Source organism: Diceros bicornis, chromosome 28 (assembly GCF_020826845.1).
Source record: "Diceros bicornis minor isolate mBicDic1 chromosome 28, mDicBic1.mat.cur, whole genome shotgun sequence".
Lineage (NCBI taxonomy): Eukaryota > Metazoa > Chordata > Mammalia > Perissodactyla > Rhinocerotidae > Diceros > Diceros bicornis.
In genome coordinates, this window is record NC_080767.1 from 29,815,708 (window position 1) to 29,876,655 (window position 60,948).

General features: G+C 38.5%; 2 protein-coding genes and 2 pseudogenes across 2 annotated transcripts; all 4 read right to left on the reverse strand.

The window, feature by feature from the left end:
• The window catches only part of LOC131393707 (olfactory receptor 1J4-like), an 8,239-nt pseudogene extending 2,535 nt beyond the window's left edge, over positions 1-5,704 (reverse strand).
• A 22,513-nt stretch (positions 5,705-28,217) lies between these two features.
• Positions 28,218-29,213, reverse strand: LOC131393817 (olfactory receptor 1J4-like). The gene has a single exon (XM_058524836.1). The coding sequence runs from the start codon at positions 29,208-29,210 to the stop codon at positions 28,218-28,220; it is 993 nt and encodes a 330-aa protein (XP_058380819.1). The 5' UTR covers positions 29,211-29,213.
• A 9,005-nt stretch (positions 29,214-38,218) lies between these two features.
• LOC131393708 (olfactory receptor 1J4-like) lies at positions 38,219-39,219 on the reverse strand (annotated as a pseudogene).
• A 12,229-nt stretch (positions 39,220-51,448) lies between these two features.
• Positions 51,449-52,390, reverse strand: LOC131393709 (olfactory receptor 1J4-like). Its single transcript, XM_058524754.1, has one exon. It carries the CDS (start codon positions 52,385-52,387, stop codon positions 51,449-51,451), a length of 939 nt encoding a protein of 312 aa, XP_058380737.1. The 5' UTR covers positions 52,388-52,390.
• Between the last annotated feature and the right edge of the window lie 8,558 nt (positions 52,391-60,948).

The window sequence follows — 60,948 nt, forward strand, 5'->3', positions numbered from 1 at the left end:
GGAGAGTCAGGTGTCCCAGCCTCCACAAGGCTACAACTTATTGAGTGCTTACGATGTGTCCCGTACTTCTTAAGCACCTTACAGATGAGATCTTACAGTACTTATTATTATTCCCATCTGACAGTGGAGGATGCAGAGAATCAGAGAAGTCAAACCCAAGGACACAAAGCTATCAAGTGGAAAAGTGGTCACACACACACACAGTCACACACACACCACAGACCCCTCCACACACTCAACTATGGAGACTTATGTCAGTGCTATGAGTTCAGATACCTTATGCTTTGTGCTGTTCCCTGAATCCTCACTTTCTGTCCAGCAGACTCAGGATCCAAGGAAAAAGAGCAAATCTTGATGGCCCACGGACCTTTACAAACTTTCATGTAAAGTCTTCAAAACAATGGGCAAGAAGATTTCCTTTTAGCCATCAGAAAGAGAACTGGAGGGAAAAAGCCCCAAGTCCCTGACTAGAGTGGCAGTCAACTAACTGCTAATTGCCCAACTTCCTCCTGGCCCCTTGAGAAGAAACATGTTTAGGGTCCAGAGGGACTGAGATGCAACTGGAGTCACAGGAGAAAGCGTCCTTGGTGTCAGCGATACCTTGGGCTTCTGCTCAAGTCTCCAAATGGGAAGCAGGATGTTCCCTAGTCTCCCGTGGCCTCTGCAACATGAGTTCAGCTTCTCTGTACAGGAGTGTATGGCCCCGGCTGTGTAAGGGCTTCAGCAGGCTTCTGCAGGCCCCCACAACACCTACACAGGACTCCATTAGAACACAGAACTCCTCAAACATCTACAGGTCTCCCCAATCACCTGTGAGGTGCTGTAGGCTAAGATCTGTGCCTTGCTCAGGAGTAGGGGGATCGAGTCTATAATCTCTGGAGAAAAGCCTCTTTGCTCTCCCTCTTACTAACAGAGCATACCTGAGGAACTTATCAAAGATCTCTGAGACTCAGATTCTTCAACACGGAAATAATAATAATAGTACTCTTCGTGTGAATTTGAAGGATGGTTAAATAAGCACATAATAAAAACTTAATAAATGTTAAGCGTTATTGTCAATGTCTTTGTATCACTAGGGATCAGCTATGGCTCACAATAGGCACTTGGTAATTCTTGAATGAATTTATTTGTTCACACATTCGCTTGTTTACTTAACAAATAATGATTAAGGCGCTCACAAAAGTAAGGCACTGATATACACCCTGGTGATGTGGGAGTGAATCATATGAACAAAATCCCTCTCAAGGAACACACATCCAAGTGGGGGGTGCAGAAAAAAATTTAATGCAAAATAAATGGTAGATCAATGGTGAAAAGTGCTGATATATAATAAAAGTCAGGAACAGAACTAAGGAGAATCAGGAGAAGCTCAAAGAAAAAAAATACCAGTGTTACAGGATTCTTTCTCAAAAGAACCAGACACCCCTCCAGTCAAGTGGCTCCAGGTCTGTAAACTGGTTTATACCACTACACACCTTTCAGAATGGCTAAAACTAAAAGGACTCCTGCTATCAAATGTTGTTGAAGCTATGAAGAAACTGGAACACTCATACACTGCTGAGGGAATGTAAAATGGTACTACCACTTTGAAAAACAGTTTGACATTTTTTTTTTTTAAAACTTAAACATACACCTAGAATGTGACTAGGTATTTTCCCAACAAAAAAGGATGTATATGTCTATACATTGACCTACACAAGAATGTTTATAACAGCTTTATTTAATGATCAAAACCTGGAAACAGCCCAAATGTCCATCAATAGGTGAATGGACAAAACAGCTGTGGTATATCAATACAATGAAACATTACTCAGCAATAAAAATAATGAACTGTTGATACATATTACAATATGAGTGAATCTCGAAATGCTCATGCTGAGTGAAAAAAGGTGACAATAAACAAATACATACTGTATTATTCCATTTAGATAAAGTTCTAGAAGATCCAACTAATCTATGTGAGAGACAACAGACCGGTGATTCCCCTGGGGACAGATGGGAGGAGCAAAAGGGAGCTAGAGGGTAAGCATGGAGAAGCTTCATGATGTTGATGTCTTGTGGTGGTATTTCATAAGTGTATACGTATGTCAAAACTAATCAAATTGTATACTGTAAATATATGAACTTTATTGTGTGTCACTTATAACTCAAAAAATCTGTTTTTTTAAAAGAAATGAAAACACAATTATGTATGTTCATATTACTCTTCTATTGAATATCTTCCAGTGGATTCCCAAATCACTCAGACTGAAAACCAAAAACTCTACTGTGATGGCTAATTTTATGTGTCAAGTTGTCTAGACTATGGTGCCCAGATATTTGGTCAAACAGTATTCTAGATGTTTCTGTGAAGGTCTTTTTTGGATAAGATTAACATTGCAATGAACAGACTCTGAGTAAAGCAGATTGCTCTCCATAATGTAGGCATGCCTCATCCAATCAGTGGAAGACCTTAAGAAAAAGACTGGACTCTTTCTAAATAGAAACAATTGTGTCAGTAGACTACTTTTGGAATCAAATTGCAACTTTTCCCTGGGTTTTCAGCCTGGCAGCCTGCCCGGCAGGTTTTGGATTTGGCAGCCTCCACAATTGCATGAGCCCATTCCTTAAAATAAATCTCTCTTGGGTGGCCCCCGTGGCTTATCGGTTAAGTGTGCGCGCTCCGCTACTGGTAGTACGGGTTGGGATCCCGGGCACGCACCAACGCACCGCTTCTCCGGCCATGCTGAGGCCGTGTCCCACATACAGCAATTAGCAGGATGTGCAACTATGATGTACAACTATCTACTGGGGCTTTGGGGAAAAAAAAAGGAGAAGGATTGGCAATAGATGTTAGCTCAGAGCCGGTCTTCCTCAGCAAAAAGAGGAGGATTAGCACGGATGTTAGCTCAGGGCTAATCTTCCTCACAAAATAAATAAATAAATGAATAAATAAATAAATAAATAAATCACTTTCTTTCTACACACACACAGACACAGACACACTCTATTTGTTCTATTTCTCTGGAGAACCTTGAATAATGCCCGCACTATGACCTTAAGTGCCCTGCAAATCTGGTCCCCTGATGCCTTATCACCTACCTTCCCTCCCCCACTCAGCCCTGGTCAGCTACAGAGGCCCCCTTAATGTTCCAGGATAAGCCAGGTACCCTCTTACCTCAGAGTATTTCTAGTTGCTAATCTTCATGCTTGGAATGCTTTTCCCCCGTATAGCCCCATGGCTTGCTTGCCTCTCCTCACAAACGTCTACAAATGTTACCTTTCCAATGAGCTCTACCTGGACCACACAATGTTAAATTAACCCCCCCAGCACTCTTGCTCCCCCTTTTTATGCTTCCTTTACTCACAGCAACTTTTACCTACAAACAGAACTTAGAATTTGTTTCTTTATTTCTGACACAAAAACCCATCTTCTGTAGAGCTTACACTCCAGGAAAGAAACAATGATGATAAATCAAATAAGTTAAGCTTATGATGTGTTAGAAGGTTAAAAACTGCTGTGGAAAAAGGGGAGCATGATGAGTGGGGTCAAGAGTGCTGGGATGTAAACTCTGCAGAGGTATTGATTTTGGGTCTTTTTTTTTTTTTTAACTTATATTCCCAGGACTTAGAAAATCACCTGGCATATAGTAATCATGAGGTAAATATTTTTGCATGCATGAATTATGAATTCATGCATTTAGCTTTTCCCTATTAGAAGTGAGATCTCTCAGTTTGGGGACAAGACAATATTCATGCTCCCAGACTAAAATTAATCAGGCAGATGTAGGCTGTTCTCACCACAAAATTTCAACTTTAAGGGAAAAATTACAGTCTTCCTACAATGGGAAAATTTGGTAATTGAATTGACTTCTCTGCATTCCCTTAAATAATTCTTGTCACAGGCACAATCAAACTAAAGTTTGTTTAGGCTTTAGCACACCATGCAGACCACTTCATTAATGAGCTAGTGCATGAAGATGGTAGACATTCTAGACTTTAGTAAAACTAAACATTAGAAACTACTGAATATTTGTACCCTTGGGAAACGAAAGGCAAGAAAGAGGAAATGAGGAACTGATTTATATCTCATTTACTTCTGTAGATAGAAACTGTGATTTATAATTAAAAGCTATGTTACCTATTGCTGAGGAGGGTTTTTTTTTTTTCTTTTTTACCTGTCAAAACAATGTTCCACAAAATTTAAACTGGGTGTGCTTGAGTGTCAAAATGTTCATTTCATTATAGATAAAGTCAGGTACCATAACACATTTGAGGATTCTGACCATCTACCACCTGGGAGTCAGAAACTCGGGGTGTGAGAAGGTACAGCTTAGTCCAAAATACAATCACATTTCTTACCTCTGATCTTAGCCTAAAGCAAAACTAATTTTATCTTTAAAAAGGAAGCATAAAATTCTGCTGTCATGTTTTCCTTTTGACAGAGGAGGTTGGTGTGATTTGTTATCTTAGCAAATCTCTCATCTCTCTTCAGAAACATAAAACAGTAAGGCAACCTATTCAGAATGATCAATCACCTACCTGCAAATAAGGATTTTGGTGCTTTGAAGACTACAAAGATGAACATGTGTTGCGGGAAATGCTGTATTTAGGGTTTTGGAAGAATAAATGGACCACAGATGTAACTAAAGCAAAAGGGCTTGTGTTCAGTAACATAACTGCCCATTTGACCGACATTTGGGACGGTGTAGGAAACACGGATGGTCAACACACAATTTTTCAAGAAGGCATCTCTGACAAGATCAGTAGGTGAAACAAGAACATGATTAGGTGATTCTCACTTGGTGAAAAGGATATTGTTTCTGAAAAGAATCCCCAGAGCCAATTTCATGTCTCTGTTTCTTAGGCTGTAGATGAAGGAGTTCAACATGGGAGTCACCACTGTATACATCAGTGAGGCAATCATGTATCTGTCATTGGAATTGCTCAATGAGGAGTAAAAGTACAGTGCCATCACTGTTCCACAGAATACAGACACGACAGAGAGGTGGGAGCCACAGGTGGACAAGGCTTGGAAGATCACTTTGGTAGAGGGGATCCTCAGGATAGAGGCCCCAGTGCATCACTAAGAGACCAGGATGCCAATCAAGGGAAAAATGCAAGTCACACCCCCTGCATGGAATATGACCAGCTTATTGAGAGAGATATTGGAGCAGGACACCCTGAGTAGAATGGAGAGGCTACAGAAAAAGTGAGGAATGATATTGTCAGCACAGAAGGATGCCTGGACTAGGAGGAGGGCCCTGCCACAGGAGACAATCCAGGAGCCAGTCACCAGCAGCACACAGAGCCCCTCCCTCATGATGATAGTGTAGCATAGAGGGTGACAGATGGCCACATACCTGTCATATGCCATCACTGCAAGAAGGAGATTATTCATACCACCAAAAAATATGTAAAAATACATCTATGAAATACAACTGGAGTAGGAGATGGATAGGTGCTGAGTCTGCATGTTTAACTGCATCTTTGGGACAGCGACAGAGGAGAAGGAAACAGAGGGAGCCAGGTAGCTGAAGAAGACATACACGGGGGTGTAGAGGCAAGAGTCCAGCTTGATGAGCAGGATGATGAGCAGGTTCCCCAGCACTGTGGTCAGGTACATGCCCAGGAACAGGGCAAAGAACATGCCCTGTTGTTTCGGCCAGATGGGGAGCCCGAGGAGAAGGAATTCGGACACGCTGTTCTGGTTCTCCCTCCTCATGCTGTTTTTCTCTCTTCTGGGAATGAAGAGGAATGGGATATGTCAGGAACTTGGAAATACTGAGCTTAGCAATTACAGTAATGCATACTGCAATGAGATCTGTCTTTACACTGACATAGTGACTTGGAGAAAGTATGTTACATCAAACTTTTCAATGGAAATCAGAAACTTTTCATTCTTTTTTTTTAACACATGTGGAAACACTATGATAGGCACTAGAGAGAAAGTAGCAAATAAGAAACAGGCCCTTCCTTTGGGGAGCCCACATTCTGGTGAGCAACCTCATAGAGTACTGATCAAGAGCATGGTTCTGTAGCTAGACTGCTTATGTGCTTGTGTCTGATTCTTGCTTATCCCAATTGTTGTGTGCTCTCTCTCTCACACACACACACACACACACACACCACTTACATCATTATTGGGAGAATTAAAAAAGCATACCTCGTACAAAGTAAGTGCTCAATACATAAACTCACTTCACAACATTAGAATGACTATTATAAAAAAAAAAGAAAGAAGATAAGTGTTGGTAAGGATGTGGAGAAATTGGAGCCCTTGTGCATTGCTGGTAGGAATGAAAAATGGTGCAGCTGCTTTGGAAAACATTATGGCAGTTCTTAGAATTCTCATATGATTCAGCAGTTCCACTTCTGGGTATATATTCAAAACAATTGAAAACAGGGTCTCAAACAGATATCTGTACAACCATGTTCAAAGCAGCATTATTCACAATAAGCAAAAGATGGAAACAACCCATGTCCATTGCCAAATGAATGAATAAACAAATTATGGTATATACATACAATGGAATATTATTCAGCCTTAAAAAAGAAGGAAAGCCTGACACATGCTACAACACAGATAAAACTTGAAGACATTATGATGAGTAAAATAAGCCAATCACAAAAGTATAAATGCTGTATGATTCTACTTATATGAGATTCCTAGAATAGTCAAATGCATTGAGACAAAAAGTAGAATGGTGGTTGCCAGGGGCTGGGGGGAAAGAAAATGAGTAGTTATTGTTTAATGGATACAGTTTCAGTTTGGGAAGATAAAAAAGTTCTGGAGGTGGTTGCTGGTGATGGTTGTACAACAATGTGAATGTACTTAATGCCATGGAACTGTACACTTAAAAATCACTGAAATGGTAAATTTTTTGTTATGGATACTTTATCACAATAAAATTTTTTAATTTATAAAATATATTAATTAGTTCATAAATCGTTGACTAAAACAAGCAGTTAAAAGGGAAGTAAAAAAAATAAACTGTTATTTTGGCAGGATGAGTGACCAAGGGCACACATCAGGAGTTAAAGATAACTAAGGTATGAAGAGGCCATGAAACAAGGTCAAGTAGCTTCCTGAAAATGTGTGTTTACTTCTATGGTCTCTCTCCCAAATCCAGGGAAAAAGTTAGGGCCCAGACCATGGCCCCTGAAGATTAGTACATCCACAAGCTTGACTCATAGCATTTTTAATAAATTTGCCAATAAATAACTTACTTCATATCTGTCATTGTCTCTCTCTCCATTTCCATATTCATTGCTTCAAAATGGCTGAGTTCTGAGCATACATACAAAGTGAGTGTCATGAGAATCTGCCCAATGATGTGGCCAGAGAACCAAGATTTTACAGATGATGTAGGACCATAGAGATATATCAGAAATTCACAGTCATCTAACTAACTAGATAAGGTTCCAAAATTGACTATGCCTTGTTTCCCAAAGTGGAAATGTAGAAATCATTGAAAGTCACTGGAGAAAATTCAGGTCCCCAGAGAACTTCAGTATCTTTCAAACCACAAGGCAAATTGCCACCAACTCAGCATAAAGAAGACTTTGGTTAGAGCTGCCTGTTTATCTCTAGAGCTTAGACAAGAGAAGAGTCAGGCTGTGACGCTTTTTCACCAGGTCAAATGCATACACATATTGCTATGTCACTCACTTGGCCCTCTGCCCTCTACACTCATCGAAGGTGAAGAGAATTAGCACGTGAGTGTGTTGTACACAAAAACAGACACACAGAGTGACATACTGTGACACAGAAACAAAGAAACCCAAAGTGCTGTTTTTTGGCCGTCTCTGGCCTATACTCATCCTGATTGAAAGTGTAGAGGTTTGCATGGATTCATATCAACTTACATACAACCTCAAAATGAAACACTTTGTCGCACACAACAGAAAAGCACATAAACAGGAATCCTTCTACGTTGTTGGTGGGGATGTAAAATGGTGCAGCTGCGATGGAAAACAGTATGGAGGTGTTTCAAAACATTAAAAATAGAGCTACCACATGATCCAGCAATCCCGCTTCTGGGTATATATGAGAAAGAATTGAAATCAGGATCTTGAATAGGCATCTGCACTCCCATGTTCATTGGAGTACAAGTCACAATACTTAAGTTACGGAATCATCCCAAATGTCCATTGACACATGAATGGATACATACAATGGAGTATCAGTCTACCTTTAAAAAGAGGGAAATCCTGCCATTTGTGACAACATGGATAAACTTGGAGGACATTATGCTAAGTGAAATATGCCAGTCACAGTAAGACAAAATTTTTTTTTTCCCTTTAGGAGGTGTCTAAAATAGTCAAACTCATTGAAGCAGAGAATCAATGGTGGTTACTAAGAGCTGGGTGGTGGAGAAAATGTAGAGTTGTTATTCAATTGATGTAAAGTTTCAGTTATGCAAGATGAATTAGTTCTAGAGACCTAATGTGCAACACAGTACCTATAGTCAACAATATTGTATTGTGCACTTACAAATTCATTAAAAGAGTAAAACACATGTTAAGTTTCCTTAACACACACACAAAAAAAGAGACACAAGAAATTTTTGGAGGTGATGGATATGTCTATTACCTTGATTGTGATGATAGTTTCATAAGTGTATGCACATGTCCGAACTCATCAAATCGTATATGTTAAACATGTACAGGTTTTTTTTGTATATCAATTACACCATAATAAAGCTATTTAAAAAAACATGCAAACACCACATCCAGTCACCCAGACAACTCACAAACCACATACACACAGAAACTGCACTACACACACTAAGAATCAGGTGTAGTCCAACACGACACACAACATAACAAGAAGCAAAATAAACACGCCAACACAAGCACACACACATGTGTTGGCAAGAGATTTCCAGCTCTCTATAGTCTGTTATCAGTTTTATACAATAGGACATTCTACAATGATGGAAATGTTCTATACCTGCATTGTCCAATAGAGTAGCACTAGCCTCATGTGACTACTGAGGATTTGAAATTCAGTTAGTGCAACCAAGGAACCAAAATTTAAATTTTAATTTCATGGCCACATGTGGCTAGCAGCATCATACTGGTCAGTGTGTGTCAGTTACCTAATAAAATCACATGGTTATGCAAGCAATGTAAACCCACCTTTTTTCTCTCTCTCCTAGCGGTCACAAAAATACATATATGAAGGCCAAGTGATGGTTCCCCACCTTGCTCTGATCAATGCCAATTATTGCTGGTCCAGACTGCTACCCGAATACTCATCTCCATGGCCTAAGGATCTTTAGCACCTTCCATGTCTATTTACAAGCCCTAGAACAATGAGCAGGAAGATCCATATTTATCAACAGGACTGAGACTCAGAGGAACACAACCCCAAACTTCTGGTTAGAGAATAAGCCAATAGAACTAAGTACTCAATTTCTTGCCTTCCTCTGGGGATGGATCCTGTGCAGGAGTCAAAGGGGCTGAATCACAGGAGTCTCAGGAGAAGGTGTCCCTAACATCAATGACATATTGGCCTCCTCTCTTCCTAGTCATGAGGAGGAGGAGAGGTCATGAACACCATTGACATATGAAGAACACAGCAATGGAATCTGCCTCTCCATACATCAAAGAAAGGCCCGGACAGAGTTGTACCAGCCTTTGCAGATTCCCACACTACTCACCCTGAACTGCATTAGAGCACACATTCCACTGTCACCATTCATTTCATTCCTATAGAACCATAAAAGACCCACAAAAGCCAAAGCAATCTTGAGAAAAATTGCCAAAACTGGCAGCATCAAATGAACAAAGCTGGAGGTATATTACAAACCTATAGTAATCCACACAGTATGTTACTGGCATGAAAATAGACATATAGACAATAGAACAGAATACAGAGCCCAGAAATAAACCCATACATACACCATCAACTAATCTTTGGTTGCCAAGAATACACAATGGGGAAAGTATAGTCTCTTCAATAAATAGTGTTGGGAACCTGGATATCCAGTTTGAATCCAGAAGGAAAGTGGATCCCCAACAATGTGAAAACAGCTGTCTGTGATATCCTGCCCTGGGGACTAAAAATGTCAGCCATCGTCATCAGTAACAGCACAGCCATTCAGGCATTGTTCAAGCGCATCTCAGATCAGTTCACGGCCATGCTCCCATGCAGACCTTCCTGCACTGGTACACGTGTGAGGGCACGGATGGGATGGAATTCACTGAGGCCAAGGGCAACATAAATGACCTGTTGTCAGAGTACCAGCAGTACTAGGACACCACCGCCAAGGATGAGGGCAAGTTTGAGGAGGAGGCAGAATAGGAGGTGGCTTAAGATGTCTGGTGCCCAGTAGAGTGTGGAAACCATGTGAACTCTATTCACGCACAACCTGTTCTCTGACAGCCATGTCTCACTGTGTGTGCACTTGCTCTTCTTCCTGTCTCGACATCACATGCTGTATGGCATGTGATTTTTTTGTATGATGTTCTCTGTCTATTCTGGATACTAGACCCTCATCTTATATATAATTTTCAAATATTTTCTCTTAATCTGTGGCTTTCTTTTTATTTTCTTAATGTGTCTTTCTTGGAGCAAAAGTTTGAAGTCCAATTTATCATTTTTTTCTTTTATGGATCATCTGACAATCTTTGCCTAACCCAAGGAAGCAAAGATTTTCTTCTATTTTTTTCATAAATGTTTTATAGTTTTAACACTTATATTTAGCTCTATGTTCCATTTTGAGTTAACTTTTGTGTATGGGATGAAGTAAGTGTCTGAGTTTAAGGTTTTGTGACAGATTATTCAGTTTATCAGCACCATTTGTTGCAAAGATTATCTCTTCTCCATTGAATTGCCTTCATGCCTGTGTCAAAAACCAGTTGACCACAAATATAAGGTTTATTCCTTTGGTGGTTTAATTCAGGATCCTCAATTCCGTTGCATTTTTCTATGTCTATCGTTATGCCAATGACACACTTCCTTGATTATTGTAGCTCTTCAGTGAATTTTTAAACCTAGAAGTGAAACTTCTCTCACTTTGCTCTTCTTTAAGTTAATTAACACATATATCACCTCCATGGTTTTGTGTGTGTGTGTAGGTGTGTGTGTGTGTGTGGTGAGAACACTTAAGATCTACTGTCCTAGAAAATTTCAAGTACATGATTCGGTGTTATTAACTGTGCTTAACATGTTGTTTATCAGATCCCCAGAATATATTCAAATTATAACTGAATAACTTTTTGACCCAAACCTCCCCATTTCCTCCACCCCAGTGCCTGACAACCACCATTATACCCTGTTTCTATGAATTTCACTTTTTTCTAGATTCCAGTTATCAGTGATACTATACAGTATTTGTCTTCCCTCTTTGGCTTATTTCACTTACCATACTGTCTTCCAGGCTCATTCATGTTGTTGCAATTGGAAGGATTTCCTTCTTTTTCTGGCTGACTAATACTCCCTTGTATATATATACCACATCTTCTTTATCCATTCATTCATTGATGGATGCGTAGGTTGTTTCCCTGTCTTGGCTATTGTGAGATTTTTGCATATGAATATCCTGTTTTCCCAGCACAATTTGTTGAAGAGACTATCATTTCCCCGTTGTCTATTCTTGGCATCCTTGTGAAATATTAGTCCACCATATATGTGGGGGTTTAATGCTGGGCTCTGTATTCTGCTCCATTGCTCTACATGTCTGTCTTTATGCTAGTACCACGCTGTTTTGATTAGTAGCTTTGTAATATGTTTTGAAACCAGAAATTCTGATGCCTCCAACTTTGTTCTTTTTGTCTTAAGATTGTTTTGGCTACTCTAAATCTTTCATGTTTCTGTATAAATTTTAGGACTTTTTTTTTTTTCAATTTTTGTCAACACTGCCATTGAGATTTTGAAGGGGATTGCATCTATTCTGTAGATCACTTTGAGAAGTATGGACATTTTAACAATATTACGTCTTCCAATCCATCAGCATGGGATGTCTTTCCTTATATTCATGTCTTTTATTTCTTTCATCAGTGTTTCATAGTTTTCAGTGTAGAAGTCTTTCACCTCCTTGGTTAAGTTTATTCCTAAGTATTTTGTTGTTTTTGATGTTATCATAAACGACATTGTTTTCTTAATTTCCCTTTCAGATAGTTTGTTGTTTGTGCACAGAAATGCAACTGATTTTTCTACATTAATTTTGTATCCTTCAATATTACTGAATTTTGTATTAGTTCTAACAGTTTTTTGATGGGGTCTTTAGGGTTTTCTATATATAAGATCATATCATCTGAAAATACAGATAATTTTACATCTTCCTGTCCAATTTGGTTACCTTTTACTTCTTTGTCTTGCCTAATTGCTGTATCTAGGACTTCCAGTAGTATGTTGAATAGAAGTGGCAAGAGTGGTCATCCTTGTCTTGTTATTGATCCTAAAGGAAAAGCTTTCAGATTTTCCCTGTTGAGTAGGATATTAGTTGTGGGCTTTTCACACACAACCTTTATTAAGTCAAAGTAAATTCCTTCTATACCTTGTTTTTTCAGAGTTTTTATCATGAAAGGAAGTTGAATTTTGTCAAATGCTTTTTCCTACTACTATTGAGATGATCATCTGATTTTTATTTTTCATTCTGTTAACGTGGTGTATCACATTAATTGATTTGCATATATTGAACCATGTTTGCATCACAGAGACAAATCTTACTTGGTCATGGTGCATGATTCTTTTAATGTGGTGTTGAATTTAGTTTGCTAGTATTTTGTTGAGAATTTTTGCATCTATCTTCATCCAAATATTGGCCTCTAGTTTTCTTTTCATGTAGTGTCTTTGATTGGCTTTGGTATCAGGGTAATGCCGGCCTCATAAAACAAGTTTGGAAATGTTCTTTCATTCAATTTTTTGGAAGAATTTAAGAAGTATTTGTGTTAGTTCTTCTATACATTTTTGATAGAATTCACCAGCAAAACCATGTGGTCCTCGGATTTTCTTTATTGGCAGTTTTATGATCACTGATTCAATTTTCTTATTTGTTATTGGTCTCGTCAAAGTTTCTATTTCTTTGTGATTCAATCTTTGTAGGTTGTATGTTTCTGGGAATTTATCAATTTCTTCCAGATTGAAAATCTGTAAATTTACTAAAAATCATTGAAACAAATTTTATTATATAAACTTGCAAAAATAAAAGATTGTACCAGAAATCTTAACCAGTACATTAAGTGATTAAAAAGAAATAAAAAATCTAAGCATTGAGAGGGTAAAACTCAATTTTTTTGAATATATATATATATATATATATTTTTTTTTTGTGAGCAGATCAGCCCTGAGCTAACATCCGCCAATCCTCCTCCTTTTTTGCTGAGGAAGACGGCCCTGGGCTAACATCGGTGCCCATCTTCCTCCACTTTATATGGGACGCCGCCACAGCATGGCTTACCAAGCAGTGCGTCGGTGCGTGCCCGGGATCCGAACCAGCGAACCCCGGGCCGCTGCAGCGGAGTGTGCGCACCTAACCGCTTGTGCCACCGGGCCGGCCCCTCAATTTTTATTATTTACTGATAATATTATGATTTACCTAAAATATCCAAGACAATATACAGACAAATTATAAAATAAACAAGTGAATTAAGCAAAGTCATAAGTTGACTTTGACATAGAAAAGTCAACTATATTTCTATACGGTAGAAGAGAGTGAATACAAAATTTAAATTATTATGACATATTTAAATTGCATAAAATATGAAATACCTAGGGAAATGTTGAACAATAGATGTGCAAGTACTCCTAAAACTACAAAATGTTTTGAAAGAAAATAAAAATATGTAAATAACTGAAGATATATAGCATGTTCCCAGGCTAGAGATTAACTATTTTTAAAATGTCAGTTCTTTCTAAGCTGTTTTATATTTTGAATACCATCTCAAATAAAACATCAGTAGTTTTGTTTTGTTTTTAATTGTTAAGCAGAATCTAAAATTCAAATGGAAATGCAAGATAAAAAAATAGCCAAGAGGTGCTGGCCCCATGGCATAGTGGTTAAGTTCCGGCATGCTCTGCTTTGGCAGCCCAGACTCGCATGTTCAGATCCCAGGCATGGACCTCTGCCACTCGTCAAGCCATGCTGTGGCAGTGACCCATGTACAAAATGGTGGAAGATTGGCACAGATGTTAGCTCAGGGGTAACCTTCCTCAAGCAAAAGAAAGAGGAAAATTATCAACAGATGTTAGCTCAAAGCAAATCTTCCTCACCGGAAAAAAAAAAAAACAAATAAATAACCAAAATAACTTACATTCAGTCATTTGATTTATGACAAAAAAAAGTACTGCAGTGGAGTGGAGAAACGATGGATTTTTTTTAACTCCTTTTTCTTTTTTTTTTTTAATAATTCCATGCTTTCTAATTTGTTTTTGCTTGTTTGTTTCTGCTTGGAAAGATTCTCCCTGAGCTATCATTTCTTGCCAATCTTCCTCTTTTTTTCCCCCTCCCAGAAGCCCCAGTACATAGTTGTATATTCTAGTTTTAAGTTCTTCTAGTTCTTCTGTGTGAACCACCGCCACAGCATGGCTACTGACAGACAAGTGGTGTGGTTCTGCACCTGGGCCAACAAAGCAGAGTGCACAAAACTTTAACCACTAAGCCATCAGGGCTAGCTCAAGGATAACATTTTTAATGAATTGTTGTATGTCTACTGACTATCTATATGGAATAAAATTAATTTGTGTCCATATCTTAGAGCATACACCAAAAGTGAACCCAGATGGACTTTATATACACATATTAAAGACAAAATAAGAATTTTTTAAGATAAAAACTTAAGGGACTATCTTCAAGATCTTTTGGTAGACAAAAACTTCTTAAATAGGAAACAGATAGAGTTAGTCACATATAAAAGAAATTATACATATGACTAGGTTAAGATATATAAACACTGTTCATCAAAAGACCAATTGAGATTATGAAAAAGCAAGACACATAATGACAGAATAAATTCTCAATACCTATACCTGGCAAAAGGGCTTACATCCTGGACACATAAAGAACTCCTAGAAACCAATAATAAAAAGCAGACCACCCAATAAAACAATAGCAAGTGACTAGGAAGAGACCATTTTCAAGAGAGGATATCCAAATAAACAATAAGCATAGGCAAAGGAGATAAACTACAGGAGATATCAGACAAATGCACATTAAGTCACCAACATGGGACTTCTACAAACACATGAGACTGTATACAGTGGAAAAAATGGACAGTGTAAGTGCTAACGAGTAAGTGGGCCACACCGTTTTATATTACAGGGAGGAGTGTAAACTATGAGCACTTTATCTAAAATTTTAAAAATTACCTATTAATTAATTGAAATAAACATAAGTTTTCATCCAAAAATTCCATTACTAGGTATATGCACAAGCCCCAAACTGGGAACCACCAAATGTCAGTCAAAACTAGAATGGATGAATAGATTAAAGAATACAGACACAATTAAAAACTGTAAAGCCACGAGAATGAGTTAACCATAACTATACAGAACAAAACAAAATAGAAACACAAAAGAGGGCATACTCTATGTTTTACACATAAAACAGTCAAACTGCTAATTGTATTTGAAATCAGGATAATGGCAATAAAGTAATATGGTTAAACACATGATATTTTAAAGTCAAACATATCAAGTTAAGTCTTGTGGGAGCTACATAACAGATCTGGGGCTTTAGTTTGATTCTCTGCAAATATTGAAAACATTAACACCCTTGTAAGAGGATTGTGCTGAGGAGAAATAAATATACGTTTAAATGCTTAATGAATGCCAGCTGTGACAGCCAGTCAACTCTTTCGTGGGTATAGCAGTTCGGTAACATCTGCATTTCTCACACATGAAGTAAATGAAGTTGAGTGGTGATATGAAAACTAATATTAATATGTGTTAGCATAAGTAGCAGATAGGGAGGGTTATAAAGAAAAAATGAAGATTAAAATACTTCTTAGACCCCAAGGAAGCAGGATCCAAAGTATCACAAGCTTGCGGTGAACATCATCAGGGTATAGGAGGGCTTGCAGTTTCTCTGCAGAGCATGAATATACAGAATTCAGAGGGCAGGTAGGGAAAATAGAACAATCAGGTGAACATAAAGATGAGAGGAAACATAAAATGAGACCAAGAGAGGAATGGCTAAGGTTTAAGTGTTGTCTATAAGAGCTGGCCAAGTTACAACTGTTGAAGGAGACACATTTTACAGCCCCAATAAATGCCCATGACAGTGAGATTGAATTAATGACACAAAGGGGTGTCCTTGGTCTTGAACATATTCTGAAGAGCACTTTTCATATTCTTATTCCTGAGGGTGTAGATGAAGGGGTTCAGCATTGGAGTGACAACAATGTATATCATGGAAGCAGTTGTGTCCTTGTCTTTGGATTTGCCTCATGAAGAGAAAAAGTAAACACCTGCAATTGTCCCATAGTACAAAAACACTACAAATAGGTGGGAGCCACATGTAGATAAGGCTTTGCAGATTCTCTTGACGGAGGGGACCTTCAGGATGATGACTGCCTTGTGGATATATGAGCCCAAGATAGCACTCAGTGGCAGAATGAAGGTCAGTCATCTTTCAATGAGGATAAGCCGTTAATTGGGGGATGTGTCGAGGCAGGAGAACTTGAGCACAATAGCAAGATCACAAATGAAGTTGGGGATGATAGCGCCTGCACAGGACAACTGGTCCACAAAACAGGTGTGCAACAGAGCATGGCCACAAGAGGAGAAGCAGGACCCAGCCACTAGGATGATACAAAGCTCACCCCTCATTATGATTGTGTAGTGGGTAGGGTGACAAATGGCCACATACCTGATATGCCATCACTGCAAGAAGAAAGCTGTCAGTACAACTATAATTAATGAAGAAATACATTTGTGAAATGCACCCAGCATGGGGGATGGATTGATCCTGACTACACATTTTTCACCATCTTAGGGACAATGACAAATGAAAGGGAGACATCACTGAGGGCCAAGTGGCTGAGGAAGAAGTCCACAGTGGTATGGAGGAGGGAGTCCAGCCTGATGAGGAGGATCATGAGCAGGTTCCCCAGCACTGTGGTCAGGTACATGCCCAGGAACAGGGTGAAGAACACGTTCTGATGCTCTGGCGGGATGGGGAGCCCCAGGAGGAGGAACTCAGACATGCTTCTCTGATTCTCAGGCCTCACACTGCTCCTCTATATGCTGGGGATGAGGAAGGTTTGGGAATCTCAGGAACCTAGAAAAGTAATCAGAACCATCACATTTCATACTGCAATTCTCTGGGAAAACAATGAATTTTTAACTACACTCTCATTAATTTCTCAAACCTGTGGATGAGTGCAAGTTCCCTCTCTCACAATCTGACTCCAGGAAATCCTCACACCAAAAAGCAGCCAAGAAGATCTTTGCACAGAAGCAATAATATGTTTACTGTTTTATTCAAACATTATTTATTGAACTTTGAGTCTGAACACGGACCTCTGCTAAAAACCGAGATTGCAGCAGTGAACAGAAAGGCAAGGTTGCCACTCTCTGTGAGTGCAAATCTTGATGAGCATAGAGGGATGATTCACTGCACCAAGACAGAGCCAAATTGTAATAGTTCACTGTAGCAGAAATCGCAGATGAGCCTCCACAAACTGGTATCAGTTGTTTCTGCGTTAAAGCAACATGAGACCCCTGTGCTGAGATGGCATTTTAGGAGCTTTGTCACGCTCCTGTGAATACTGCTGCTTCCGTTGACGCAGATGTGAACTCATGGTCACTCTAGAAGTGGGTGGTCATTTAAAGCTGCTTGATTCCAGAATAGCTCCCAAACCAGAATAGTCCACAAACTATCTTTCATAAGAATGGTGAACATTTTGGTGAACATTTGGGTACAAGCTAAGGACTTCACCTACGCTACCTAATTAAATACACACATCTGCCTTACATTCCCAGATTTAAAAAAATCTTCTGGCTGTACTAAAGAATTTGTGTTTTTTCACCCATTCTAAAGCTGAAAGCTTTGAAGAAATAGAAACATATGAGATTTCAATTCCATAGGCCCACCACAGTACAGTAGGGGACAGAGATGGAACACAAGTGTGTGTGTATATGTGTATCTAAAATAAACAAGATATGTAATGCACATAATATATAGTATATATAATTTGATATATATGTATTACTATTTTCTGTAAATTAAAAATTATCAAGTATTAGCTCCTTCATGTGGTTCAACCTAATATGACTGTATGATCAGAGCATATGTTCTTAACCACCACACACGGAAATTTCCCCTGTCATTGGTTAGGGGACCCAGCACCCTATATTATTTTTGAGCTGCAAGGAAGCCAAAGTTTTTCAAAATTTTCTGTCTTCTGCCTGGATAATTTCATTCATTTATGTTTATATAGTTCTCAATTGACCAAAAATTCTAACATACATTAACTTCTATTTAAATAATAAATTTTTACTGAAAGTCGGTACGGTTCACAAGGCAAGTGTAATTCTTTCCATTTTATAGATATGGAAACTGAGGCCAAGGAGTTAAGTCACTTTTCCAAGGTCTCTCCACTATTTGAAGGTGATTCTGCACTCTAAGTTCACATGGCACGATGCCTGGATTTTTTTTTGCCTCAGATATTTAGTGAAAGTAAAAGAGTGACAGAACTCTGAGTGACTCGGTCATACTCAGTTATATGAAAATGGTAGCAGATCCTTTTCAGGAAAACGAGAGTCTCTTGGAGTTTGATTATCTCAACCAGTGGTGCCCCAGAAGGAGGGAAGTTAATGAAATATTTGAGGTCATGGGGGAAATCAGATACCCACAAAGACACATGCACATCCAGCTACACACTCAACACAACAAGCAGAACACACACTGTCATTACTGAGAGGTGTGCTTCAACGCCTTCTGACCCACACTCTTCCCAGGTGAAGGCAATTAGTATGGAGCAGTTAAGCCCACTCACACAGGCAGTCATTAAACCACCAACAACCCATTCGCTTGGTAACATAGGCATGGTAACATACAGACAGACAAAAGCCAGGAATACACATTCCTGCTCTCACAATGAGTGTGTCACCCACGTGGTTTGCACATACACTAGCACACACTGCTGAGCAGAGAGGTTTGAGCACTCTCTGACCTGGGTTCATTGGTCAGGTCGGGCATCTTCTCCAGCAGTGGAGGAAACAGTCTCACTTCCGTTGCTGAGCTCTCATCTGCTCAGCTGTGAATCAAGTATTTAATATTCCAGGCATGAATCAGGGGTCCCTAATAACATGTTACGAGGCTGATTCCTTGGTCTACATGTGCTAAAACAGAGCACAGATCTGGCCTAACTCAGGTAAAGAGTCAGGCTGAGCGAGATACATAGTAGACACACATAAATGCAACTACCAAACAACACAGACACAAGCATACACACACACACACACACACACTCACACACATACTACACTTATGAACACAAAGGCACACAAACCCTCAAGCACACAGGAAGAGCCATTGCCAGTGCAAATTTCCAGCTCCCTCTGACCTGTGCTTGTCATAAGTGAGTTCAGACACCTTGTGCACCAGACTGTTGTTCAAATCCTCAGATTCTGTCCAGGAGACTCAGCATCCAGATAGAAAGAAGAAATATCTGTGGCCTCAGAACTTCTACAGACTTTCATGTTCCTTAGCCAGCTCCAGAGAAATGCTCCAAAAGGTAACATTTTAATTATCAGTGAGAGGACTGAAACAAAGTCTTCAAGCTTCTGCATAATTTCTTAGTGCCCTTTGGGAAGCTGCTTCTCCAGGAGCCAGAGGACTGGAGTCCCAGGGGACCATGTCCCGATGCCAGTGATGCGATGGACTCCTCTCTTCTTGGGCCTGGTTCCAACTAGGACAATGGATTTTTTAACTTTTTATTTTGAAATGATTTCAGACTTTTATAGAAAAGTTGTAGAAATGATACAAAGAATTCTTGCATACCTCCCACCCAGATTTCCCCAATGGTTATCATCTAGTAGAACCTAGAAACTAATCTAGTAGAGACTAGAAACTAATAAACTAAAGAAATGCCTACTCATCGGAGGTGGGTCAGAAGAGGGACAGAAAGAATGGGGGATGGGAACAGGATAGAGATTGACACATACAAATTTCAATCTATTCATACATTTTAAAAAACACGGTTCAACCTCCACTTCTCGTTTGACAACATAGAGGTTTTTCATTCTCTCATTTTCCATGCGAGTACACCTTCCCATGTTGACAATTTTTATCTATTAAAGTATATGGGGAATCCATTCTAGTTTGAACTTGATTTGGCCTGAATTTTATATGAACCAAAGGAGCCTGACTAACGGCCTGTCCAATATACATTGTACATATACTTTAATTCTTACCATAAATTAAAGAATGTACTCTGAAGATAAGAATTAATGCCTCCCTTCTTATGACTCCAGTATTCTTTAAAGATAAGAATGAATGTCTCACTTCCTATGACGCCAGAGTCCTGTTGACCCACTGTGCATGTAATAATCTGTAACGAACGTCTTCTTGAACCTTTCAAGGAATGTACCCCTGTCATGCTTGGTGTATGTATCTTTGTTTTGAAATAGTATATAACTGTGCTGAAAATTGCTCTTCTCCAGAGGACTTTCCTCCCCTGGGAAAGCTGCAACTCCCAGGCTATGGTCCTTAGCTTAGCTCAAATAAAACTCTACTTTTCTTTATTATAGAATGATTATTGATTATTTTCATTGACCTTTCTTGGCCACCCACGCAGGAGTTCAGAGGAAGCCACCAGAGACCACCTGGAGCCTACTTTGAACCTGTGCTTAGTACCAGCATGGGCCCATTGTGCTCCTCCAGATTCACTGCACTCTTTAGGGGACTCAGTGAATTCTCCTGAAATCCAGACCTCTTTTTTGAAGTTGGTGGTCCTGACTTTTATTCAAAGTGATTTTGCTCTGAAGACTTAACCATCTTAAGTGTGTACCGGTACTTTTCCTAGGTAAGGGAAACTTAGAGGAAATTTGGAGTGAATTGGGCTGCCTGACCTTTTAATTTGGCTTTAAGATTTAGAAAAGATATATGCTTACAAAGTCTGAACAAATTGTTTCACAGCAAAAATGAGAGGCTGAACTCGTTTAGCTTTGAAGAAAAAGAGCACTTGCTCCAGCCACAATGTGTTCTCAAGCAACTGAGAACCTAGTGGAAGCGTCTGAGGTCAATCCTCATGATGTGCAGTGGTCCCAGAGGGAACTCCATCATGATCTTTCACATTAAGTAATTGATGGCTCTTCCTGAAACATGCACATAAGAATCGGTCATCCAGTGTCTGAGTTCTCATGGTAGTTTTAGAATGCTGGTGGGAGAAACTGAGACACATAAGACAGTGTTCATAGTCTTTTAGGAAGTGACACTCACAAGGAGCATACTTTTGACCAACCAGATTTTATATTAAACTGAAACTAAATGAAACAGGAAATCATGCTTCTAAAGCCAACAAGCTCCTACACTGGCAGCCACTGACTGGAACTCAGGCTGGTTTTATGCATAATATATACAGAGCCTTTACTTGCAAGTACTTAACGAAATGGGAAAATTTAACAAAAGATAATTTAAGTATTAGATGGCCGAAATTGGGAACCCCTACTCTAATTCCTCTTTGGCAGAAATGCCTCCTTCAGGTACTCCAGCTTGATAGATGTATAAGAAATATGGAGAGGATAGGTATAAATGGCTGGATATTTGGTCAAGATAACCTGGGATAATTTAAAATTTCAGTGGCCACTTTGGGGCTTCTTTCAACTTCCAAAACTTATCTTTTTGTGCACTAGATTTGAGAACCATGGAAAAGACAGATTAAATGCAATCTTTAAACAGTTAAGTGCCACATCTTCCAGCACACCTACTCAAAAACTAATAGTTCTGGAAGCTGTAAATATTTGCAAAGAACAGCAAAACCTTACTAAGGTTGTTTCTTGTCCTGAGAACTTGGCTTGGTTACCGTCAGGTTGGGTGCCCCAAAATATGGTTGGACAGAAATGTGGGTTGAACTCCATTTGCAACTAGGGTCCTACCAAACTTCCACCAGCCTCAGGGGAGTTACATTGGCCATTAGAAGGAACATTTCAATTATATAAGATCACTTAAGAAGGGAAAATGCTTCAAAATTCCAAAATAGCCTTATTGAAACTTTTATAGCAAAAGCTAATAAAAACCTAAGATACAAGAGATACCTAAAAGAAAAGACTATACAAAAGTCTGTTAAGTCTATTGCTTTACAGACACCTCAATATCTACCTATGAAAGAGGCCTCCATATGAGCTCCTCCTTGAGTTAATGAGACTTGGAGAGATTTTCTGGGAAACTACTCTGTTATTCCCTCAAACAGTTAAGGAGAAAGTAAAATTAAAAATTAATGGAGTTGTTAAATTCTGCCAGAAACATTTAATGTTTGTCTCACCTGAAACCTGAAAAGATATTTGAAAAGATTTAGCAACTTACAATCAGAAATTTGGACAAATTGGAAGCTGATATTTGGAGCCATATGCAATTTTTTTTATAGGCCTTCTTCCCTAAGTTAAAATAAAACTATTTACCCAGAGCGAGAAGCAAATTAGGAATGATGTAGTTGGACAGGTAGATCAACCTGTGATGTCATTTAAGTTACAACATAATTTCTAAGGCATTGAGAGAAACTGTCCTTAACTTACAAATCTTTGCAAAATTGGAAATGCAGCTCTAGAGGCATTTCAGTCTCCACCCATTCCCTTTCCCCACTCCCCAAAATCTCCCTATTTATCTCAAAAGGCTTGTAACCTCTCTGGGAACTGTTATTTAGACCATCATCAATTCCTAAGCAGATAGCTTTAGTTTATTCTATCTGCCAGAAACAAAGTTTGGATCCAACTATTCTTTTATAAATTACTGAGTATTGTATTGTACCTGGTTCAAGCAAAAATTTAACAAGAACTGTTTAAGGTCTCTGCTTGCTTCTGTCTATGTATCCATGTATGTCTATATATGTTATATATATGTGATATTTTTTAACCTCCAGATGATATTATTTCTAAAAGAGTTCTATTTATTTGGCTTCAAGGAAGTACTTATGTAATATATTTCTAAATGTAATAGAAACTAACCTAAATGTTTTTCAAGTTAACACGATATAAAATAATATTTGGTAAGGGAAAGCTTATTTAAGTTTGTTGGTTTGATTGAAATAAACATGTCTTCAGAGTTATCAGCATTGGATATGATGCAGACTTGCAGCTTTCATCCTACCTGGGTTTATTAGTCAAATAAACTCATGCTATCTCTGTTAAAAATTTGTCAGCAAAAATAATATCTTATAATGCTAGCTGATTTTGTCTAAAGTCTCATGAAGTCTTTGTAGGCAATATAAACATAATTATTGGGGACAAGTAAACTAAATAGTTGCAATTGAGATAAAAGTTTTGAGGTGAACCTTTAACAATAATTATTCTTTACGGTACATGTACTTAAAAATTACTTCAACTGTTTTGATAACTTGAAACCTTAGAGTTTTGCTAAGTTAAGTAAAATGATAGAAATTTATTAAGTATCTCAGTCATTTCCATGTAAGACAAAATATTAGACATTAATTACTAAACATAGATTTATCTACCTTTGGCTTCTTGTTACAGACAAACTAGACAAACAGTTGGCTTAATAATAAACATGTTTTGTGCCACACTGAAAATTTTTCTGTGAGTAAGCACACATTTCTAGACAGAATGTAAAGTCTGCCAATCCACAATGTGTTGATGTAATGAATAAGGGAAACATCTCTGTATACAGGGAAAGTAAGATGTGTGTTTTCAGTAAAGAAGGTATAAATAATGGATACATTTTTGCTTCTTTCTTTTGTTAAGAAAAGTAAATTTGTCTTAAAATACTAGGAAGGAGGAAAGTCAAGGGAAAAGTTCTGAATTAAAAAATAAAGCTATAGAAGTTTTGTGGAAAAGAAATCCTGAGGAAATTGTTTTGTGCATGGTCAAGTTGGGTAAGATCAAAATGGGTTTAATTAAGTAAATGAATTTCAAAATCAAAAGTAAGCTGGTGCAAAAATTAGAATTTGGTTTTCTTTCTCTTAAAAGGATAATTTTCTTGGACTTTTAGTCTGCTCTTGGCAAAGAGATTATGAAAGGCTTTTCTTCTTTACCTTTTAGTAGTCTAAAACAGGAAACGATTTTATGTTTTATCAAAATAAATTTCCTGTATTGGTTTTATCAGGTCTTTAATCATAAGAACTAAGGTTTTACTTAAAACTATTTAAATTTCTGTATTTGCCTGAAAATTTTTAATTGTCACCATGGTGAAATGGATAGGTAAGCATTGTCTCACAGTGATCTATGATCCTATTTGACCACGAGTTCTAAAACCTTTTGATATTTTTGACAAACTTCCCAGAACTCAGATTCAAACTAAACTCTTTCTTTTGACCTAAAAGTAACTTTCAGGATTTTCAGTGGGCCCCTGGAATGTCTCAAAGCGTTTATTCTGTCTTCCTATAAAGAGGGAGATATTAAACTAATTAGGCTTATTTTGCATGTTTATTTACATGAAAACATTGCCGAATAAATGATGATAAACCTTCTAGGTTATATTGTGTTTGTAAATGTTATTAATATAAGTGCTTTAATTTTATATAAATGCCTAAAATTTTGATCTGTGTTGGTTATCACTCATAATCCTAGTTATTATCTTAAAAAGTTATGTCACAGAAATAACCAAATTTCCTTTTCAATTGCTTTATATTGTTAAGTCTTTTGTCATCTATAAACAGTTATTGTTTAAATTTGATGCTTTTGCAAATATGTTTCATCTTCAGAGAGATTCATGACAAGGCCTCTGACACTCTAGAAATCGGGTTTCTGATAAACTTTCAGATCATAAAATGAACTGTAATGGAGAAACTGAAGGCTTCATGAAACTGATAACAAAAGATCAAGATCAAATATTAATTACATAGAACTACATAATCCAAGAAAGATGCTCTAATGTTTTGTTTTTCCAGATTTAAAGAAATCTTTTCTCTTAAGCTATCAACGATTTGGTAAGATAAACCTTTGTGAACAAAGATGAAGCATTTACTTTTTCTCCCTCCAGAATTCAGAAACTCTCAGTAAGTATTCTTATTTTTGCTTACATAAATAATCTGGCGAAATTTTTAATATAAACAAATTAGTTTTACTGTGATTATCTTTGGTGAAAAATGAGGGTAATTGTGGAGAGAAAATTATGTTGCACCTTTGTAGATGTTAGATTCTAGTCCTCTTACTTTTCTTTGATGTTTTGTTATATACTTTTAGACTACACTCCCCCGGACTAAAGTATGGCCTATGGTCTTGAAACTGCTCATATTGCCTGCTTTGGAAAATATGAACTGACCCCACATGTGATGGTCACCAGCATCAATGTCTGTTGGCACACAACCTTCTGCTGATCCCTTGTTGTCTTATGCTGGTATGACCAGCTACTGTAAGTCTCTAAAGTCTTAACTCAAGTCTGTCATCAAGAGGATAAAGAAAATTTCCTAGATTCCAATCTGAACGATCCTGTAATTCATATAAGTGTTCAGTCACAGCTTTAGCACCTAAACTTGTAACAAGCTACACCTTTGATGCTGTTCAAGTAGTAGGAATAAGGATCACTTTAAATTCTATCAGAATTCTCCCTGTTGGGGGAAGTTGGGCCTTATTGTCAAATAATTCATACTGGAACTCTAAATCCACTCAAATCTGTGAAGTCTGACAAAGTATGTCGCTATGACCTGAACAGCACTGCGACGCCGAATTTTCTTCTAATTGGCTTATACCAACCACACCCATGCAAACAAATATATGATACATGGGTAAAAGGAAATTTTGTTGGGAAGGTTTACTAAATATCTCTGTCATACTTTCTGACCTCTATTGTAATCAAAGTACTTTTTACCATAAGTTTACTGCTCTATGGTGTAATACCAGCTTTGCTAGTGAAATAGAACCACCTAAAGATAATAAAAATTATAGTAATATTGATATTGATGATCAAATGTTTTGGGAATTAGAACTACGTCCACCACAAGATGTAGTTTCAATGGAATCTAAATGGCTTAGAAAAATCTTTATAAGTGACAACTGAAGATTTTGTTACTACATTAAACCAGTCTTCCCAAACTTATCATAAAGTGCACATAACAGTGGATAAAGGAGGCAAACAAATACTTAAATTAGTACAAAGTTACCAAAATACCTGTGACAGATTCTTCGGCTTCTTCTCTTGTCTCTTTAAATTCATGCCTACTGCACATTAGCTACTTCACATATTATAATTGCTTTATTATTATTGTTATTATATCTTTTCTATAAATGTTATAAACAAAGTAATCACAAAAGGTCATATGAAAGCACACATACAATGTTTGTGTGACAATTTGACCTAATTGAAAATATATACAGCCTATAAAATTACTTCCCTTGTCAGTGTGCACCTCTATGATTGTCAATTTTATTCTGCTATTTCCCCCCAGTGTGGATTACTAGGTAGGTTAATTGAAATAAAGCCTATCTCCAGGGACATGATGGACCCATGGCAGGAAGCAACCACCCTGGCATTGAGGGACAATATTTGATCATCAGTGCTTTCTATCAAAAGATTAATAATTAAAAGGCATAAATGATAAGAAAAATTTTATATATTACATATATCGGGAAGCCTTTCTGGTTTGAACTTGATTTGGCCTCAATTTTATTTGAACCAAGAAGTCTTATTAATGGCTTGTCAAACATACATTGTTTATCTGCTTTAATCATTATCCGATAGTACAGAGTGAACTCTTTGAAGATAAGAATTAGTGTCTCCCTTTCTATTACACCAGGGTCATGTTGACCTGCTGTGTACGTGCTAATCTGAAACTATATTCCTCTTGAACCCTTGAAGGAATGTACCCTTGTCATGCTTGATGCACATACCTTTGTTTTACAATGGTATATAACTGTGCCGATAATTGCTCTTCTCCGAAGTGCTTTCTTCCCTTGTGAAGGATGTGACTCTTGGTCCATAGTCCTCAGTTTTGCTCCAATAAAACTCTCTTCTTTTCTTTACTATAGAATGATTATTGATTATTTGCATCAACACCTCCATAGTGAAGGATCATTCTCTTTTCAACAATATTTTTACTTATTTGCTGAATCTTTGAATACATCAGAATCTCAAACTCACACTACTGTTAATGACAAACTAATTGCAGTTCAAAAACTTTGTTTATAGTTTGTCTCTATTGTGAGAGTATACAGACAAAATTATGTGTTCAAGAATTACTTAGGTTAGTTATTTCATTTTCCTCTTTAGTCTAATTATGGCAGTAATTTGAAATATATTCAGGTTCATTTGTATCATTTTATTATATTTTGCTTTATTCCTCACCCTCTTGCATTTACTTTTTTTAGTAGGTAAAAGATAACACAGTCAAAACTATAGCTATAAATATACCCATCTCCCCATTTTTTCTTACCCCATTCTCACCTACCTCCTGTAAGTTGGCAGTCTCATTAGTTGCTAATTTAATCTTCTTCTGTTTCTTTTTGCTCAAATGGGCAGATACATGTATATTTTATTTTCCCTTCAGTTTTACACAAAAAGTAGCACCCTACAGATGCTTATTTACACTTAGGTTTTTTCCAGTTAACAATATACCCTGGAAATTCATCCATATTGACTCATAGATTTCTCTCTCATTATTTTTTCATAGCTGCAAAGTAATTAATTGCATTGAAGTTCCATAGAGATTCCTTTGGACTCCTTGAATGAGATAGTGGTGATGAATGTACTAAATGCCACTGAATTGTATACTTCAGGTGATTAAAACAGTAAATTTCATGTTATGAATATTATATTACAATTAAAAAAATAAGAATGTAAGAAGTAATCTCAACGTAAAGCACAGAATAAACTATAAAATAATAATAATGTATGATTAGTAAGTTAATAGATGGAGAATGGAGTAACAAAATGTATTCTTAAATAATAAAAAGGGCGAAAGAAGAGAGAATAAATATGAAACAGATGTCTCAAATAGAAAAGATATAGTAACATGGAAAATATAAATTCAAAGTTATCACGATGCCATTAGATGTTAATTGATCAAATCCTCCAGAAATATAATGATTGTCAATCTACATAAAAAGAACAAAACACAACTTTACTCTGTTAACAATGTTAAAACTATATGGAGTTGTCATCCACACAATAACATTAAGAGATACATCTCACTCTGCTCATGACTTCAATAAGAGGATTTAGTGATTGTCCCTTAGAGAAGTTAGCCCTATTGACAAATATTTCTAGAGCTTTCTTTACATCTCTGTTCCTCAGACTATAGATGAAGGGGTTCAGCATAGGGGTAACTACCACACACATGACTGAAGCAATTATGTCCTTGTCATTGGAGCCCCATGATGAGGAGAAAAAATAAACACCTGCAATGGTCCCATAGTATAAAGACACCACAAAGAGATGGGAACTACAGGTAGAAAAGACTTGAAAGAGTCTCTTGGTGGAGGGAACCGTCAGGACGGTCATCACTATACGGATATAAGATCCCAAGACACTACTCAAAGGCAGAATGAAAACCACTCCTCCCTCGGTGAAGATGACCAGGTCATTGAGGGATGTCTCTGAGCAGCTCATCTTCAGGAGCACAGTGAGGTCACAGAAGAAGTGAGGGATGGTATTGTCAGCACTAAAGGACAATCGGACCAAGAGGAGGGTGTGCAACAGAGCGTGTGCACAACAGAAGAACCAAGACCCAGCTACTAATAAGACACACAGCTCCTGCCTCATGATGGTAGTGTAGTGCAGTGGGTGACAGATGGCCACATACCTGTCATATGCCATCACACCAAGAAGGAAATTGTCAAGACAAGCAAAAATGATGAAAAAACACATCTGAGAAATGCATGCCACATAGGGGATGGACCGTTGCTGAGTTTGTATGTTCATGAGCATCTTTGGAACCGTGACAGATGAAAGGCAAATGTCAGAGAAGGCCAAGTGGCTGAGGAAGAAGTACATGGGTGTCTGGAGGTGAGGGTCTAGCCTGATGAGCAGGATGATAAGCAGGTTCCCCAGCACCGTAATCAGGTACATGCCCAGGAACAAGGCGAAGAACATGCCCTGCTGCTCCAGTGGGATGGGGAGCCCCAGGAGGACGAACTCTGACATGCTGCTCTGGTTCTCAGGCCTCATAGTGCTCTTCTATATCCTGGGGATGAAGAAGTTTTGGGAATCTCAGGAACCTAAAAAGGATGATCAGGACCATCATACGACATAAAGTAATTTTCTGAGAAAACAATGAAATTTTAAATACACTCATTACTTTCTCACATCTGTGGATGCATGCCTCTTCGCTCTGTCCCAGTCTTGCTCCCGGAAAACATCACACTTACGAGCAGCCAACAAGACCTCACTGCACAGAAGTAAGAGCGTGTTCACTGTTTCATTGAACCCATATTTACTGAACATTGAGTCTGAACATGGACCTCTACTAAGAACTGAGAATTCAGCAGTGAACAAGAAAGGCAAAGTTCCTGCCCTCTGTGAGTGTAGATCTTGATGAGCATAGAGTGACGACTCACTACACGACAGAGCCAAATTGTAATAATTCACTGTGGCAGAAATAGTAGATGAACCTTCACAAACTGGTATCAGTTGTTTTTGCCTTAAAGTAACTTGAGAATCCAATGCTGAGGTGGTGTTGTTTTAGTGTTGTTAACACTCCTCCTGTGATCCCAGCCAGGTCCCAGTGACCTAGAGCTGTAAACTCACGATCCCTCTTGAAGTGGGTGGTCATTTCAAGCTGCTTGATGCCAGAATAGCTCCCAAACGAGAATAGTCCACAAACTCTTTCAGAAGAATGGTGAACATTTTGGTGAACATTGAGTACTAGTCAAAGGACTTTCCCTTTGCTTCCTAATTAAATACACACATCAGCCTTACATTCCTAGATTTAAAAAATCTTTCTAGCTGCCCTAAGAATGAATGTTCTTTCACCTGTTTTAGCTCTTAAGAAATAGATAAATAACATAAATGATACAAATTTCATGTTTATATATAAATTATATATATTACCATTTTCAGTAGGTTAAAAATTACAACATATTGACTACTTCATGCAGGTCTATATAATATGACTGTGTGATCAGAGCCTGTGCTCTTAACCACCATACATGAAAACTTTCCCCGTCATTGGTGCTCTTCATTTATATTGATCTCTTTCCCAATTGACAAAAGACTCTCACATTGCTTATCCTTTATTCAAACAATAAATATTTATTGAGGGCCTGTAAGTTTCACGAGGTAAGTGTAATTCCTTCCATTTTATAGGTTGAAAACAGAGGCCAAGGAGTTAAGTGATTTTCCCAAGGTCACACTGTCATTGGTGGAGGTTCTGCACTCTAACATCACACAGCATGACACTAACGTGTCTTTGCCTGGGACATTAAGTGAAGGGTTAAAACACTCTAAGTGACTCAGTCACACTCAGGTGTATGAAAATCACAGCAGATCCATTTCAGAAACAAGGAGTTGCTTGGAGCTTTGGTTATGTCAGCCAATGGTGCCCCAGAGGAAGGGACTGGAGGAAATATTTAAGTCATGGTGGAAAATCAGAAGCCCCAAACGCACATGCAAATCACACACACACATACACTACTGATGTGAGGATTCCAGTCACCTGACCATTTCCCATCCTAAGGGAAGGAGAGCCAGCATGTGGTTCAGTTCATCAACACTCATATACGTACATACAAGTCATAAAAAACACACAAAGTGAGATATACACAACACACAATGATGTACCATTCACTCACAAACTCACTCACAATGCACATCAACACACGTGACACATGACACACCTGGTAAACACTCAACTCACCACATACACATAACTCATCACTATATACACACAGCACCAAAAACACACAAGGCCACACACAATGCAAAAATCTCACAAGAAACAAAACGCATGCACGCCCAGCCACACACTCGCTACAACAAGAAGGACACACACTCCCAGAACTGACAGGCATGCTTCAGCTCCTTCTGACTGATACTCTTCCGGGAAGGAGGCAGGCAGCGTGGGACTGTTAAGCCTATTCACAAAGGCACATCACTAAACTACCAACAACTCATGCAAGTGGTAAAATACACACAGACAAAAGCAAACAATTCCTGCTCTCACACACAAGTGTGTCACTCACAAACGCAGCTGGCACGTACACTAGCACATTGCTGAGCATAGGTTTGAGTCCTCTCTGACCTCAGTTCCTTGGTGAGTTTGGGCATCTTCTTCTCCAGCAGTGACCACAACAATCTCACTCCCAATGCTGAGCTCTCAACTGCTCAGCTGTGATGCCTGCCCAGTGGTGGTAATGTCCCCTCATGACAACAAGAGGCAAATATTTAAGATCACAGACATGATTCAGGGATCCCTAACCACAGGTTAGGAGGCTGATAACTTGCTCTACACATGCTAAAACAGAGCCCAGATTGAGTCTAACTCAGGTAAAGAATCAGGCTCTGAGTAAGTTACATAGTATACACACACACATACAACCATCAAACAACATGAACACAAGCATATGTGTACACACACACACACACGAACACAGAAATACTTATATACAAATACACAAACACAGAGGCAGATCCATCTCCAAGTGCAGATTTCCAGCTTCCTCTGACCTGTGTTTGTTGTGGGTGAGTTCAGACACCTTCTCCTCCAGACTGTTGCCCAAATTCTCAGCTTCTCTTCAGGAGAGTCAATATCCAGATGAAAACAAGAATATCTGTGGCCTCAGCACTTCTCCAGATTTTCACGTTCCTTAGCCAACTCTGGAGCTATGAGCAAAAAGATAATGTTTTAAGTACCAGAAACAGGACAGGAACAATGTCCCCAGGCTTCTGGGTCAGGGAGGAGCCTCTTGGCTAATTGGCCAAGTTCTTTCTTCATTTTGGGGTACCATGTGTTCAGGAGACAGAGAGGCTGGAATCCCAGGGGACGGAGTCTGTGACGCCAGCAATGCATTTCTTCTTGGGCATGGTTCCAGCTGGCACAAAGGATTTTTTTTAAAGAGATGTAACAATGGCTTGTTTACAAAGGTGTTGGCAAGCTGAAGGGAAACTATTAAGGGATGGTGAGGCACCCAGGGCTAGCAGCGGTGGGAAACTCGTGATAGGGAAGGGAATGGTTATGTGAACCTGGCGAGACATGTAGGGGTAGGAGACGACCCCTGGACAGGAGCTGTGGTCAGCCACCGTCAACCCATGGTCCAGCAGAGAGGAAGACAGAATAAATACCTCAACCACTCTCTCCTTCTGCATTTGATCTCTTGCTTGTGTTGCCATTGGCCAAATCCAAACTGTGAAGGAGCCCAGTTAGTACAGTCCATAAAGATCAGACTCCTGAGAGAAAATAGGATGGAGAAGGTTGGAGAATGGACCTGGAGGAGCAAGTGGAGACTATCTAGCACACATTGGTATAGACAACATTTTCTAGTTACACATGTGTATCAATTTTTGGATGGCAAATATGCAGATATGATTTATCCTTCAGACATGCTACTTTCCCTGGTGTAAAATTGCCTCTATGGTTTCCTTTTAGAGACTGTAATCTCTTAAAGAGCAGGGATGACATTTTATAGAATTACTTTCCTGTGCTCTGCCCATGGTTTAGCAGTTCATATTTGATCTCTGACAGAGGCTACAAGGGGGATGTTTTAGAAGATGATAATTCTCTGCCTGAATGCCACCTATAAATTTAGAGGTAGACCTGCAGCCTATTCTATTCTCTCTTATTGAGTAATTTTGGGCAAATAATTTTTTTAACTTTTTATTTTAAAATCTTTTCAGACTTATAGAAAATTAAAAATTATACAAAAAGTTCTCATGTTTCACCCAGATTGCCCAAAAGTTTACATTTAATCATGTTTGCTTTATTATTATGTAAGTGTGGATGTACCTCAGACTCAGCCTATAGATCTTTGGTGGGTATACCACAGTGCCTATTATAAAAAGGCAACTGCTATCAATTTTTCCAATTCCCAGAGGTTTTAATCTTGGTCAATTGATTAAGGTAGTGTCTACCAGGTTTTCATACTGTAAAGTTACCATTTTTATATTTGAAATCAATAAATATAACTTGGGTAGATATTTTGAGACTATATAAACATGCTACATCTGTTCAAAATTTCAACCACTATATATAACATCATACTTAATAAGAATCAAGTGATTCTTGCCTGAAACAATTATTTTAATTGTGGCAGCCAAAAGGTGATTTTTCTCATTCCATCAATCATTCTACATGTATTAGTTCTCTCTAAGAGAGAATTTTCCCTCCTCTAACATTTATTTTTTTTAATTTATTTATATCATTATGGATTCACAGATTCTCAATCTCTGAATCATAATCCATTACAGTTGTTATTCTCTTTTAAATAATTCTATTGAGATCACATTGGTTTATGACATAGTGTAAATTTCAGGTGTACATTTTTATATTTCAGCTTCTTTATAGACTGCATCATGTTCACCACCAATAGTCTAGTTTCCATCTGTCACCGTAAATAGGTGCCCCTTAACCAATTTCACCTTCCCCGCAATGCCATTACCCTTTGGTAATCCCCAATATGTTCTCCTTGTCTATGTGTTTGCTTGTTTGCCGTTATTCTTTTTGAAGCTCAAATTATTCCAGATTTGGCCACGGGGATCCCCTTTGAGCTGGCTCCTGTGTTCTGGTGATTCATTGAGCACTTCCTTTCTTTTAGGCTCAGCAAAATTTTCCCAGATCATCTTCACATTGCCTGGGATCAGCCATCTTTCTAAGTAACTTGGGTTCCTTTTAGGGAAGAATTGTATTCAGAGAGAAAATTGGTTATGCATGTTCACTGCATACAAGGCTTCATATAGATATAAATATAGACTAGATATAGATGATAGATAGATATAGATATAGATATAGATATTAAAACAGGAAATATAAACAGGAAACAAGCTATTAGAAATGGTTACTCAGGGGCCAGTCCGGTGGCGCCTTAGTGGTTAAGTGCACGTGCTCCTCTGCGGCAGCCCAGGGTTTGGATTCCAGGCTTGCACAGACGCACTGCTTGTCAAGCCATGCTGTGGCAGCATCCCATATAAAATGGAGGAAGATGGGCAGGGATGCTGGCCCAGGGCCAGTCTTCCTCAGCCAAAAGAGGAGGATTGCCATGGATGTTAGCTCAGGGCTAATCTTCCTCACATAAAAAACAAAGAAATGATTACTCATAGGAGGTGGGGTGGGAATTGGGTGAAAAGAATAGGGGATGAGAATAATATAAATATTGATATTTAATTCATAAATTTCAACCTATTTATATATGAATTAAAAACCATGAGATCAAACTGACACCTCCCATTCCAGTTTGACACCACAGAGTTCTTTCTAACGTCTCCTTTTCCGTGTATGTGACACCTTTCCCTGATAGTGAGGAGTCATTCTCCTTCCCCAACAATATTTTTACTTATTCAATGAATCCTGGAATACCTCTTAAATAATTTCAGAATTCTGAACCCATATTGCTATGGATGACAAAACTAATAACTGCAGCTCAAATTTTTTATAATATTTTTCTTTATTGTGAGGGTATATGGAAAAAATATTGAGTTCCAGGTTTACTAGGATTAGTTATTTTAATTTCTTCTTCAGTCTAATCATGTTATTCATTTGAAATATAATTTGTTTTGTTTTTATTCTATTTTTCTGTTTACCACTCTTTTTGTTTATTTATTTTTGAGCAGGTAAAAGATAATCTGCTAAAACATACAGATAGGTAAACCCATCTCCCCATCCCTCCCACACATTCCCACCCAGCCCTTGCAGGAAACCAAACTCATTAGCTTCTGACTTCTTCCTGTTTTCCTTCTTGCTCAAATGAGCCAATACATGTATGTTTTCTTATTTCTCTTTCATTTTTAAACAAAGGGTAGGATGTTACAGATACTCTTGGACACATTGCTTTCTTTGGTTAATAATATATCCTGGAGATCACTCCATATCAATTCACAGATATTGTCACCTGGAGAATAATAATATAAGAGCCAAAATTATAAAAGTAGAACCTATTAATTGCTTTAGATGATGGACTGGTGTGCAATAGTTGACTTTAGTTATTAACACCTTAAGGAAGAATATTCTTTAAAAGTTTAGATGCCTTATCTAGAGATTTGAAGGAAATTTACTCAAAGAAGACAAGAAAGGAGAGAAAGGAAGGGCCAAGGCCTGTGAATAGTTATTGACAGGTTGGAGAGGCAGCCTCATTGTAGCAGAGACTACTCTGCAACAGGAATGACCTATAAGGATGATTGCCATCTCTCACGAGACTTCAGAAAATCGGTTGTCATCTGATCCAAATACCATGCCCAGTGTGAGATAACGACTGGGGTTATAGAAGTTAAAAAAAAACGGCTCTCAAACATTTTACACCTGGAGGCCATCCCAATGGAGCAGGTCATGAGCTTGAACTCAAGGCAAAATGCTAATATTTTTGCACGGAAAATTAAATAATAATGTTGGACTGAGTCTAGGTAAGAAGTTCACTCAATATGGTACTACAAACAGAAACGTAGAATGAGTGCCTAATAAAAGTAAAGTAAAACCTCATTTTAAAACTGTAATTGCACTGGAGGAATGTGGCGGATTACAAGAGAGATGCTGCAAATTGGATTATGTCACAGGAACACAACACTAGGGTATTGAACCCAAATCAATTTAACTGTGATGATGACACACAACTGTCAATTTTTGGAAGGCGATTGGACATGGCTGGGTTTGTTTAGGTAGGACCCATTTCATATTCAGATTGAATTCTAAAAATGGAGGAACTGGTGAACGGGGAGTTTAGTCTGCCAAGATGTGCGTTTGTTGGGTGAAGGAAGATCTAGGGGAAATGAGGCAGGATTGACAGATGTCTAACTCCTGACAACTACTTGCATTCTCTTGAACTGACAATGCAGCTACAGTACCTCCATACAATTTCTGCTTTCAGAATGTCTTTTTTCCCCTGTTTCTAATGTACAAAGAAAGTCATCAGAAGATTTTATTTCTTTTTTTTTCTAATTATAATGACTTCAACTGATGTCATTAGTCTAGTTGCATTGGCGAATATTTTCACCACAATGTTGATTAGTGAGATTTCAGGTTTTGATCCTGATCATAAAGGAAATGACTCTAATGATTTCCTATTAAGTAAGATGTTGGCTTTATGACTAAAGAACATAGATTTTATTATGTATAATAATATAAATAATATATTAAATTTATTTTGCATGAAATTTATATGATATATAAATATATATTTATGTATAATAATATACATAACATTATATAGAATAAAAATACATTTATATATATCATATATATATTATGTAATGTATATTTTATTAAGAGAAGACCCACCAATTCTTTTTTTCTTGATTGTTATTAAATTCTGTTGAGATTTTTTCAGCATCTGTGGAGAGAGTTACATGATTTTTAATCTAAGGTTTTTTTAATATGTTATATTATATTAAAGATTTCCCAATAATTAAGTAACTTCAAATATCTAGAAAAATCCCACTTCGTTATATGTATTATTTTATTAATGTGATGTTGGATGCTATTGGCTGATATTTTATTGACTATGTTTGCATGAATAGTCATAAGTGCTGTGAACTTATTTTTGTATTTCTTTACCATGTTTACACATCAATATTGTATTTGTTTCATCCATAGAACAAATTAAGATGTTTTTCTTTATTTTCAGTGTTCTGGACAATTCATGCAGCATTCAAACTATCAGGTTTTTAGCCATTGATTTAAATCCCCATGAAACCATATGGGCTTGGTTCTATTTTATGTAGTAGCTGTTTTATACCTTTCTTTGTTTATTCTACAGAAATTGATGTGTTTAGGTGTTCTGCATAATACAGAAACAATTTTGGTAATATGTATCTCCACGGGAAATTGTATAATTCAGCTGAGTTTCCAAATCTATTTTCACAGACATGTGACATTAGGATTATTCAGATAATCCCCATAGGACATTGTTATTGTTGGTGTTTTTTAGTTCAGTTCATATTCATTTTTATATTTACCAATCTTACAAATATCTCTGAATTTTCCATTTCTCCTATAATCACTTTCCTTCTGCCTAAGAGTATCCCTTGGTATTTCTATTATTACAGATCTGCTGGAAATTTTTTTTTTAATTTTAGTTTTTCTGAAAATATCTTTATTTCACCTTCAATTTCAAAGGATATGTATGCTGACATAGTATTCTAGGTTTCCAGAATTTTTTATTTTTTCACTCTGCTAAGGATGTCACTCCTTTGTCTTCAGATTGCCTTCTGTATTTTACTGCTGCTCTCGTTAAAAAGTCAGCTCTCATTCTTATTAGGGCTATTTGAGTCTTATGTTTGCATATATACAGTCATTTCTTATTCTGGATCCTCAGCTCTCCCTGAAAAACTTGGTTGCATTTACTCGTCCAGCTCCTCCAGCTTCTGAGCATCCTAGGTAGGCCTCAATAACTCAGCACCATATTTTGCTCAGCACTCGTGCTTGTGCCCAAGATATAAAACTTTTCTAGCACCCCAGAAGATTACTTCACATTCGGTTCTTAGAAGTAACTAAAATATTGAGTGAAACAGGACATTTTCAAAATCACATCATTTCCACATCTTTATTAAAGGTAGAAAAACTCATATGAACCATACTTTTTAAGTAAATTAAGTTAGAAGTCATTGAAGTTTTACTGTGAGAATGTTAGCTTATTAAAAATTGGAAATTCGATTTATGCAAGCAACATTTTCTGATGGTTTTTTTAACTGCTTCCTTAACTTAATGCTGGGAAGCCAAGAGAAGAAAGGCAGCATTCTCTTGGAGATGGGGGGTGGGGATGGAGGAGCTTCCTTCCTCACTACTGTCAGTTGGCATCCTCATTGCCCACATACCCTCATCAAGCATGTTATAATAAGGCATCATATATTCTAAATATTATTAATAAAATGTGGACTCCTTTAAGTCAATCTTTGTAATGAAAGCTTATACGTGTCAGCATAGAGGGATATAGGAAATGTCAACCTCTCTTTGTTGTATGTGCAGCCCAGATTCAACTGGACATTCAGAATGTCTGTCTAGAGTTAATATGTTCCTCATTCCTTTGAATGTGTAATTGTTATAGATTTAGTGATTGCGGCTTAAAGAACTTGCCCCTATTAGCAAATATTTGTAGGGCATGTTTCATATCTCTGTTTCTCAGGCTATAGGTGGCAGGGTTCAGCATGGGGATGACTACTATATACATCATGAAAGCAATTATGCATTTATCATTGGAGATAGATGATGAGGAGAAAAAGTAAACACCTACAATGGTCCCATAGTATAAAGACACCACAAAGAAATGAGAGACACAGGTAGAAAACACTTTGAAGAATCTTTTGGTAGAGGGGACCCTCAGGATGGTGGTCCCTATCTGGATATGAAGATGAAAAGCATGCCTCCCTCGGTGAAAATGACCAGCTCATTGAGGGAAGTGTCTGAGAAGCTCCTCTTCAGGATGGCAGTGAGGTCACAGAAGAAGTGGGGGATGGTATTGTCAGCACAGAATGACAGTTGGACCAAGAGAAGAATGTGCAACAGGGCAGGCGCACAGCAGAAGAACCAGGGCCCAACTACAAATGAGACACACAGCTCCTGCCTCACAATGGTGGTATGGTACAGTGGGTGATGGATGGCCACATACCTGTCATATGCCATCACTGCAAGAAGGAAATGGTCAAGATAACCAAATAATATGAAAAAATACATTTGGCAAATGAACCCTGTGAAGGGGATGGACACTTGATTAGTATGCATGTCCATCAACATTTTGGGCACAGTGACAGAGGAGAAAGAGACAGCAGTAAAGGCCAAGTGGCTGAGGAAGAAGTACATGGGGATGTGAAGGTGAGAGTCCAGCCTGATGAACATGATGATGAGCAGGTTCCCAAGCACTGTGGTCAGGTACATGCCCAGGAACAGGGCAAAGAACATGCCCTGCTGCTCCATTGGGATGGGGACCCCCAGGAGGAGGAACTCAGACACACTGCTCTGGTTCTCAGGCCTCATACTGCTCCTCTATATGCTGGGGATGAGATGGTTTGGGAAGATCAGGAACCTAGAAAGAATGATCAGGACCATCAAATCTCATACTATAATTCTCTGTGAAAATAATGAATTTTTAACTACATTCTTATTAATTTCTCATACTTTTGGATGCATGCATCTTCCCTCTTCCCCAACCTGGCTCCAGGAAATCATCAAATCCCAAAGCAGCCAAGAAGTCCTCATTACCCAGAAGCAAGAGTGTGTTTTCTGTTTCACTGAACCATTATTCGTTAAACATTGAGTCTGTACTTGAACCTCTACTAAGGACCGAGATTTCAGCAGTGAACAAGAAAGGCAAAGTCCCCCCATTCTATGAGTAAAATTTTTTATGGGCATACTGGGATAATTTACTACACCAAGATGGAGCCAAATCATAATAATTCACTGTGGAAGAAATGGTATATGAGCCTCCGCAAATTGGTATCAGTGTTTCTGCCTTAAATTACAGTAGTCCCCCCTTATCCGCGGTTTCACATTCTGTGGTTTCAGTTCCCCGCAGGCAACTGCAGACATTGTCTACTCCTGACATCCCGCCATCAACAGTGCCATGGCTCAATAATTCTCCTTCTGATGTTATCAGAAGGTCAATAACAGCTTACCGCTACATCACGATGCCTACGTCATTCGCCTCACTTCATCTCATCATGTAGGCATTATCATCTCACATCATCACAAGAAGATGCGTGAGTTCAGTACAAGATATTTTAAGAGACAGAGACCATACTCACAAAACTTTTATTATAGTATATTGTTGTAATTGCTGTGTTTTATTATTAGGTTATTGTTGTTAAGCTCTTACTATGCCTAATTTATAAGTTAAACTTTACCATAGGTATGTATGTGTAGGGTTACGTACGGTTTCAGACCTCCACTGGGGGAATTGGAATGCATCCCCCATGGATAAAGGGCTGCTACTGTATATCGTTATCCATATCATATATCATGTATACTATAAATATATTTATACACACATACGTGTGTGTGTGCGACATTTCTGTCCCCTCTGTACTAGTGAGGGCCTGTGGAATTTATATAACTTATGTTCCTATTTCTTAAAAGTGAAAACGGGTGAAAGAACATAAATTCTTACCAGCTGGAAAGATTTTTTTAAAATCTGGGAATGTAAGACTGAAGTGTAGATTTAATCAGGAAATATAGGTAAATTCCTTAGCCTAAAATGCAAATGTTCATCATTCTTATGAAAGATAGTGTGTGGTCTATTCTGGTTTGGGAGCTATTCTGGCATCAAGTGGTTTTAAATAACCACCCACTTCCAGAGTGACTGTGAGTTTACAATTCTAGGTCACTCGGATCTGGCCAGGTTCACAGGAAGAGTGTGACGACGCACCAACAATACCGCCTCAGAACTAGAGTCTTATGTTACTGTATATGTATTACCATTTTCTGTAAATTAAAAATTATCGAATATTAGCTACTTCATGTCATCAATCTAATATGACTGTGTGATCAGAGGCCATGCTCTTAACCCCTACACATGGAAACTTCCCCTTTCATTGGTTAGAGGAGCCAAGCACCCCTTATTATTTTAGATCTGCAAAGAAGCCAAACATGTCCAAAATTTTCTTAGCCCCTCCTTCAATAATTTCATTAATTCATATTTATATATTTTCCAACTGACAAGAAATTCTCACATACTTTCACTTCTATTAAATAATAAATATTTACTGAGGGTCTGTAAGGTTCTCAAAGTAAGAGTAATTCTTTCCATTTTATAGACGTGGAAACTGAGGCCAAGGAGTTAAGTAATTTTCCCAATCTCTTGATGGTGATTCTGCACTCTGACTTCACACAGCACAATGCCTGGGGTTATTTTGGCTAGAACGTTTAGTAAAAATAAAGGGTTACAAAATTCTGAGCGACTCAGTCACATTCAGTTATATGAAAATGATAGCAGATCCTTTTCAGGAAACAGAGAATCACTTGGAATGTGGTTATCTCAGCCAATGGTGCCCTGGAAGGAGAGCACTTAAGGAAATATTTGAGGTCATGGATGCAAATCATATGACAAGAAAGACACATGCACATCCACCACACACTCACTACAACAAGCAGCACATACTCCCATTATTGAGAGGCATGCTTTAGCCCTTTGTGACGCATACCCTCCCTGAGGGAAGGTAGTCAGCAGTCAGCATGGGTCAGTGAAGCCTATTCAGTCACAGGCACAGTCATTAAACCACCAACAACCCGTGCACATGGTAACATACACATGGTAACTTGCACACAGACAAAAGCAAACAATACACTTTCCTGTTCTTAGACAAGAGTATGACACCCACAGACACAACTCACACTTACATTAGCACACTGTGCTGGCAGAGGTTTGAGCCCTCTCTGACCTCGGTTCCTTGATGAGGTCGGGCATCTTCTTCTCCAGCAATGGAGACAACAGTCTCACTCCTGATGCTGAGCTCTCATCCGCTCAGCTGTGACGTAAGCATTTAAGATCACAGACATAGGGCTGGCCCCGTGGCTTAGCGGTTAAGTGCATACGCTCTGCTGCTGGCGGCCTGGGTTCGTATCTCTGGCAAGCACCGCCGTACCGCTTCTCCGGCCATGCTGGGGCCGCGTCCCACATACAGCAACTAGAAGGATGTGCAACTATGACATACAACTATCTACTGGGGCTTTGGGGGAAAAATAAATAAAATTAAAAAAAAAAAAAGATCACAGACATATATCTGGGGTCCCTAATCACATGTTAGGAGGCTAATAACTTGGTCTACATGCGCTAAAACAGAGCCCAGATGGGGCCTACTTCAGGAAAAGAATCAGGCTGTGAGTCAGATACATAATACACACATATGCATGCAACTATCAACAACACGAACACAAACATACAAAGACACACACACATTTGTGAACACAAAAGAGCACAAACCCACAGGCACACAGGCAAATCCTTCGCCAAGTGCAGATTTCCAGCTCCCTCTGACCTGTGCTCATCACTGGTGACCTCAGACACCTTCTGCTCCAGACTGTTTCCTGAATCCTCAGCTTCTCTTCAGGAGACTCAGTATCCAGATGAATAGAAGAAATATCTGCGGCCTCAGCACTTCTGCAGACTCTCATGTTCCTTAGCCAACTCCAGAGCATTGAGCCGAACGATATCATGTTAATTGCCAGCGAGAGGAGAGAGGACTGAAATAAATTCCCCAAGCTTCTGCCTGATATCTTACTACCCTTTGGGGAGCTGCATGTCCAGGAGCCAGAGGGACTGGAGTCCAAGGGGTCAGTGTCCTTGATGCCAGGGATGCACTGGACTCCTTTCTTCTTGGGCATGGTTCCAGCTAGGACAAAGGATTTTTTAACTTTTATTTTGAAATGATTTCAGAGTTACAGAAAAGCTGTAAAAATGATATCAGGAATTCCTGCACATGCTTCACCCAGATTCCCCAACGTTTAACATTTTACTGTGTTTACTTAGGTTTGTATGTATATTTTAGACTTTGATTTTCAGCGTGTCTACCATATGCATAATATTATCAGAAGACACATGGTATCAATTTTTCCAATTGTTAGTGATTTTATCCTTGATCAATTGGTAAGGGGGCATCTGACAGGTTCTCTACTGTAAAGTTACTATTTTAACCTTTATAATTAGTACCATTTTAGTAGATATTTTGAGATTATATAACCATAAGCTATTTTTATTATTAAAATTTCACCCACTATGTTTAACATCCATTGGTGAATCTAACATGAAAAAAATATTGCAAATGTGGAGGCCAAATGGTGATTTTATAATTCTATCGTTTCTTCTACGTTTATCAGTTGTCCTATAAGAAGGAACTTTCTATCAGCCCCAACTCATTCATTTTTTTCATTGATTTCATTATATTATTATGTACTCATGGATTCTTATTTATTTGAGTCATAATCCATTTCTGGTGTTATTCATTTTGAAGCTCAAATTATTCCAGATTTGGCCAGTGGGAGGCTGTTCGAGCTTGCTTGTGTCTCCATGATTCATTGAGCACATTTTAGTTTCAGGCTCAGCAAAATTTTCTTGGATAATCTTGTCAAGGTCTGGCCCCAGCCATGGTATCGACCATTTTCCTAAGTATGTTGGTCCCTTTTAGAGGAAAATGGTAAGACCAAATTTGGCATCAGTTGTGTTCATTGTTTTCAAGGTTTCTAAATGATCTCAGATGACACAGCTAGGAAATAGATATAAAAGAAACACAGGAAGTAGAAACTAGAAATTAATAAACTAAAGAAATGGTTATCCATAGGAGATGGGTCAGGAGTGGGACAGAAAGAAGGGGGGATGGGAACAGTATAGATATTGATATATAACATGTGAATTTCAATTTATTTATACATTTTATAAGTCATGGTTCAAGTTGATATCTCCAGGTCGGGACACCAGAGTTCTTTCCAGCCTCTCCTTTCCCATGTACATGGAGACTTTCACTGGCAGTGAAGAGTCATTCCCTTTTCCACAATATGTTATTTGCTGAATATTTTAACACGTTAAGTAATTTCAGAATCTTGAACTCATACCACTGTTAATGACAATCTAACTGCAGCTCAAAAGCTTTGTTTACAGTTTTTTCCTTATTGTGTGTGTATATAGACAAAATTTTGTGTTCAAGACTTACATAGGTCAGTTATTTTATTTTCCCCTTTGGTCTAATTATGGTTATTGATTTGCAATACAGTTAGGTCCATTTGTTTTATTTTATTCTATTTTTCTTTATTCCCTGCCCTCTTCTATTTTTTAATAGATAAAAGATAATATAGTCAAAACTATACCAATAGCATCATGGTGGAGTGAGCTTTCCAGTAAACTCTTCCCCCATAAGATACAGCAAAAGGGTCAAGCACAGACCAACAAGAGACACTCACACTGCACACAGAGACATCAGAAAGGCCCACACTGCCCCAAATCTTAGAGTGGACGTGCTGGGGACTCCAGAGGAAGTGGAGAGAGGTAAGGAGAAATCCTCTCCCTCCCCATCAGATCGGCGACTCAGGTGGCACGGCTCCCAGAGAGAGGGGAAGGGTGGCCCTCTGCAAGGAAACCGTTGCTCTTCAGGCTCTCTCAGCCAGTGAGAAACTTCACACAAAGGACTCAGAACTGCTGTAGGGGTGCCATCAACAACTGAGTACCCCAGGAGAGTGGATAATGAGGGGCGAATGAGAAGCCCCCACCCAGAGACCCAGTGGACAAGGGAGAGAACCCCTCGCCACCCACATGCCAGGCACTGCAGCTCAGCCAACCAGTCTGAGCAGCCCTGGCTGAGTGCAGGAAGCCTGCAGTGGCAGAGTAGCAGGGGTGGAGTACGGGCAGCCTGCAGTGACAGTGGAGTAGCTGGGGCAGAACTCAATGGCCCAAGGCAGTGGAACAGCTTAGGTAGAGTGGACCATGGGTGGCTACAGCGGCGGAGTAGCTGGGATGGAGCCCGGACGGCCCGTGGCAGTGGAACAGCTGAGGTGGAGCAGAGCACGGTGGGCCTGTGGCAGCAGAACAGCATCAGTGGAGCACAGGGGGCTCAGATTACACAGCCCTTGACCCCCACATGGTGACGGCAGGTGGAAACTGCAACCAGATATTTCCAGGATGAGGAAAAACAAAGCCAATACAGCAGCCATGATGCAAAAGTACATTAAATCACCAGACAAGAAAGAAAATGACAAGTACCCAGACATCAACCCTGAAGGCACAGAAATCCGTAACCTAAAGGACAGACAATTCAGAATAGCTATCATAAAAAAGCTTAATGAAATACAAGAAAACAGAGATAAACAATTCAATGAGATAAGGAGTTTCTTCACAAAAGACATTGAAATCATAAAGAAAAATCAATCAGTATTGATGGAAATGAAGAACACAATGGAGGAGATAAAGGAGAATATGGAATCTTTAAAGAACAGAGCTGACAATATGGAGGAAAGAATTAGCATTATAGAGGATAGGAATACAGATATGCTCCAGATGGAAGAGGAGAGAGAACTAAGAGTAAAAATAAATGAAGAAAGTCTCTGAGAAATATCCAACTCAATTAGGAAATGTAACATAAGAATTATAGATATTCCTGAGGGAGAAGAGAGGGAAAGAGGAACAGAGAGTCTATTCAAGGAAATAATAGCTGTGAACTTCCCAAATCTGGGGAAGGAGCAGGAAATACCAGTAAGTGAATTAACAGGTAGCCTAAATATGTCAATAGGCAAAGGCCCACTCCATGGCATATAGTAGAAAAACTGGCAAAGGTCAATAACAAAGAAACAATATTAAGGGCAGCTAGACAAAAACAAATAATAATGTACAAAGGAACTCCCATCAGGCTCTCAGCGGATTTCTCAACAGAAACTTTACAGGGTAGGAGAGACGGGAATATTCAAAATACTGAAAGATAAAACTTTCAGCCAAGAATACTCTATCCAGCAAAAATATTCTTCAAATATGATGGAGAAATAATAATTTCCCCAGATAAACAAAAGCTAAGGGAGTTCATGGCCACGAGACCCCGACTACAAGAAATGCTGAAGAAAAGGCCTGAAAAAAAGAAGAGAAAGGGAATACAAAGCTTGGAGCAAGCAGAAAAATAGGTAGACAAAATCAGAAAAATAGTAGATCTTCACTGGAATAGGGTAGAAACCACTTAAATACCAAAATCAAAGATCAAAGAAAGGAAATCATCAAAAATAAATATAACCTCATCACTTTAAACACACACCCACAACACAAGATAGAATAAGTTTTGACAAGAATAACTTTGAAGGGGAAGAGGAAAGAGATCGAACTGACTTAGTAAAAGGGAATAAGAGGCCATCAGATAATGGGCTATCTTATGCACAAGATTTTTTATACAAACCTCAAGGTAACCACTAAACAAATAATCAGAGAAAAATCACATAGGGTAAATAAAGAGAATACTAAAAGAGTCATAAGACGGAATAATCAAACTGAACTGGCAGGCTGAAACAGATGGGACAAGAAACAAAGGAGATGCAAAAGAACTGGAAAATAAGCCATAAAACAGCAACATTAAGCTCTCATATAACAATAATTACACTAAATGTAAATGTATTGAACTCTCCAATCAAAAGACACAGAGTGGCAGGATGGATTAAAAAGCAAGACCCAACAATATGCTGCCTCCAGGAAACACATCTCAGCTCTAAAGACAAACACAGGCTCAGAGTGAAAGGATGGAAGGCAATACTCCAAGCTAATGACAAACAAAAGAATGCAGGTGTTGCCATATTCATCAGACCAAGTAGACTTCAAGATAAAACAGGTTAAGAGAGACAAAGAGGGGAAATATATAATGATAAAAGGAACACTCCACCAAGAAGACATATGATTTATAAATATATATGCACCTAACATGGGAGCACCAATATACATAAAGCAACGATTAAGAAACGTAAAAGGAGATATTAACAACAACACAATAATAGTAGGGGATCTTAATACCCTACTTACATCAATGGATAGATCATCCAGACAAAAAATCAATAAAGAAACAGTGGACTTAAATGAAAAACTGGATGAGATGGACCTAGTAGACATATACAGAGCACTCTATCCAAAAACAGCTGACTACACATTCTTCTCAAGTGCGCATGGAACATTCTCAAGGATAGACCATGTTTTGGGAAACAAGGCAAGCCTCAATAAATTCAAGAAGATTGAAATCATAACAAGCATTTTTTCAGACCATAATCCTATGAAACTGGAAATCAACCACAAGAAAAAAACTGGGAGAGTGACAAAGACGTGGAGAGTAAACAACATGCTACTGAACATTGATGAAATTAAAGGAGAAGTCAAAAAATATCCAGAGAAAATGAAAATATGCCATCCCAACTCATATGGGGTGCAGCAAAAGCAGTCCTGAGAGAGAAATTCATAGCAATACAGGCCCACCTCAACAAACAAGAAAAAGCCCAAACAAGCAACCTTAAATTACACATAACAGCACTAGAAAAAGAAGAACAAACAAAGCCCAGAGTCAGCAGGAGAGAAATAATAATTAGAGCAGAAATAAATGAAATTGATACCAAAAAAACAGTGGAAAGGATTAATGAAACAGTGAGTTGGTTCTTTGAGAAGATAAACAAAATTGACAAACCCTTGTCCAGACTTACTAAGAAAAAAAGAGAAAAGGCTCAAGTAAATAAAATTAGAAACGAAAGAGGAGAAATTACAATGGATACCACAGAAATACAAAGGATTATAAGAGAATACTATGAGAAACTATACGCCAACAATTTGGACAATCTAGAGGAAATGGGTAAATTCTTACACTCATACAACCTCCCAAAACTGAACCAAGAAGCAATAGAGAATCCGAATAGGCCAATCACAAGTAAAGAGATTGAAATAGTAATCAAAAACCTCCCAAAAAATAAAATCCAAGGACAAGATGGCTTCTCCAGAGAAATTTATTCAAAGAAGATTTAACGCCCATCCTTCTCAAACTATTCCAAAAAATAGAGGAAGATGGAACACTTCCTAACTCATTCTATGAGGCCAACATCACCCTGATACCAAAGCCAGACAGACAATACAAAAAAGGAAAATTACAGGCCAATATCACTGATGAACATAGAGGCAAAAATCCTCAACAAAATATTGGCCAACCAAATACAGCAATACATTAAAAAGATCATACACCATGATCAAGTGGGATTTATACCAGGGACGCAGGGATGGATCGACATCCGCCAATCAATCAGCGGGATACACCATATCAAATAAACGAGGAATAAAAACCACATGGTCATCTCAATAGATGCAGAGAAGACACTTGACAAGATCCAACATCGATTTATGATAAAAACTTTCAACAAAATGGGTATAGAAGGAAAGTTCCTCAACATAATAAAGGCAAGTTATGACAAACCCACAGCCAGCATTATACGGAACGGGGCAAGTCTGAAATCCATTCTTCTGAGAACAGGAACGAGAACACTCTTGCCACTCTTATTCAACATAGTTCTGGAGGTTTTGGGCAAGAAAAGACTCTGAATAGCTTAATAAATCCTAAGAAAAAAGAACAAAGCTGGAGGCATCACAATACCTGACTTCAAAACATACTGCAAAGCAATAGTAATCAAAACAGCATGGTACTGGTACAAAAACAGACACACAGGGTAAGTGACACACAGATTAATGGAACAAAATTGAAAGCCCAGAAATAAAACCACACATATATGGACAGCTAATTTTCGACAAAGGAGCTAAGAAAATACAATGGAGAAAGGAAAGTCTCTTCAATAAATGGTGTTGGGAAAACTGGACAGCCACATGAAAAAGAATGAAAGTGGACCATGTGCTATCGCTATTCACAAAAATTAACTCAAAATGCATAAAAGACCTGAAACTATAAAACTCATAGAAGAAAATATAGGCAACACACTATTTGACTTTTGTCATAAAGGAATCTTTTCAGATGCCATGCCTAGTTAGACTAGGGAAACTAAAGAAAAAATAAGCAAGTGGGACTTCATCAGATTAAAAAGCTTCTACAAGACAAACGAAACCAGGATCAAAATGAATAGACAACCCACCAGTTGGGAGAAAATATTTGCAAAACATATATCTGACAAGGGGTTAATCTCTATAATACATAAAGAACACACACAACGAACAGCAAAACAAACAAACAACACGATCAAAAAATGGTCAGAAGAAATAAACAGACACTCTCCCAAGAAGATATACAGATGGCCAATAGGCATATGAAAAGGTGTTCAACATCACTAATCATGAGGGAAATGCAAATCAAAACAACACTAAGATATCACCTCACACCCGTTAGAAAGGCTATAATCACCAAGACAAAAACAACAAATTCTGGAGAGTGTGTGGAGAAACAGGAACCTTCATACACAGCTGGTGGGAATGCAAACTGGTGCAGCCTCTATGGAAAACGATATGGAGATTCCTCAAAAAATTAAAAATAGAAATACCTTATGATCCAGTTATCCCATTACTGGGAATCTATCCAATGAATCTGAAATCAACAATCCATAGAGGCTTGTGCACCCCTCTGTTCATTGCAGCATTATTCACTATAGCCAAGAAGCAGAAGCAAAACAAGCGTCCCTCGACTGATGATTGGATCAAGAAAATGTGGTATCTATATACAATAGAATACTGTGGCCTTAAAAAAAGACAAAATCGTCCCATTTGCAACAATATGGATGGAGCCGGAGGGTATTATGTTAAGTGAAATCAGCCAGAAGGAGAAAGACAAACACTACATCATTTCATTCATATGTGGAATATAAACCAACATACGGTCAGAGAGAACTGTATTGTGGTTACCAGGCACAAAGGGGTTGGGGGCTGGGCACAAGGGGTGAAGGGAGACATGTATATGGTGATTGACAAACAAAAACGTACAACCAAAATTTCACAATTTTATAAACTATTAAGACATCAATAAAAAAATTTCAAAAAAAAAACTATACCAATAAATAGACTCATCTCCTCATCTTTTCTACTCCATTCTCATACACCTTCTGTAGGTAAGGAATTTCATTAATTTCTGATGTATTCTTCTTGTGTTTCTTTTTACTCAAGTGGGCAGATACTTGTATATTTTCTTTCATTTTTACACAAAAAGTAGCATGCTATAGATGCTCTATAACACATTGTTTTTTTTTCCCTCTAACAATATAAAGCCAGGCATAGAAAGACATACACTGCATGATTTCACTCATATGAAGATATGAGTGCAAGACAGCAAATGCATGGGTAAAGAGAACAAATTAGTTGTTACCAGAGGGGAAGGAGATTGGGGGGTGGGAGAAGGGGTGAAAGGACATATATGTACAGTGGTGGACAATAATTAGACTGCTGGGGGTGAGCACGATGAAGTCTATCCAGAAATTGATAAATAACAATGTACACCCGAAATTACGCAATGTTATAAACCATTATGATCTCAATAAAATTACTGGAAAAAAAACACAATGTAACCTGGGAATTCTGCCATATTGATTAATAGATATCTTTATAATTATTTTTTCACAGCTCCAAAGTACTCCATTGCACTGATGTACCAGAGAGTTTCCTTTTGGAGTCCTAGAATGAGATGATGGTGATGAATGTACTAAATGCCACTGAATTGAACACCTCAAATTGTTAAAATGGTAAATTTCATGTTATATATATTGTATGACAATAAAAAAACATAAAAGGGAAAGCAAGAAGTAATCTCTACATAAGGCCCAGAAAAGAGTTATAAAATAATAATAATGTATGATTAATATGTTAGTGAAGGGGGAATGGGATAACAAAATATATATTTAATTAATCAAAAGCGAGAGAGAGAAGAGAGAATAAATATGAAACAGATATCTCAAATAATGTATGTATAGTAATATGGAAAATATAAATTCAAATATATCCTGATTACATTAGATGTTAATAGATCAAATTATCCAGAAATGTAATGATCATAGATTTACATAAAAAGAGCAAAACCCAACCTTACACTGTTCACCACAGACACCTCAAAGTTATGGGGACATAGAAAAACTGAAAGAAAAGTGGTGGAAAAGAAATACCACATTTACATAACAAAAGAAAGGTAGTATGTCTATAGTAATATCAGAAGAAGTAGGTGAGATGTTAAGGTAGAAACCATTGCTAGAGATAAAGAGAAATATATCCTAATTATAAACTCAGAGGTTTGCTATTAAATAAATAAATAAATAGCTCTCTCTCTTTTTTTTTTAACAAAGTCTTGCTTGTAGCATTTGCCAATTTCCATAGTGTTGTTACTCCCTTATGGTGAATTCAATCTACCAACATGATATCCCTGAATGTGGAGTTGGAAAGGAATGTGCACAGTCAGCCTGAAGCCAATGCAAGCCACCTTCAGCACACCACTACATAAAAGAATCAGTCCACCAGGAGAGATCATGATGCTAAATCTGTGTGTCCTCAATAACATGGCATAAAAAATACATAATCAAAACCCGACATATCTAAAGGGAGAAAAAAACAAATTCACAATCACAATTGTGTGACATATTTTGCGTAATATTTTCTACATATCTTTTAAGAGATGAACAAGCAGAAAAAAAATTAATTAGGGATAAAGAATATTTAACAAAGTAGCAAACTTGACCTAGTTGACATATTAACAACATTATACATGACAGCAGAATGCATATTCTTCTAAATTTATATGGAGTTGTCAAGCATACAATAATTTTAGGACATGCATCTCACTGTGCTCATGACTGCAATAAGAGGATTTAGTGATTGTCACTTAAAGAAGATAGCCCTATTGACAAATATTTCTAGGGCCTGTTTTATATCTTTGTTCCTCAGGCTATAAATGAAGGGGTTCAGCATGGGGCTAACTACTGTATACATGACCGAAGCAATTATGTCTTTTTCATTGGAGCACCACGATGAGGAGAAAAAGTAAACACCTGCAAGTGTCCCATAGTATAAAAACACTACAAAGAGATGGGAGCCACAGGTAGAAAAGGCTTTATAGAATTTCTTGGTGGAGGAGACCTTCAGGACGGTGGTCCCTATACGGATATATGAGCCCAAGATAGTACTCAAAGGCAAGATGAAAAGCATTCCTCCCTCGGTGAAGATGACCAGTTCATTAGAGGAGATGTCTGAGCAGCTCATCTTCAGGAGTGCAGTGAGGTCACAGAAGAAGTGGGGGATGATACTCTCAGCACAGAACGACAGTTGGACCAAGAGTAGGGTGTGCAACAAGCCATGGATACAAGAGAGGAACCAGGACCCAGCTACTAATGAGACACACAGCTCCTGCCTCATGAAGATAGTGTAGTGGAGTGGCTGACAGACGGCCACATACCTGTCATATGCCATCACTGCAAGAAAGAAGTTGTCAAGACAACCAATAACTATGAAAAAATACATTTGAGAAATGCACCCCACATAGGGGATGGATTGTTGCTGATTCAGCATGTTTATGAGAAGTTTTAGAACAGTAATAGTTGAAAGGGAAATGTCAGAGAAGGCCAAGTGGCTGAGGAAGAAGTACATGGGGGTGTGGAGGCGAGAGTCCAGCCTGATGAGCAGGATGATGAGCAGGTTCCCCAGCACCGTGGTCAGGTACACGCCCAGGAACAGGGCAAAGAACATGTCCTGCTGCTCTGGCTGGATGGGGAGCCCCAGGAGGAGGAATTGGGACATGTTGGTCTTGTTCTGCCACCTCATACTGCTCCTGTCTCTGGTGGAAATTGGGGAAAGTGGAAAATGTCACTCAACATGCCATAACACTATGGTAATGTCCTTTTTAGTATGAAAATTCTTAATTTTAGCTTTCTGTTTATTTTTCACAGTTGTTGGTGCATGAATCTGTCTGTCCCATTCTGGCTCCAGTGATACATTAAATACTCACATTAACTAAGATTCTTTCCAAAGAAACCTAAGGACAATTATTCTTTATTCCACAAATATTTATTGAACAACCACTTTTCCCGTATTAAGTACATAGTAGTGAACAAGATATGGGAAGTCTCTATGTTAAAGGAGTTTACATCTTTATATCTAGTCAGGTTCAAATGTCAGTTATTTACTAAGATCACTTGTGAAATGGGCACCAGGAAAGAAGTATCAGCCATTTCCTCCTAAAATGGATGTGAAACTCCCTAAGTTGGAACAGAATTAGTAAAGCTTTGTCACAAGATTTCAGTGTAATTGGCTTGGTCATACCTGTTTTGAGTCATTTAAAATTCTCTGTTACCAAAAGTGTCCAATCCAGGTTTCCAAACCAACATTAATAATAGTTCCAAGCACTATTCCACATGTTTTAAATGCACAGTCAAACTAAATCCTCACGATAGTCCTAATTAATGGGTATTGTTATTATCATTTTAACTATGAGAAGACAAAAGCGTATATTATTTGAATATGCAAAGGTACACACAGTTAAGTGGGACAGATGGAATCACAACATATGTCTGTCTGACTGGAATCCATCTCTTAACTACTCTGCATAGAAATTATACCCTTATTAGTTAGAATATCCAGACAAGCTGTGTTATGTCAGCTCTCTTTGTCTAAAATATCCTTAGCTCCTTGCTAAGAAAAATCTACCACTCACTTTTGTATGTCTTATAAGTTACAAAAGACTTTCACATGCTTTAAATTCTCTTAAATCAATATTTATATACTTAGGGACTATTTGCTACATAAGGCAAATATCGTGTCCTCATTTTCTAGACGTAAAAACTGAAGTTAAAGAGATAAATGACTTACTTAACAGTGAGTCAGTTCTTTGATGGTGGATTCCAGATCATCACTTATTTGGTACTTGGGTGAGAGGTAAGGATTACCAACCACAGAACCCTGAAGAGGGGATCAAGACGTTCTCACTCAAGTCTAAAAGCAAGTCCTCCTCGGGGACCAAGCACATGCTCAGGGGCACTGGCTATCTTAGTTCAGGGCCACCAAGAAGGACAGTGACTGACCCTCATGGGGAGGCCTGGCTGCTCTCTGACATATGCTGCATCTGTCCTCAACAAGAAACCAAAAGAAAACAAGAGAGCTAGAACCTTCCAGGAACCTTGATTCTGGCAGGACCTTGTGAAGGACACAGCTGGGCCATGAGCCATAGACAGAAGGTCAGGCGTGACCTTGGTGTGAGAAGGAGACTTTAGATTGGCCTGATTTCTCTGACATCTACCTGTCCTACCCGGACAGTGGTGAAATAAGGAAACTCCATGACATAAACATTGGGTTTAGGGAAAGATAACAAACTCCTCCCTTTTACTGAGCACCAATTAAGTGCCAGGCAAGGTGCTGAATGATTTGTATGCATTGCCTCATTTCATCCTCACAATAGCACTGTGAAATAGGAATAGTTACCCCTCCTTTACCAGTAAGGAATATGAACCTCAGAGAGATGAAGTCACTTCCCAAGGCCACAAAAACATATAAGGGCCAGACTGAGGATTGGGCCCTGGTCTGACGTACTGCACACACTGAGCTCATGTCCCTTAAGTGTATGACACCTGCCCAGCAGTGGAAATGCACATGAACCTGCCTGCTCAAGGCAGTAACATGGCCCCTATTTAAAGACAGCTAAGGAAACATCTGAGTTCACAGACACCAATCAGAAGCCCCTAAAAGATGTCCAGGAAACATACTCACACGTGCAACATAAATTGCTGTTTTGTGATGTCTTGCCACTTTGACCTACAGTGATTCTAAAAGAAAGGGAGTAATAATATGGCTCAGTTACTCAAAGGGTTGTAAAAACAAAATTCACAAATAATACACAAAATTGGACACAGAACACACAAACAACCCATAACACCACATATAAACAATTGTATAATCTCAACACACATGTCAAACAACTGGAAGCACACAAAAATCACATACCAGATGTATAAACTCATACTCTGAATATAGACTCACACACGCAAAAAACCATAATAAACAACAAAAAACCATAAGATCATACATCACACAAAAATCATGCAAGAGACACAGCACTGTACGCACATGCCTCTTCACATTCAGGCAATGAACAACACACACGGTCACACACGTACATCCTCACTGCAAAGTGAGATGTTCCAGCCCCCACTGACCTGCACCCAATGTAAGAGAAGGCCATCAGTGAGTGAAGCACTTGGACTCCCTTCACTCCCAGGAACCACCACATAAACACCACCTGCAAATAAAACAAACAGCAAACACACACACAACACACACAACACACACTCTGAACATTTGGAATCACATACAAATATAACTCATAAAGAAAATGCAAGTTCACACATACATCACTGAGTAGAGATTTCAAGATCTCTCACCTGTTGCTGGTCGCTGGTAAATCAAGGAAACATCTGTTCCACATTGGGGAATGTCTCTCTTCACAGCTGTCTCTCTTCAGATTCTATAGTCTCATTTACTTAACTATGCTGTGTGTCCAAGAAGGAAAAATGGGAATTATAAAAGGAGAGTGGGGCAAATACTTGAAAGCAAAGAGACTGATTCGGAAATCCTGAATCACACACACAAATGCTCTACACTTGCCCAATGAGGCAACTCTTATTTAGAGTGATGTATTCTGGGTCAAAGGGAGGAAAAGAATAAGACTAGGAGTCAATTATGTATCACACACACAAACAAACACGCAAACAGAGACAAAACTCATGAAGAAAACATAAAAATACCCACGTTACATGAGCAAGGAAACACCACACAGACCCACATGGAATACGTATGCAGACCTCTAGACACAGAGACACACCTCGCCCACCTAGAATTCTCAGCTCACTCTGACCTATGCCAATCCTTGCTGAGCTCAGGCACTTTCTGATCCAAACAGTTCCCTGAGTCCTCAGCGTCTGTTGAGAACACTGGGAACAAAAATGTAAGAGGAAAGCCTCGGTGGGCCCACAACCTCCTGAGCTCTCTGTGTCTGTCCTTGAGCTCCATGAGCAACAGGCAGGAGGATACCATCTTACAAACTTCAGAGAGGACTCAGAAAAAGTCCCTAAGCTCCTGGTTAAGGAAAGAATGAAAGTAGACTAATTGCCTCCAATTCCTATCAGGCCTTGGGGAAGAGCCTGTGCAGAGCCTGGAGGGATGGAGCTGCAGGAGCCACTTGAGAGGGTGCCCCTGATATCAGGGATACCCTGGGCTCCTCTCTACCTGCTCAGAGTTCCAGCTGGGAAGCAGGAATGCCTTAGTCATTCTCCATCACTGATGTTGCCAGTACACTGGGTCAGCCTCTCTCAACATCACATCATGGTCCAGGAATAGAAAGTCAGCTTTCTGCAAACCCCCACCCCGTTATACTTCCTACCATGAGAGCACAAATCTATCTTTAACTTCACATCCTGCGGGGCCCTTCTCTCCTTTGGTAGAGACTTCAGGGCATGCAGGAGTGCTTTTTCCAAGAAACTGTAGAGTAGGGAGATTGAGTCCTTGGGCTCAGTAATCAGAGTGAACTGGTTCTTGGCTCTGACACTCATTAATTCTTGGCCCTGAACAAATAAAGTATCCTCTCAGCCCTGTTTCATTGACTGTAAAGTGCAGATAATAATCTCATTGTCATTATGAAGTTATCATTGAGATTAAACGAGATGATTCTTGCTAAAGCACATAACAAATGCACAATAAATGTCAGCTCTTGCCGTCATTATCTTTGTAACTTCCAAAAAAATTATATCTAGAATCACTGATATTGCTATAACATTGATATTGAATGAATGACTAAAGTAATTAATGAATTATTCTGATCTTAGTATGAATCTACTCCCTCCTTAAAAAAACTTAAATTATGCCCTCAGAATAACAATAAAATTACGCGATGCAAGTTTCAGCAGATCATTCAATCCACTTTTACTATCCTTTTGTTTAACACAGGTTAACTGACATCTCCATTGGCTGGATGACTGCAGACTCCTGAGTGCCAGAGAAAGCCCTCAGGCAGAGAAAAAAATGTGAAAACTTCCAGTAAGAAGCTGTCAGCTTGATGAAAACTGTCTACTGCAACATCCAGTAAACTCAAGTGGGACAAGGCACTTCAGCCTGGGCATCAGCTACAGTCCACACTATGCACTCCCCTCATCTACTCATGCCCCCACACTGAGCTTGGAGGATGATAGCCAGTCATACACTCTATAAACAGAATTTAAAAGGGAGAGTTAGTGGAACAAACTGTGATCTTTGCCATTACAGCAGATCCTATAGCTGTAATTGAAACTCACCATTGCCTTTCTCTACCATCCATATTTATTTCCTTCATACTCCTCCAACATGACCACTTGTCAAGATTCCTTCCCTGATGGAGACCCAAATATTCAATCATGAAATGTCAGAGCTCCTGGTTATCCTGTTCATGTGGCAGAGCTGCAATTGCTGGTTTAATGTTGTCCCTGGTCAAGGAAGCACTCCTAGTTCTTCATGATAATTAGGGTCATTTACTCCTCGACTTAAGAGTAACTCTTTTCTTTGTTTCATGTCTTCCTGAATGGAGAATGTAAAATTTCCAGGCAGCCATCATACTTTAAGATCAGGGAACCACCTCCACCGTCTACTCTCTGTGGAAGCACACCCCCCCGCAATCAAAGACCAAGACTTCTAAATGCACAGAGCTTGAAGTTGCAGGAACTGGAAATACCTGTTGGATGAAAGAGATCCATTATGCATGGATCAAAGATGTAAATGTGAAATGCAAAACTATAAAATTCCTAAAAGACAAATGGGAGAAAAAACAGGATGACTTTGGATACACCTGTGACTCTTTGGATACAAAACCAAAGCTGCCATCCATGAAAGAAATAATTGATAAGCTGGACTTCATTGAAATTAAAAACATCTGCTCTGCAAAAGACCATGTCAAGAGAATGAGAAGACAAGCCACGGACTTGGAGAAAATATTTGCAAAAGACACATCTGATAAAGGACTCTCAATCAAAATATACAAGGAACCCTTAAAACTCAATAGTAAGAAAAAACAAACAACTTGATTAAAAAATGGCCCAAAGATCTTAACAGACACCTCAGCAAAGAAGATACAGATAACAAATATGCATATGAAAAATGCTTCATATAATACATTATCAGGGAAACACAAATTAAAACTACAATGAGATACCACTGTATACCTATTAGAATGGCTAAAGTCTGAAACATTGACATCAAATGTTGGTGAGGATGTGGAACAACAGAACTTCTCATATATTGCTGCTGGTAATGCAAAATCTTACAGCCACTTTGGTAGGCAGTTTGGCAGTTTCTCACAAAATTAAACATACTCTTGCTATACAATCCAGCAATTGTGATCCTTGGTGTTTACCCAAAGGAGTTGAAAACTATGTCCATATAAAAACCTGCACACAGATGTTTGTAGCAGCTTTATTCATAATTGCCAAAACTTCTAAGCTATCAAGATGCCCTCCAGCAGGTGAATAGATCAATAAACTGTGGCACATCCAGTCAATGGAATATGATTCAACACTAAAAAATGAGCCATCAAGCCATGGAGGAAACTTAAATGTATATCACTAAGTGAAAGAAGCCAATTTGAAAAGGCTACATACTGTATGATTCCAACTTTATGACATTCTGGAAAAGAATGTCACTCTTGTGACATGATGTTGTCGGGGGAGAGGGAGAATCTCCCTCTGCCCTTTCCCTTAAGGTTCTTCTGGCTGGCCAAATAATCAACAAGACAGGTTAGCAGGAGAAAATAATACCAAGTTGAATAACATGTATACATGGGAGAAAGCAGGGACACTGCGTTTCTCAACACAATAGCAGAAATTCTCGTCTTAAATATCATTTTCAGCCAATGACAAAGGAGGATTTTGGGGGTGGGGGAGTCAGTTACAGGAGATTACCACTAAAGCACAGTAAACAAGAGTAAGGTTATTATGCAGATTTAAGACCTCACCTTCCACATTGATAAGTTTCTAGAAATGAGGTCATCCCCCCTCTTCCCAAGACAGAGAGGGAGATACCTTTACAAATGGAGATTTCCCTTATAAATGTAAATGTTTGTCTGGCAACTCCTCGCAGGGCCATCCAGAGAATGTGGCCAGAGAGACAGAATTTCTGATAAGATGGGCTTGTTGGTGCCTTTCCTATTGTAACATCTATTTTACATTATATTACAGTCATCAGATGGAAGATCTGTTCCAGGAAGGAGCCACCATGTCAAATTCTTTAGGCAGTTAGTGGGGGAGGTCAAATGTCCTTCAGAGAAAACAATCAAGGTAAAGAGATATATTTCAGGGTGGCCAAATTTTGATCTCCCACAATGTTGACAATGAGGCAGGCTATCCGTGCATGTAGGCAGGGAGTATATGGGAAATCTCTGTCCTTTCCTCTCAATTTTGCTGTGAACCTTACACTGCTCTAAAAAATAAAGTCTCAAAAAAAAAAAAAGACCCATAGAAGTGAGCAAAAAGTGTTTGGATTTTTGTATCTCATATAAAATGGCCACAAGAGTGATAGTAGAGCTCAATCCTACTTCCACACCTTGGTTCCTACACTTGTGAATTCTGCACACTGCACCATACAAAGTCCAGAACTATTGTCTTAGTGTCCTACTAGTATGTGCCCACCTGGTATGTTACTTTTAATCAAATATGAATGCCTGAAGGTTTATTTTGAACACTTGGAGAAAAGGGATGAATATCTCCAAAGACCCATTCATATTTTGAAGTCGTAATTACAAGAAGGTCATTTGATTACATAGGAATGGTTTACGGTTATACGTTGAGGAGCTACAAATGTATTGCTATGGTAACTGGTAAGTACCAACTGTCTGAACTTGATTGTTCTGATGATGGAGGAAAAACACCTTGGATGTACTTTAGTAAATTGGGAACAGTTTCTGCATAGCTCTATGAGGAAATATTGTTCAGGAACATAAATCTCATGTTTCTTTCTATTCTGGAAATCCTTTTCTTTTCCTTGGGGATCTGGGACTTCCTAGTGATGGAAGCTAATTTTTACTACCTTAGGGTCCACTTAAATCATATAGATAACTATGGGATAAAAATGTTCTTATATAGACTATAAAAGAGAATGATTATCAGTTTTAGGATTACAATTAGTATCCTTGGGGCTTATAGTTATAGCTATAAGATCAAATATTTCCTCTTCCATAAAATGATAGAAAAGAATAACTCAGATGCACTTACTTTAGTTTGAAAGTTTTCTAGAAATTTGCTAAAATATACAAGAAAAAAATAAACAATAGACTATCATTAAAATGGCAAAAACAGGATGCATACAGATAGAGGGGGAAGGGATACGGGAGGAAGTCTGGTTAAGCTGATTGACCAGAAAGTAGCAAAGTGGCCAGACTGGACAGTGCCTAGAACAGGCCAACTGGGTCATTGTGAAAATTCTGGAATATCTGAGAACTCGAAAACGTTCATCTGTGGAGAGTGTCTCTGTGTTTTTTCCGGGTGTTTTTTCATTGGCACTTCTGACTTAGATAAGCCACGACTGCACCATTTCTCCCATTAGAATTGCTCAGGGTAAGTGACAGTTGAACCTCTCTCTTAAAGTAGTTGATTCAAGGAGTTAAAACACATAATATACTTAGAACATTGTCTGGTATTTTGTAAGCCCTCTGTAAACATTGGTACTTTTATTGCTATTGTTTACAGACTCATGAACTTCAGCTGCTCACACATATATTGTTTCATTACCACTGTAGTTAATGACAACTCCACGTTGTTCAAACCAAAACGTAGGAATCCTTGACTCCTATCTTTCTCTCTCACTCCTCTCAATTTGTCATCAATTCTTATTGGTTATAACTTACAGCTAAATACAGTATTCAACAAATTTTTACTACTTCCTCTGCTACCCTCCTAGCCTGACCATCATTTTTCAACTGCACTGTTGGCAATAGCTTCTAGATGGTCTCCTTGCTTCCACTTAGCCCCCTTCTCTCAGTCAATTCTCAACACAGCAGCCAGGGTGATCCCTTATAAAGCTGAATCATGTTACACCTCTGCTAAAAAGCTTCCATGGGCTACACAAATAATTCACAGTAAAAATTGAATTACAAAGCTTAAAGGATCTACTACCCTTGTTAGCTCTAAAATGATCTCCTATTGCAATTCTACATGCTCACCCCACTTCAGTCACTCCAGTCTCCTCTTTGTTCCTGGAACATAGCTGGCACTGTCACATTTCAGAGTTTTGCTGTTGCTGTTTGCTCTCCCTGAAATGTTTTTCCTGCAAATAACCCCATGGCTCTGTTCCTTGCTGCCTTCAATTCTTTGTTCAAA

Excerpts from the sequence above, each read along its gene's own strand:
- LOC131393817 (XM_058524836.1), bottom strand. The coding sequence starts at position 29,210 with ATGAGGCCTGAGAACCAGAGCAGCATGTCAGAGTTCGTCCTCCTGGGG.
- LOC131393709 (XM_058524754.1), bottom strand. The coding sequence starts at position 52,387 with ATGAGGTGGCAGAACAAGACCAACATGTCCCAATTCCTCCTCCTGGGG.